Source organism: Medicago sativa, chromosome 3 (genome assembly GCF_051527215.1).
Source record: "Medicago sativa cultivar Bolivia chromosome 3, Bolivia_mono, whole genome shotgun sequence".
NCBI classification, from domain to species: Eukaryota; Viridiplantae; Streptophyta; class Magnoliopsida; order Fabales; family Fabaceae; genus Medicago; species Medicago sativa.
The window spans coordinates 11,642,275-11,714,363 of record NC_140751.1 but is presented as its reverse complement, the minus strand read 5'-3'; the positions used below and the strand labels follow the sequence as shown (position 1 = coordinate 11,714,363).

At 34.0% G+C, this 72,089-nt stretch overlaps 5 protein-coding genes, 2 long non-coding RNA genes and 1 pseudogene across 14 annotated transcripts; 3 read left to right on the top strand and 5 right to left on the bottom strand.

Annotated features, from left to right (window-relative positions):
• Window positions 1–4,973: 4,973 nt before the first annotated feature.
• LOC146935737 (uncharacterized) lies at window positions 4,974–9,385 on the bottom strand. The gene is made up of 3 exons (XM_085750830.1): window positions 9,274–9,385; window positions 9,156–9,193; window positions 4,974–5,238 (listed from the first exon to the last, which is right to left on the bottom strand). The coding sequence occupies exons 1-3, from the start codon at window positions 9,344–9,346 to the stop codon at window positions 5,134–5,136; spliced, it is 216 nt and encodes a 71-aa protein (XP_085606956.1). The 5' UTR covers window positions 9,347–9,385; the 3' UTR covers window positions 4,974–5,133.
• A 361-nt stretch (window positions 9,386–9,746) lies between these two features.
• On the bottom strand, window positions 9,747–17,688 carry LOC146935736 (uncharacterized). The gene is made up of 3 exons (XR_015030345.1): window positions 17,573–17,688; window positions 17,387–17,467; window positions 9,747–15,294 (listed from the first exon to the last, which is right to left on the bottom strand). It is a non-coding gene; the product is annotated as an uncharacterized LOC146935736 (long non-coding RNA).
• Window positions 17,689–25,831: 8,143 nt separating this feature from the next.
• On the top strand, window positions 25,832–38,072 carry LOC146935735 (mRNA cap guanine-N(7) methyltransferase 1-like). 6 transcript variants are annotated; one of them, XM_085750827.1, is made up of 18 exons: window positions 25,832–26,033; window positions 27,426–27,494; window positions 30,049–30,149; window positions 30,291–30,358; window positions 31,339–31,444; window positions 31,576–31,656; window positions 32,983–33,122; window positions 33,210–33,278; window positions 33,367–33,438; window positions 33,830–33,931; window positions 34,412–34,468; window positions 34,956–35,094; window positions 35,260–35,324; window positions 35,408–35,458; window positions 36,809–36,871; window positions 36,971–37,094; window positions 37,317–37,378; window positions 37,463–37,932. In XM_085750827.1, the coding sequence occupies exons 6-18, from the start codon at window positions 31,581–31,583 to the stop codon at window positions 37,559–37,561; spliced, it is 1,119 nt and encodes a 372-aa protein (XP_085606953.1). In that variant the 5' UTR covers window positions 25,832–26,033; window positions 27,426–27,494; window positions 30,049–30,149; window positions 30,291–30,358; window positions 31,339–31,444; window positions 31,576–31,580; the 3' UTR covers window positions 37,562–37,932. The 6 variants fall into 6 exon arrangements, with proteins under 6 accessions (XP_085606953.1, XP_085606955.1, XP_085606952.1 ...); XM_085750829.1 differs by lacking the exon at window positions 31,339–31,444; XM_085750826.1 differs by having other exon boundaries at window positions 30,049–30,358.
• Window positions 38,073–45,414: 7,342 nt separating this feature from the next.
• LOC146935734 (SNF2 domain-containing protein / helicase domain-containing protein / F-box family protein) lies at window positions 45,415–51,940 on the top strand. 3 transcript variants are annotated; one of them, XM_085750823.1, is made up of 10 exons: window positions 45,415–45,928; window positions 47,110–47,903; window positions 48,000–49,719; window positions 49,826–50,039; window positions 50,138–50,410; window positions 50,522–50,581; window positions 50,710–50,840; window positions 51,112–51,226; window positions 51,408–51,558; window positions 51,700–51,940. In XM_085750823.1, the coding sequence occupies exons 1-9, from the start codon at window positions 45,477–45,479 to the stop codon at window positions 51,534–51,536; spliced, it is 3,888 nt and encodes a 1,295-aa protein (XP_085606949.1). In that variant the 5' UTR covers window positions 45,415–45,476; the 3' UTR covers window positions 51,537–51,558; window positions 51,700–51,940. The 3 variants fall into 3 exon arrangements, with proteins under 3 accessions (XP_085606949.1, XP_085606947.1, XP_085606948.1); XM_085750821.1 differs by having other exon boundaries at window positions 47,110–49,719; XM_085750822.1 differs by having other exon boundaries at window positions 47,110–49,719; window positions 51,648–51,940.
• Window positions 51,941–53,737: 1,797 nt separating this feature from the next.
• On the bottom strand, window positions 53,738–54,088 carry LOC146935733 (uncharacterized). The gene has a single exon (XM_085749090.1). It carries the CDS (start codon window positions 54,086–54,088, stop codon window positions 53,738–53,740), a length of 351 nt encoding a protein of 116 aa, XP_085605216.1.
• On the bottom strand, window positions 53,769–57,216 carry LOC146935732 (uncharacterized; annotated as a pseudogene).
• A 503-nt stretch (window positions 57,217–57,719) lies between these two features.
• Window positions 57,720–58,979, bottom strand: LOC146935731 (uncharacterized). Its single transcript, XM_085749089.1, has one exon. The coding sequence runs from the start codon at window positions 58,965–58,967 to the stop codon at window positions 57,720–57,722; it is 1,248 nt and encodes a 415-aa protein (XP_085605215.1). The 5' UTR covers window positions 58,968–58,979.
• A 2,677-nt stretch (window positions 58,980–61,656) lies between these two features.
• LOC146935730 (uncharacterized) lies at window positions 61,657–62,116 on the top strand. Its single transcript, XR_015030344.1, has 2 exons — window positions 61,657–61,739; window positions 61,832–62,116. It is a non-coding gene; the product is annotated as an uncharacterized LOC146935730 (long non-coding RNA).
• Window positions 62,117–72,089: the final 9,973 nt, after the last annotated feature.

The window sequence follows — 72,089 nt, the reverse complement described above, 5'->3', positions numbered from 1 at the left end:
ACTCAGAATTTTAAATTGATTTCCAACCTCGGAAAGAAGTCAAATCGCAAGTACTCGCTGACTTTGTGTTTGAGCTAACAAATCTTCTAATTCGAATGGGAATGGAGCAAGAATCATTTTGGAAGGGCCAAACAGACTCAACATACATCAGGCCCTAAGGTTCACTTCAAAAGCAATAATAATCAAACAATTATCTCTAAGAAGCCTTACAGAAGAGGCTTCTCTCAGCCCCTATTACAATTCCTAAAAGAACATGAAAGCAGAGTATGTCATGAAAGAAATTCATGAAGAAATTTATGGGAGCCATTGCGGAGCGCAGATGTTAGTAGCTAAGGTCCTTATATATGGGTTTGTTGACCTACCATATGTGAAGATTGCAAGGATGTTATCTAGAAGTGTGACAAATGACAACAATTTGTAAACCAGACACATCGTTGATTCGAATCTCTCCATCAAATTGTCCAAACATGGCCCTCCACACTTGGGGGTTAGACTTCCTTGGACCCTTTCCTCATGCCAGCTAAAGAAGTTCATTGTCGTTGCTATCGACTACTTCTCAAAGTAGATCGAAGCAGAATCTTTGTCAACTATCAGGTCAAAAAGAATGTTCAAGTTCGTATGGATGAACATCATCTGTCGTCACAGACTACGTCACATTATCATAACATACAATGAGACCCAATATTCCAGTCAAATATTCTCAGAATTCTCTAATAAACTCATAATCGAATTACGGCTTGCATCAGTTACGACTACTTCTCTTTTTTGATTTATATTAATTTTTATCTGCTTCTGAATCCCACTTGGTGTTAGAGCCTGATGGAGAAGTTGGAATGTGTTATTAAGCTTAATGTTGATGATTTTTTTTTTTTTTTTTTTTGAGAGGAGCTTAATGTTGATGATAAATGTGTTATATTGCTACCTTTAAATTAAGAGTATTATTTTATACACACATCTTTTTACCTTCTTAAATAAAATCAAAATTTAAGTAAAATCAATATGTATTTTCCGTAGTGTTTTTTAAAAGGGTTAAATATAATTTTAGTCTTTATAAATATTTTAAATTTTTTGTTGTAGTCATCAGCGTTAGTTGGCAGACAAGGTAAAACAGCTCTCTTTTCAGTGGTTAAAGGCTTGTCTGTCAACCTGTTCTTTCAGCTATCATGATTGGTGGAGACATCCTCTTCTTTGCATGGGAGTTGTACCGTAATTTTGCTGTTTTTTCTTCCTGTTATTATTTTGTCTAGTGTTTTGACTTTGAGACTCTAGTGTTTTGACTTTGTACAAACGTTGAGTGGTTCTCTTTTGCACCCCTTGTGCGAGATGAACCACTCATTTTGATATATTAATTACATTTTGGCTTGTTCAAAAAAAAAATTTGTTGTAGTCCCCTTAAAACAATTCTTCGACTTTTAGTTCATAATAAAATTGCCATCTTCTGGACAATCCTTTGATATTTGTAGTAGCAGCTTCGACGGCCAAAATGCCTCAGTAGGCCATATATCTCATTGGGAAACTTTCATTCACCTCTTCTTCAGCCTCGGATACAAGGAACTCAAAATCGAGAGAGAGTACAAGGTTAAAGTGTTCAACGGGCTTATTAATGCATGAAATGATTATTGATATAAACATTATGATTATGTAGATATGTAGAAATGATTAAAGTAAAATAATTTTTTTGGTTTTTTGTATTACCATTTTTTCCAGAAAAAAAAAAAACACAAAATAAAAACAAGGTCGGGATCAAGACGACATTTCATTAATGATGAAAATACATAAAGCAAAAAGCCCTAAACAAGTTCACTTCCGTTTCGGGTGGGACGGAAGGATTTTTTTTTTTGAAAAAACATAAAGCAACAAACAAACATATTAATTGAACAAATGAGTAATAGAAATAAACATCAGCAACGATCCAATTGCAGCTAAAACATCTCATCTGTCAACCTTAGATACCAAGATCCGATTGCGGATTAACTTGCACATTCAAATTCAAACTCTTTGAAAGGTATGAGGTTTTTTCGGATTAGCTTCTGAACTATATCTTCTGCAATGCAAAACAATGCTCAATATCATGACCTGGTGCCCCCTGATGGAAAGTACAAAAGAGGTCGGGCCTGTACCGGGATGTCAATTTTGCTGGCACTGGAAGAGGTGTCTTAGTGTAGACCAAATTCCTTTAGAGTAACTTTGGAAACAAAACTGCATACTTCATGGGAATAGGATCAATCTGTTTCCTTGAAGTCTGTTGTTGAGGCTGTTGTTGACATTACTGAAACTGGGGTTGATAACCCGAACTATGAACATCATTTATGATAGGCATAACAGCGGCAACAGGGTGATAAGCCAGATACTGTTGTTCGTTGACAGAACTCTCAGAATTTTAAATTGATTTCCAACCTCGGAAAGAAGTCAAATCGCAAGTACTCGCTGACTTTGTGTTTGAGCTAACAAATCTTCTAATTCAAATGGGAATGGAGCAAGAATCATTTTGGAAGGGTCAAACAGTCTCAACATACATCAGGCCCTAAGGTTCAACTTCAAAAGCAATAATAATCAAGCAGAGTACAAAGCGTTGATCATTGGCCTTCAACTCACATCAGATGTAAGAGTTTCTCGTTTACATATCAACAACCCATAATCCTGGTTAATCATATCACTAAATGCCATGCAATGGAATAAGAACTAACCCGATATCCGGAAAAGGTAAAGTCGTATATGATCAAGTTCATTGAAGTATACATTAAGCACATTCATCGAGGTGAAAACATTGAAGCATACAAACTATCTTAGTTAGCAAGCCTGGAATCTACTGAACAACACAAGTTAGTTGTTTATTCAAAACCTTGAAGTTCTGTCCATATATGAGATAGATGTTAATCTTTTAAATCAAACGATTATGGAATAGGATGAGCAAGCAAGAAAGATCAAACAAGTTGCACTTGCACCATATCATACAATTATCACTAAGAAGCCTTACAGAAGAGGCTTCTCTCAGCCCCTATTACAATTCCTAAAAGAACATGAAAGCAGAGTATGTCATGAAAGAAATTCATGAAGAAATTTATGGGAGCCATTGCGGAGCGCAGATGTTAGTAGCTAAGGTCCTTATATATGGGTTTGTTGACCTACCATATGTGAAGATTGCAAGGATGTTATCTAGAAGTGTGACAAATGACAACAATTTGTAAACCAGACACATCGTTGATTCGAATCTCTCCATCAAATTGTCCAAACATGGCCCTCCACACTTGGGGGTTAGACTTCCTTGGACCCTTTCCTCATGCCAGCTAAAGTTCATTGTCGTTGCTATCGACTACTTCTCAAAGTAGATTGAAGCGGAATCTTTGTCAACCATCACGTCAAAAAGAAAGTTCAAGTTTGTATGGATGAACATCATCTGTCGTCACAGACTACGTCACATTATCATAACATACAATGAGACTCAATATTCCAGTCAAATATTCCCAGAATTCTCTAATAAACTCATAATCGAATTACGGCTTGCATCAGTTACGACTACTTCTCTTTTTTGATTTATATTAATTTTTATCTGCTTCTGAATCCCACTTGGTGTTAGAGCCTGATGGAGAAGTTGGAATGTGTTATTAAGCTTAATGTTGATGATAAATGTGTTATATTGCTACCTTTAAATTAAGAGTATTATTTTATACACACATCTTTTTACCTTCTTAAATAAAATCAAAATTTAAGTAAAATCAATATGTATTTTCCGTAGTGTTTTTTAAAAGGGTTAAATATAATTTTAGTCTTTATAAATATTTTAAATTTTTTGTTGTAATCATCGGCGTTACACCAGTTGATAGACAAGGTAAAGCAGCTCTCTTTTTAGTGGTTAAAGGCTTGTCTGTCAACCTGTTCTTTCAGCTATCATGATTGGTGGAGACATCCTCTTCTTTGCATGGGAGTTGTACTGTAATTTTGCTGTTTTTTCTTGTTATTATTTTGTCTATTTTTGAGACTAGTGTTTTGACTTTGAGACTTTAGTGTTTTGACTTTGTACAAATGTTGAGTGGTTCTTATTATTTTGTCTGTTTTTGAGACTCTAGTGTTTTGACTTTGAGACTCTAGTGTTTTGACTTTGTACAAACGTTGAGTGGTTCTCTTTTGCACGCCTTGTGCGAGATGAACCACTCCTTTTGATATATTAATTCCATTTTGGCTTGTTAAAAAAAAATTATTGTAGTCCTCTTAAAACAATTCTTCGACTTTTAGTTCATAAAAAATGTCATCCACTTTGATCTCTGCTTTGAAGTCAGGTCATATGTATCTAAATTTTTGAATGATTATTAGCATGAATGTTTAAATTATTATAAGAATCTCTTAAAAAAATAGAATTTGTTAACAAAATATTAATTAAATATGAATTTTTAGGTGCCGGAAAAAAAAGCATATTTAATCCATGTTTTGAAAAAAAATTCTAATTTTTTTTTTTGCAAAAGTTTCTTATAATATTATAAACATCATTCCAAAAAATATTTTAAAATGTGAATGATAGACATGAATTGATTTAAAAGCACGGAGTAAAAGTTGTGTTAGAAAACTTTTGGAAGACTAAAAGTCAAAAAAAATTAAGGGGACTAAAACGATAAGTTGAAATATTTATAGAAATCAAAAATATATTTAACCCTTTTTAAAATCATTTTAAATGGTTTGTAATTAGTTTATAATTTATAATATTAATTGAAGAAATTGAAGTATTAGTCTAATTTAACGCACCATCAATCAATCACAAACAATCATTTTTTTTTTTTTTTTTTTTGTGGTGGCCGGGGTTTGAACCCCATACCTTGCATATATTATGCATTGTCCATACCAACTGAGCTAAGCTCACAAGGATACAAACAATCATATTTATATGACTTTTAAAGGTACCTATGATTTTGGTCAAATATTTTTAACAATTCAACTGCTATGATTTCTTTAAAAATGGGCAGAATCTGTAGAGAAACCTCTTTGACCCAGCAAATAAAAGTCTAATAATTATTGCAGAAAAACTATGCAGCAACATAGTAGTTTAGTTCAGACACCAAAAAGACTACATTCTATAAGGTTAACAACACAACAATTGAAGAAAACTCATCACCACAACTGCACAATCTAATACAAGACAAGCTAATGAGAACGTATCAAGGTTCCTGCCGCAAGGAACAGGCTAAATACAGCTGCACTTCCTATAGTGGCCTGCCCAATATGCCTAATCTTGAGGGCTCCGGGAACCTGCAAGGTTTCAACATCAAAGTTGAGTATCAAAAAAGAATAGACATTGCACTCCAAAACAACGTGATACATAAATGGTTCTATATACCCACGCCCCATGTCATGAACACGACACAATTGTTACTATCCTTTAAATGTTTCTTGAATGGAACATGTATGTGTGTCCAATAGAGATTAGTACAAGAATACTTCACAGTAGCCAAAGTTCAAATATTAGATATGAAGTTGAAAAGAGTTACAAGAAAGAAACTAAAAGAATTGAATCATATACTTCAAGGTGGCATTTAGCTTGGACCCATTGAAGTATTGGTCCATGATGGACCAATTTTTTTCAACCTTAGATTAGATCATCCTAGCAATTCTTATCATAGTCTATCCACACCAAATCTAATTCATCAACTTCATCTCTCTCATAGCGATCTCTCTCTGTCTCATTGCAACCTCTCTCTCTCTCTCTCAAAGCGGCTGAGCTCAATACAAATGTATAAAAGCTTAATACTAATAATCAAAAGATTGAAATTATTATGAACCATAAAGAACCTCAACTTACAAACAAACCCTAAGAAACCAAAACCAAATTCACAACATAATTCTAATTTTCTGCTGTAATTGGCTCGGCTTCCATTGTTTCTTCATGTGTAGAAATACCACTTGCAAGGCTGAAGCAAGTTTGATCTTTTTTTTTTTTAAATGAAAAAGTTCAAAACCCAAAAACCACTACCAAGCAAGCTAAGTATAAGAGTTTGCTATTATTTCATTTTGTTGGTACAATATGAGTTTGTTATTTTTAATATAATTTTATCTAATACTAGTTTATAATTTGATTAATTAATGGAAGACGTAAAAAATTAATGAAGGCATCTGTATGAAAGAAAAAGGTAGAGAGAGAGAGTGTAAATGGGAGTGATAGAGTTGATGAGTTTGATTTGGTGTTTATGGACCATGATAAGATTTAGTGGGTTGATATGATCTAAGCATTGAAAAGACTGGTCCATCATGGACCAATATCTTGATGGGTTCATTTTATACGGAACCATACTTCAATATCAGAGTTAATGAAGAAATCACACTCAACTAACTACAAATTCGAAATGTATATATTGAATACATTTTGTGCTGTCTGTGAATCAGAACTTAGATTTTATTTTCCTCTTCTTTTATTTCAATGAAAGCATGTGAAGCAGAGATTTAATGGAATTTGGATTGCATGCAGTCTCAAAACTGCATACAGTCCTGCAGTCGGGGGGACATTTCAGACGGTTCAAATTTAAAGCTCTAAATTTAAAGCTCGGAGGCCAGAAATGACACGACTACAGCACTGCATGCAATCCAGATCCGATTTAATGTCATATTATATGTAATTTTATCCATTATAATTATTATCATATAACTACAGTATTAGTTGATGTTTCACGCTCGTCACATAAACACACATGGATACTGCATATAACCTTATATGAAGTGTTTTAAAATACCCATTATATTTTAGCTTCTTGGTTGTGCTACAATATGTCCTCTGCTCTGCCCCCCATGTTAGTGTTGTGTTATAGTTATTGCGTCTTAGAAAAGATAAGCTTCCAAATCTAAATAAGGCTTCTATTGATTGCGCATGAAAATCATTCAAGCAAGGGGATAGAATTTGAAAAAAAAAGTCCAAAATTCCAAATCAATAGACAAGGGATGCATCAGTATCACTAATAATTTGTCCGAGCAGTAACAAGCACCACAATAAAAGGCAAAAGTCACCACATATAAAATTCCCAATATAACCCACTAATTCTATTATTGTCTATCGAATGATGTGTTTTGGGCCCCAACATATTTTTAGGGTTAGGGCCGAGGTCACCCCATGGCCATCATGGGTCAGCTCCCTCTGAGTAGCAAAGCTTAACTCTTCCTTTTCCTTTATTTTCTTACACTTTCTCCACAATCAAACACAGCAGCTACTACATTTTGAATGGCAAAGATCGAGAGTAAGATTGGAGGAATACATTAGAGAGCAAGAACAACAGCATAAAGCCCTATGGGATTATTTCTGATGACCATCCCATATACATGATTTAGTATGGAGAACTGTGGAATCATCATCTAGTAAAGTGGACTGTGGAGATAGCAAAACAAGCCAGCCAACCAACTCCATTAAGGACAAAAGATCTCATTGATTCAACTTTAACTTGATAATGGAGATTAACATGACATCCTTACAAGATGGTAATTTGTATAAGACATTTAGTTTATTAAATGGATACTTCAAATTCCGTCAAAAAAAATTGACACTTCAAATCAATTTGTACTTCTAGACCTAGTCCTATATTTACTAGGTAACTTATAATTAGGTCTTTGTTATAGATCACTTGTAACTAGAAAAGGGAGATGAGAGTGTTCACATATATAGTTTGAAATCAAAGGACAAATGAGAAGTTAGTAAGGACAGTTATTGATTGATTGAGAAAAGAAGGCCTAAGGCGAGTCCAGTTCTCTCAAACGCAACAAGGAGTCTATATCATCTTGTATCCACAGTGCCTAATCCATATTCCAGTCTCTCGGATTGAGGTAAAGACACATAGGGTTCTATCAAATATCAATGAATCTTCTACTTTTACCTATATAGCAATCTACTTCACTTCTCTTAGAGTTAAGGATAATTAGTAATGTCTGTGACTATGCATAGGATATATCTATTTTTGAACGATTCACTAAGTTTGCTCCAACTATTTGGAGTTTCTTTCTTGTTAGTTAGAGGCAGGATATTTAACTAAGGATTTAAGGGTGTGGACTACTTAGTCCCCAACCCTTTATTGATTATGCTTAAGGAATGTATAGCCAATCAATTTACTTTCTTATAAATAAACCCTAGATTTCTGCTGTCTAAGAAGCAATGCAAAAACTTGGGTTTTTCTTTCTTCCTCTTTCTCCTTTTGTTTCTCGATTCCAATCATACCTTTTCACTTAATCAGAAACCTAAAATAACTAAGTTTCAAACGTCCTAATATTTCTCCAACATTTCCACATTGCAATTAGACACATTCATTTATTTGTAGGTTCCCTTCACATTCACAGCTCTTGAAAAACCCTTTAGACCATATATCAAGCGTTAAAGTATAATGATTCTCATCCTTTATTACATGATACATTTGGATCACAACAACTACCCATCAAGCTAAACTTATGGCTTACTTATACATCCAATAATCGGGAAAACGTACTGTTATCGTTAAAATTTAAGGGATTATACATTAGGTAGCTATTCAACAATTAAGCCTCCCGCAAGAATAATAAGAATTCAACTATGAACAGATTAAATATTACTACCTATTCTCTATTCAATTTTTGGCAGTGAAACATTGATGTTAAACCCTAGCTGCAGTTGAATGCTTCAAGCTTTGACTGTGATGGAAATTTAGCTATGTGTGACTAGATTATATAAACTTTTATGTCAATGTTCGATATTGGTATCAGAATTACCGTAATATGTATCAAACATACTACGGTCAGAGCCTTGTGTAACATCCACCAGGACTTGTCTTCTAAGTTCTATCCTTAGAACTTCCATTTTCCCCTAATTTTAAGACCCTGAAGATCTAAGAGTTAAAACAAACAACAAGGATCCACATTCCTCTTTACTAGGCTACAATTACAATCATAAATCCATTCAATTTCTTAGTGATTCAGATTCGAAATCTAAACCCCCTCTAATACAATTTCCACTACACAAAACATTAACCACCTTAATTTTATTCTTCATTAATCAAAAAACCCATTTTAATACACAATTTCAAATCCAAACAAAGTAAAGAACACTCCAACACGACACAGAAAAATTGCATTTTCCTTTTCAATTCAGTTATTCAATAATCAATGAAATTTAAAAAAAAAAAAAAAAAAAAACATAAAATTGGAATTCAAAAACTACATACCTTATACCTAATTGCATCATAAGTTCCATAAACAGCACCTACATGCAACAAAATTTGGTTCAGTGAAAAAAGACGCAATAATTAAGCATAACGGTGAATAAGGATGGTGAAAATTTACCGACGGCGCCACCGATAGCACCGCCAACGGCGGCTCCGGCAGCCACGCGATTGAGTAAGCTGTCTCTCTTCATTTTTCTTGTTTCTTCTTCGTCTCTTTCCAACTTGTGTGTGTTTTAGGTTTGAGGATTTATTTAATTAAAAGGTTTTTGTGTGAAATAAAAGAATTTGCGAAGTGGTGTGAATTATGAAGTTAATAAAGTGTTGGTCACGAAATTAAAAATTAAAAAGTGTTGGTCACGTAACCAAAATAAAAAATGCTTTTTTTTAGGAAAGAAAACTTTTTATTTTTTTATTTTTAGATAAATCAAACTTATATATAAAGTGAGAAAATATTGAAGCTAATTATCGGTCATACTTTTTTATGAGTCATACTTTGTTTGTTATTGATTAAAATTAAAGTGATTTTGATAATGAATAATTTAAAGATTTTTTTTTTATAGATTTTATAAATAAAAAAAATCATGATCTCTTTTGAAGCTGCTTTAAAAAAAAAATTAGATTCTGATTTTATTAAAATTAAAAAGATGTAACAAATGGATTTAATTTTCTTAAAAGTGATTATTTTTCTAAAAAACTAGTTAAAAATTCGTGCCTCGCACGAGTTACATTTTTAATAATCATCGAGTAAAAGAATATATGGAAAATGTATTGTGGTAATTAATTTATTTTTCGGCAATAAAAGTAGAGGTTATAATATGAATTCGATTGATCAATTGATGTAATAATATGACAAACGGGCTCTAACAATTGTTTTAAGGGTGTTGCCTAAAACAATTTGTTTCGAAAATGCAAGTTAGACATACGAAAAACTAATAATTACACAATTTTTCCTTTAAAAAAAATTACACAATTTTATATGCATAAATTACTCATTTTGATTGGTTAAACAACGTATGAAGGCCACTTGTTTGCATTTTCTATTAATTGTTCATAATAAATATTTTGGAGAAAAGGGATTACATGCATTGCCGGTGTGAACTAATTTTTCATTGAGGTCTAATAAAAGGTGGTGTTTAGGGTGAACCATCAACCAAGTAGTTATGGTGAACCATGAATAAGAAGAGTCCTCAGATTTAGTAGTTCTACCCGATCATATGATGTACCACTCATATTGATTTTTTTTTACATCCTTCATCTGTTGTCCTCTAATGATCCCAATGTTACAAAGCAAATAAAGGAAAATGAAGGAAAAGGCCCAACAGAAGCAAACAACAACTCAGGTCAAAGCCCAAAAGAAAGACCCAAGAGGGAAACCAAGAAACCTAGCCGTTTTAGGGATTGATCACTGTCTCTAGAATCATCCGGTATATGGACAAAAAGCATGTGATGTCTTCTGCTAGTAGTCCTTGACCGTTAGGGTCCTGATAAGGACAAGAATAAATTTATTTAGTATTTTCGTTATTTATCTTTTTGCTCTTGGATGTGGACAAGTGTCTTAAGATCCTGCTATCCTAGGAATAATTGTATAACCTCAAGGCATATATGCTGAGATGAAAGGAATGAAAAGACATAAAATTATCATCTCATAAACTTTCTCTTCCCCCAAGACTTTCCCTGTCACAAAAATGAATTTAATTTCTGCTCTTTTCCTTAACATTGGTGCTCTTGTTTTCTTGAAATCATGCCTCCTAGACAACAACCTGAACCACCTACCCTTCAACAACTACAAGACTCTATAAACAACCTCGCACTAGCCTTTTCCACTTTTCGAAACACTCAAGACCAGCGACATGAACAATATATTACCTCCATAGAGACCCTGCAATCACAAATACCAAACAACTCCCAAGCCTCATGTAGTTTCACAACCTCAACTTCAGATTCCACCCTTAAACCACCTAAACTTTGCCTCATTCCTTTCGATGGCTCAAACCCACTAGACTGCATTTTCAAGGCTAACCAGTTCTTTACCCATTACTCCATATCCCCAAACCAGCGTCTAGCTCATGTTGCCGGATACATGACCGGAGATGCTCTCAGTTGGTATCAATGGATGTTTAACAATAATCTCCTTTCAACATGGGATGCTTTCACCGCCGCTCTCGAGGTTCGATTCGGCCCGTCAGCTTATGACAACCACCAATAGGCACTCTTTAAGTTGAAACAAACAACTTCAGTTGCAGATTATCAACGTGAATTTGAAAAATTATGCGATCGGGTAGCAGGTCTTTCCTCTCTTGCTATTGTTGATTGTTTCGTCTCTGGACTTAAGTTCCATATTCAAAATGAGCTAGCAATCCACCAACCCACATCAGTTTCTTAAGAGTATGGCCTAGCCAAACTGATTGAATCCAAACACACAGCCACACGACCCTTTCAACAAACCACATCCAAACATTCACCACCCAAACCACCAATACTTCCCACTCCCTCACCTTACTTACTTCAGAAAAACAACACTACCACAAGTTCACTACCAATCAAACGTTTAAACCCTACAGAAATGCAGCAACGCCGCGCCCACGGGCTATGCTTTAATTGCGATGAACGTTTCCATCCGGGTCACCGCTGCAAACCTAAGCTTTTCCTATTACTCCTAGATGATGATGCATCAGATCCTCTCACAGACAACTTGTGTGCAGTTATCACCCCACCAGAACCACCAAACCTCATAGATCTTAACCCTCTAGCAACCACTTTCCCAACCGTAAAACAAGATAACACAACAAAACTCATTATTCCTAGGCCTGAACTCTTTCACCTATCTCTCCAAGCCGCTACAGGACACTCTTCACCTCGCACCTTACGTTTTACCGCTGCCATATATGGCCAGAAGGTCACAGTATTGGTGGATTTCGGTAGTTCCCACAACATCATACAACCCCGTATCGCGTCCTTCCTCCACCTACTAATCCAACTGTTATCTTCTTTCTCCGTTATGGTGGGAAACAGCGACTATTTACACTGCACTGGCCTTTGCAAAGATACACCTTTAATGATAAACCAACACATTTTCCCAATTTCCTTTTATGTTCTACCCATTCAAGGTGTTGATGTGGTCTTAATAGTTCAATGGTTGCAAACCCTAGGACCCTTTGTATCAGATTTTGCTATTCCATCTATGCAATTTTACCACAATAACACACTCATAACCATTCAAGGCTTTAATCCAAACACCATCGCCCAAGCCACTGCACATCAGCTCAACCGTATGTTACAAACCAATGTTATTGACACTTTTCACTCCATTTCCATGATCCGAACCAAACCAACAACTACTACTGATAGCGCAACCGGCATTTTCACCGATGAACAATTTTTACTCACTGTCCACCCAGATTTACAAACCCTTCTCAAACAATATTCGCATGTATTTGCCAAACCAAACAACCTTCCCCCACCACGAGACCATGATCACCATATTCACCTCACTCCCACAGGCACATCCATCAACATCAAACCTTACCGTTACCCTCACTACCAAAAAGAAGCCATGACCCAACTCATCACCGAAATGTTACATGATGGTATCATTCAACCAAGCACTAGACCATACTCATCACCCGTCCTCCTTGTAAAAAAAGGTGGCATTTGGCGTTTTTGTGTAGACTATAGGGCCCTCAACAACATTACCATTAAAGACCGTTTTCCCATTCCCACAATTGATGAACTTCACGGTGCAAAATATATCTCTAAAATTGACTTACAGTCCGGCTACCACCAAATCAGCCTTGTTCCCCAAAATGTCCATAAAACAGGATTTCGTACGTTTGATGGTCACTATGAATTCCTTGTGATGCCTTTCGGCCTTTCCAATGCCCCTTCCACCTTCCAAGCCGCCATGAATAACCTTTTACGCCCCTACCTCCGAAAATTCACCTTGGTATTTTTTGATGACATCTTAATTTACAGCCCCACATGGGAGCCACACTTGAACCACATTGATCAAATTTTATCCTTGTTGTCTGCTAACCAATTTTACGCCAAGCTTTCAAAGTGTTAGTTTGGTGTTGAATCGGTTGATTACCTTGGGCATCTCATATCTGCCAAAGGTGTGCAAGCTGATCCTATTAAAATCCAAGCCATGGTGTCTTGGCCTCCACCAAAAAACCTCACGGCCCTGCATGCTTTCTTAGGCTTAACTGTGTTTTACCGCCGTTTTGTGCTCAACTATGCTTCAATTGCTAGCCCATTAACCGACCTACTCAAAGCCAACGCCTTCAAATGGTCTGATGCTGCAACAACAGCATTTGAAGAACTAAAAAATTCCATGATCAACCTCCCTACACTCACTTTACCTGACTTTACCCAGCCTTTTAAAGTCACAACTGACGCCTCCACCACCGCCTTAGGTGCTGTCCTATCCCAAAACTCTCAGCCCCTAGCATTTTTCAGCAAAAAGTTGAACCCTCGCCTAGCTGCATCTTCCACATATGTTTGTGAGTTATATGGCCTCACTGAAGCTATTAAAAAATGGAGACAGTATTTGCTTGGGTCCACCTTTAAAGTCTTTACTGACCATAAAAGCCTCAAATGTCTCATGAACCAAATCATTCGAACCCCCGAGCAACAAAAATGGTTAACTAAGTTGGTTGGATACAACTATGAAATCCATTATAAACCGGGCAAAGAAAATGTTGTTGCGGATGCATTATCTCGAGTTACTGAGGCACCAATTGATGGGATTTGTGCAATTATTAGTTCCCCTTCTTCCCCTTTGATTTCTAAATTGCAGAACTTTTTTGCTACTAACCCTGCAGGTCAGAAGCTGGTTACTAAGGTGCAGGAAGATGTTAAGATGCTGCAGAATTTCACATACAAATCAGGGCTATTGTATTTCAAAGGCAGATTGTTCATCCCAGCAGAAACATGCATCACCACAGAAATACTTCAGGAATTTCACGCATCCCCACTCGGCGGCCATTCTGGTATTCAAGCAACACTTGCTCGTGTCTCCGTTTCCTTCTAATGGCTGGGTATGCACAATGAGATTAAAAGCTTTGACAACACTTGCAACACATGCCAACACAACAAATATAACACTCATGCGCCTTATGGTCTCATTCAACCCCTTCCTCTTCCTCAACAAGTATGGGAAGATATATCCATGGACTTTATTACACACCTCTCACCCTCCCAAAACAAAACGGTAATTTGGGTCATTGTTGACCGCCTTACCAAGTTTGCCCATTTCATTTCCCTACCTGCCAACTACACCGCTGCCACATTAGCCCCATTCTTTATTGTCGAAATCTACAAACTTCATGGTTCCCCCAAAAAATTGTCAGTGATCGTGATCGTATCTTCATCAGTCAGTTTTGGCATTCCTTGTTCAAATCCCTTGGCACTACTCTCAGTTTTAGCAGTTCTTATCATCCTCAAACTGATGGCCAAACCGAGGTTTTAAATCATTGTATGCAGACTTACCTTCGCTGCTTTGTTAGTGACGAATCGCGACTTTGGGTTCGTTTTCTTTCCCTCGCTGAATTTTGGTACAACACCTCACACCACTCGGCCATTGGGATGACTCCTTTTGAGGCCCTCTACGGCTGTAAACCTCCAGTTTTAGTCCCTTATATTGCCGGCAAATCCAAGATTCAAACACTTGATGAATTACTCAGTAACAAGGCCCGTATCATTAAAATTCTGAAGGAGAACTCTCACGCGCAAGGAACCGTATGACTCAGCAGGCCAACCTCCACCGCAAAGACAAAGATTTTGAGGTCGATCAATGGGTTTACTTGAAGCTACAGCCTTATCGTCAAAGCTCAGTTCAGCACCGCACCTCACAAAAACTAGCAAAACGATACTACGGACCTTTCCACATTACTAAACGCATTGGTCTGGTGGCTTATGAGCTATAACTGCCACCCTCCTCCAGAATTCACCCAGTATTTCATGTCTCACTACTGAAATTGTGCCAGGGCCAGTCCACCAATCAAATTTCACCCCTACCAGACTAAATTGTTTTTCCTCCGTCCGTTCCAACTCCCATTGCTGTCCTGGATCAGCGGCGCTTGACAGGTGACCTTACTGAGGTTTTAATCCAATGGGAGGGATTCCCATCTACAGAAGCAACCTGGGAGAACATATCAATGATTCAATCCAAGTATCCAGACTTAATCTTGAGGACAAAATTTGTCTCAATGGGTATGGTAATGTTACAAAGCAAATAAAGGAGAATGAAGGAAAAGGCCCAACAAAAGCAAACAACTCGGGTCAAAGCCCAAGAGAAAGACCCAAGAGGGAAACCAAGAAACCTAGCCGTTTTAGGGATTGATCACTGTCTCTAGAATCATCCAGTATATGGACAAAAAGCATGTGTTGTCTCCTGCTAGTAGTCCTTGACCGTTAGGGTCCTGAGGACAAGAATAAATTTATTTAGTATTTTTGTTATTTATCTTTTTGCTCTTGGATGTGGACAAGTGTCTTAAGATCCTGCAATCCTAGGAATAATTGTATAACCTCAAGGAATATATGCTGAGATGAAAGGAATGAAAAGATAGAAAATTATTATCTCATAAACTTTCTCTTCCCCTAAGACTTTCCCCGTCACAAAAGGGAATTTAATTTCTGCTCTTTTCCTTAACACCCAACCACCACATAAACTCTCAAATCACTTTCTGCTAACAAAAGGAGTTTTTGATTTTTTTTCCAATCTTGAAGTTCAGGACAGGTCGCTGGTGACTAAGAAGAGCAATGAGAAACATCTTATTTGATTTAATTCTAGATTAATGTTAATTGCTTAAGAATTTTATTTTTAAGAATATTCATAGTTTGATTAAACTAATAATCTTATTAAAGATTCATTATTTTCAAAAAGGGGTTCTAAAATTCCTTCTCAAAGCAAAGAAAATCACTTACTTGTTTGAATTTTATTTTCAAATAACTTTTGAATAAAAGATTGTATTTTGGCGAATTTCATCTTTTTAACATAATTGATTTTTGTCAAAATTTGGTTATCTATTTTACCTTGTTCATAATTCTTATAGTGTATTGACCATCTTTAGAAATAATCAGTAGATTTGTTGATCTTCTTAATGAAAAAAAAAAATCATTGAATATTTGTATCTTTCATTGTCTTAATTTTCGTATTTAACATCATCATTTACAGTCATTTCATAAGAATATCGACTACTTATAATCTCACAAATATTTTTCTCTAAAGAACTCATTTTCATCTAACCAAAAACAAAGGTAGCTATTCGTCCCCTATAGATATGATGTAACAACCTGGTGGTGAATTCAAGGGATTCTTGATGTTAAATATCTAATTGAAGGTTCAACAATATAATTAAAGACTTGAAGATTTTGGGGATTAAAGTTCTTAGCTCAAGGAATTGGTTACTGATTGTGTTGGTGGAAATTGAAATTAGTGGTGGTCAGTGAATTTTCTCGATTGTAATTTCATTTGCTTCAATCAATTAAGGCCAGGGGAAGAACTATGTCCCTCAGTTGTGGGTTTCCTAACTACTTTAGTAGAGTGATATGTACGATTGCTTATGGGTTTTGAGTTACACTGAAAAATGTATAAATAAAAGCAGAAAAATAAAGGGATAAATTTATGAAAAAAAGCTTGTTTAATTGGTTGGATGTCAATGTATGAATAGAGTATTTATAGTGTAACTATTACATATTATCCAAACATCATGGCCCAAAATGTGTAACCCCTATTTGACTAATTTTCATGGGTATCGTGTGATAACTCCGATGGTAGTGGGATCATAGTGCCCCATGCTCAACTTCAATCTCCTCTTCCTGGCATGATCCGTTGACAAGGTTCTTTTATGCGCATATCCATAAAAGAGAGTGTCATGTCTCTTCCTCACGGTTATTTACATGAGAGAATAAATTGTGGTAATGTGATGACAGTCCGTCATATCACATTTTTAGAGTCTTTTTAATTAAGTTTTAATTCTATTTTTATTAGTTTAGTACTTAATTTAGAGTCTTTTTTTTAATAAATGGTCATGTCCTTATTTATTGAGTCAAGTACTGAAATGATTAAAATTGGTGTTTATTATCATAATTATTGGTAACATGATCAAAGAAGAGCAAAACAAGAGGTGACAAAAAGCAATATACATTATATTATAAATTCAGCAAAGCTCAATCTGATACTTGTTTTTAACAACTATAGTAGCAAAAATGGGAGGTGCAAAGAGCAATACCTTGAGAATTATGTATAGGTTTAGAATGAGGTGAACCGAATGAGCTTGAAGGAGATTCTCGATACCCTCGTTTCATAAGACCTACAATGATTAAATATATTAAGAATACAATTAGAGAGATATAGAAATTGACAATTCGAAAAACCCTAAAAATGCACGATAGAGATTTTGAGAAGATTCAATTACCTGTGTTAATGTTATGTTACTCTTGGAGGTTTCACGCGCGAGAAAGAAGGTACGTGTCGCGGTTTGTTTGAGTGAGTGAGACTGCAGCCGGTGAGTAGTAGTGGAGAGCGGTTATGTTTCAGTTTATTTTCTTCAGTGTCATCCCCAGCATAGCTATTCAAGTGATGTCGCTAAAAAATGTCTTGTTGTTCATTAAGCTATTGTTCCAAACCGATACGATAGTGGACAATCAATTTCCCCAGTGAAGTCGCCATTTCTGTCGCTTCATTTTTCGGAGATCAAGGCTATTTGATTAGCTTATTGACTCACTAATTATTTCACGACTTTGAAAAAATTTATTTAAATTGGGGGGTCCGGGGGCTACGGACATAAAGGGTGCTAATACCTTCCCTTTATGTAACTAAACCCCGGACCCCCCAATTTAAATAAATTTTTTCAAAGTCGTGAAATAATTAGTGAGTCAATAAGCTAATCAAATAGCCTTGATCTCCGAAAAATGACGCGACAGAAATGGCGACTTCACTGGGGAAATTGATTGTCCACTATCGTATCGGTTTGGAACAATAGCTTAATGAACAACAAGACATTTTTTAGCGACATCACTTGAATAGCTATGCTGGGGATGACACTGAAGCAAAAAATTTCAAAATACAAAACTTTTTACATCTTTTGAAAAGTGTGAACAACAAGCACACTCTCTTTGAACTTATGAGTAGTTGAAGCGTACATCAGCATGCGCCTTGAGAACGGTTTCACTCCAAAATAGAAACATGTCTAAGCACTATGGAGAGGATCTCTGCATTGAGCAAGATACAGTCATAATCAAAAAATTCAAAAAAAAAAAGGGCTTGCTAAGCTGAAAACCTGAAAAGGCTGCTTAGGCAATAGAGAGCGTCCCGGTGGACTGAAAACCCGAAAGGGCGGTCCAGGCAAAAATTAGGGGCACAAAAAAGGAATATACTCCCGGTGGACTGAAAACCCGAAAGGGCGGTCCAGGCAAAAGTTAGGGATTTTCAAAAAAAAAAATGAAAAATGACTGTTGAAGCATACCAGTGGAAGACACACTCTGCGTCAATTTACAAATGGCGACTTCTTCCAGACTCTTGGTCAACAATGGGCTTTATCCAGGAGCATCAACTGCTACCTTGTGCCAGGCTTCACCCATCAACGGTTCAATTTGTTCACAATAACATCATCTCCAAGGAAGTTTGCCGAGTGTTTGTACCGCGATGTCAGTTCGACTCCCATCTTACCTGTTGTGTCTTGTCTCATCAAGTTCACCTGTCACATACAGTTTATACAGTCATACAAGTTACAACTCATACACTCATACATTCATACAATCATACATTCATACACTAATACTTTCGCACATCCATACATTCATGCATTATTACATTCACTCATACACAGCATATACACAACATCATTCATACATAACCGCATTGATCACCCATAATCTTGTATGGCTGTACCCTTTCAGTTCGATCTTCACTCATTGTTGTGTCAAGCGAATAGCTTGCAAACAATCTTTTGTTACACGAGTGTCAAGCGAATAGCTTGCAAATATCTTTTGTTACCTTTGTGTCAAGTGAATAGCTTGCATGCGTCTTTTGTTACCTATGTGTCAAGCGAATAGCTTGCAAACATCTTTTGTTACCTGTGTGTCAAGCGAATAGCTTGCAACCCTCTTTTTGTCATCACGAGTGTCAAGCGACTAGCTTGCAAGCCTCTTTTGTCATCACCAGTGTCAAGTGAATAGCTTGCAAAAATTCTTGTCTTATAAAAAGTGTCATCCCCAGCGTTAGCTGTTCTAGTGATGTCACTAATCAAATCAATGTCAAAAGCGTCATCCCCAGCGTAGCTGTTCTAGTGATGTCACTAATCAATTTCAATTTCAATGGTGTCATCCCCAGCATTAGCTGTTCTAGTGATGTCACCGGTCAATTTCAATTTCAGAGGTGTCATCCCCAGCGTTAGCTGTTCTAGTGATGTCACCGGTCAATTTCAACTTCAATAGTGTCATCCCCAGCTTAGCTGTTCTAGTGATGTCACTAATCAATTTCAATTTCAATAGTGTCATTCCCAGCTTAGCTGTTCAAGAGATGTCGCTAAAAGTCTTGTAGACAATCTTTTCCCCAGTGAAACTACATTCCCTAGCGGAGTCGGATCCCTTTCTTTAACAAACTTGGGTATCCCGTTGTTGTTTCTCTCCCCAGTCAAATCATCTTTGCCGTCTTGCATTCATACTTATATCATGAGCATTTCACAGCATCTTAGGTCCAAAATTGGTGTACTTTTGTATTTAAGTCTCTTCGTTCCGTCAACTCGAAGATTCCATCTTCAAATCTCCAGACGAAGAAACTTAAATAGGGGCATCTGTCATACCCCAATTTTTGACCTAAGGTTCTACATTCATGTGCCTTTTGACTCTGATTAGTCTCTGACTTTTCAAGGAAATTTCGGTAGAGGGGTACTTTAAAATACCTCATTTTTTGTTCCGATATCGGGCCCTCTTCTCTCCTTTCTTTTTTTTAGTAAAATTTCCATCTTTTATTAATTTTCTTGTAATTTTAATTTTAATTTTTAGTTATTTTTATTCTTTTATTTTAGTCACTTTTTTTTCCTTTTTTAAATGTCCAAAAGAAAATGTCCAAAAAACATAGTACAAGTCTTGTTTACACGCCACTTTCAAAGGCACAATCTCAGAGTCAGAAACTTTTTATCCTATTATTTTCCATTTTACCTTTTTTATTTTTAGTTTAATTACTTCTATAAGTTTTTTTATTTTTTATTATATAACTTTTTTTAATGAGTCCAAAAATAAAATGTCCATGGTCCAAAATTTTTCAAGTCAAGTGTCAACTTTCACATTCCTCTTTTAAAATTCACCATTAAACACCATTCAAATCACCATCAAAATCCATTAAACCACTTTTCCATTCTCATCAACCTCCTCACCTATAAATAGAGCCCTCATTCCACACTTCAAAAGACACCAAAAAGTTCTCTTGAGTTGTCAAAGAACTTTTCTCTCTTCTCCCTCATTTAGCTTGTGTTGACGAGCTATTCTTTTCTTCTCCCTCTTTTTTCTGTCCCTTCGGAATAAGTCCCTTCGGAATTTTGTCCCTTCGGTAATTTTTGTCAGGAAATAAAGATGCAATTGTAGTGAAGATTTAAGCACAAAGAATATGAAGGATAAATACGTGAGCACATAGTGTGTGGAAGAAAATAATATGAGCGGCGGCTGTTTGAGATATTAGTAGTATCTAGGGTTTCCTTTACCAATTTTGGGCTTGTAATTAACTTGGGCTTGTAATTAACTTGGCTCATATCTGAGAAGATTACTTTTTAGGCCCCCTCAATATCTCTTTAGCCTAATGTTACAAAAATGCCCTTAATAACACATTCAGTATTTAACTACCGTATGTGCATTTTCTTTTAATTTAATTGTTTCACCTCCGGTACATAAGTATCGGACTTGTATTATACATATATATAACATGATTGCTTTTGAGTTATATGTATTACATATGCTAATTTATATTTATGTGTGTGCCTTTTTCTAGTCAGAATTTGCATCTTGCTTTCTACGAGGTACCACAAAAGAACCAACGACTCTTTAATTAATACCATCAATGTTACTTAAATGTTTATTAATCACATATGTATTGCCATTTCTTGTAATGTACCAACAATAATTACCTTATGACAATTTCTAATGAGTTTGAATGATTGAAATTGTTGAAACTCAGTTTTTTTTTATGAGAATATTGTCTTGTTATATACACTAACATGTTTCATGTTTTTGTGTTACAGAATATTGTCTGATCATTATTACAAGATGAAAATTTGTCTCTTGTGGAATGGATTGATCGAAGACAGAGAAAGAAAGGTTCATATATATGTTCAAACAAAGCCCTCATGCTGATTTTTTGTGTATACATATGTATAATACATGTCCGGTTATGTACCGGAGGTGAAACAATTAAATTAAAAAAATGCACATACGGTAGTTAAGTATCGGATGAGTTATTAAGGGCATTTTTGTGACTTTAGGGGGTCTAAAGAGATATTGAGGGGGCCTAAAAAGCAATCCTCTTTAAATCAACTGGATAACAACCCATTTAAAATGTATGAGTTAATAAGTGTTTTTTGTACTAGTCACCTTAAACAGTTTTGCAAATCAAACACTGAACAACTGGAGTTGTTCTGTCCTGTCCTTCATTTTTTAGCAAATCAAACGCACCCAAGAATCAAATATTACCCATAATTAAATTTGAGCAATAACCGATGATTTTTTAAATTCCAATTTTACTAATTTTCTAAAAAGTCTGTATTGCAAATTTTTTTAAAGTACGTCGTGTCCTTTTAATAGCATAATGCATGTAAAAGTCTTTTAATAACAACTTTTTAATGCATTTATGTCTAATTTTATAAATTAAAATGTACATTGGATAACTCTTTAATGATCATTGCACTAACGATTTTCGAGGTATAATATTTAACAAAGTTAACAAAATAAAAAACAAAAATCACAATGAATTTATTTTTAATAAAATAAATACGTCGATGAATGTTGATTTTGTGAAAGGTATGAAATATGATCTCATCTGTCTCGAATGATACTAGCAGTGTTCAAAATTCAGAACCTCTAAATCTAAAGTTTGTCTTTTTACTAGACTAAACCTTGAGAGTTGGAAAATCACAATTAACTAGACTAAATCATGTCGAGATTTCCAATGGAGCATACATTGGGTTGGGTAATCATGTTAGGCCAATAGCAATCACGCAAGTTAATTTGACACTATATCTTTGCGCAGAACCTTAAAGCCCTAAACATATGGGTCATCTCATTTATATGTTGATCAAATTCTATTCTTTCTTCCAATATGTAGAACGTTAACTCACACTTCATACATTAACGTATTTTAATCAAGTGTGTGATTTTATGCATTCATAATTATGTGACGTAGCCATAAAAAGTAATATAGAGACACAAACATGTTCAAAAATGTGGGATAGTGGTGATTTCATGGATGTAGGTTTATGTTCCTTTCTTTCATGAGAAGGAATTAGAAGCAAAATGAATACGAAAAAGGACATTAAGTATGAGAGAAATGATAAGAGAAAAAGATATGTAATGTGTTTTCTGTCATGAGTTGGAACCTTTAAATCCAAAGTTTGTCTTTTTACCACTAGATTAAACCCTTAGAGTTGGAAAATCACAATGAACTAGAAAATGCATTTTTAATTCAAATTAATCATGATAAATAACATATTCATTATACATGAACCATCTCTCATCTTGGATTTTTACTGAATTTTTTTTATTGGTTTAATTGTTCTTGATTATTGGAATTACACGATCAAACACATTTTTCAAAAGTTGTTGGTAATTTTATGAGTTTCTTGAAAAGGTTGAGAATTTCTCGATAATTAATTTACCAAAATATTAGACTCAATTAAAAACACACCACATCATTTAAAAACATATAATAAACATGATTGTTGTCAACTTAGCATAACATAAAAGTGCTTTTCCAAGGTTAAATCCTACCAAAGACCAAAAATAAAAGAATTTGAAATAATACAAGTTGAATGAAATAAATGGTAGTATGAAAGAGAACAACATGGAAAAACTTAAATTTAATATTTTCCAAAAGAAGAATTAGACTAAACCAAAAAAACGTCACATCATTTTAAATTTTTTAATAACCATGTATTTTATCAACTTAACATAATACATATGCATTTGTCTAATGTAAAATCCCATCAAATGCCAAAAGTAAATGAATTTGAAAGAAAAAAAAAAATTAAAGTTGAATAAAAAATATAGCATTAAAGCGAATGACATCTAATAACTAAAATTTAAGATAAAAAAAATCAAACAAGTGACATTCAAAAACTAACAAATCAGTTTATCATACTGTTTGGCCTTCCAATAGAGCCTACATTAGGTTGGATAATCATGTTATGCCAATAGCAACCAAACAAGTTAGTTTGACACTACGTATTCACAAAAAACCTTAAGCACTAGGTAAATGGGTCATCTCATTTCTATCCTGGTCAAAATCTACTCTTTCATCCAATATGTAGAATGTTAACTCACACTTGAAAATGTTATCATATTTTAACCAACTGTGTGATTACATGTGTTCTTAATTATGTGACACAGTCATGAAAAGTAAAATAGAGACACAACATGTTCAAAAATTTAGGTTGATGATGATTTCATGGATGTATGTTTATGTTCCTTTCTTTCACGAGAAGAGATAAAAAAAATTATAAGAAACAAAATGAATATGAAAAAGGACATTGGATATGAGAGAAATGATAAGAGAAAAAAAAATATGCAGTGTGTTTTACCCATAAGAGAATAGTGAATAATACGAGTTGTCGTTAATTTTATAGATTTGTTGAAGGAATTGAGGAATCTTGAGTAATTATTTTACCAACGAATTAGACTTAATTAAATAAACTCAATATCATTTTTAAAATGTTTAATGAGCATGTATTTTGTAAACTCAACATAACACGTCTGCATTTTTACATTGTTACATCCCACCAAATACCAAAATTAAAAGAATTTAAAATAGTAGAGGTTGAATAAAATTATAACATGAAAATAAATTTTAACATAAAAGAAATGATAAGGGGAAAAAAATAAGGAGTGTGTGCTTTGTCTGTGAGAGTATACAAAATATATTGAGTTGTTGGGGGACTACCAGGGATAAAAAAACTAACAAAAAAATTCATCATAATTTTGGAACTACCAAGGAATCCTACACTGGGTATGATTCCCACAGTAGACTAGAAACCACACGAGTGAGATTGATACGACATCCTTACAAAAAAATCTTATAGCATCAAGTATATGAGTCTTTTTACTGATACCTTCTTCGAAATCTACTATTTCATCCAATATAGAACTTTAAGGAATTAGCTACGTATATGGGAATATCATTTAAATGTTCTTTAAAATTTACTCTTGCGTTCATGCAAAACTTTAACTCACACTTGACATATTAACATCTCTTCCTCAAGTATGAGACACTTTTCTTTTGTGATCAACCAATCACTCCCGCTTTCCCCACAAAGTTGAATCGAATAGAGAGGAACCATATAAAGAAGAACGATATCACATTTTCATCCAATATTTTAAGGCACTAAGTGTATGAATTTTTTTCACTTATATGTTGTTCAACCTTCAATCTTCTACTCAATGTTAAACTATAACTTACATTTAATACATCACAACATTATCTCCCACAAATATGAAGAAATTCTAGCCCGTGCTTGGCACGAGTATCCATACTAGTTATATAAATATATGTATCAAAAGTCATGCAGTCAACTTCTAAAAAGTTAAAATATTATATTTTCCAATTCAAAGTTGTTCTTTTTAAATTCTTTAACATGTGCCCTTAAGACATAAATTAACATGACAAAAAAAAACTGCGGTGGAAAAGATAAAGATAAACATCCAATTATTATCTAAAATAAAATTAAGATATCACCAATGTAATTATGTTGTCCCCTAAAAAAAGTGTAATTATGTCTAAAAATAAATAAATAATTTATATACGGGAAACTACCAAAATACCCCCTCCCTCGTTAAGTTCTGTTCCCTCGGTCACTGGCTCTTTAAAACTGCTACACCGCTTCATCCATCACCGGCGCCTCTCTCAATCTCCGGCGACATTTCTCAGTATCACCGGCGCCTCACTCAGTGTCTCCGGCGCCTCTTAGTCTCACTGGAGCCTCTACCTTCTCACTCTCTCAGTCGCATCCCTTAGTTCTTCTAGTTCCATCATCCCTTGATAATTGGGTGAAGCTTGAACCCAATTATCAAGGGATAATGGAATAAGAAATAAAAAATTGCAGATACAGAGACATATATCGATCTAAGTGCTTGTATTGTATTAATCCAGGATGTAGGTTTGGTATATTTTTATTATCTTCTCTCCTAGAAAAAGATGGAGTACCGGAGTTTCATTTTCTGTGAAATTGAATGAATGATTTGTCCCCAAAAAAAAAAGAAGAATGAATGATTACGTGGCACGTTAAAGAACACTGATGGAACGAATGATAATTGAACACGTAAGCGTGTCGTGTTTTGAAACAAAACATCAAAACGACATTGTAGAACTTGTTTTTTTTTTTTTTTTTTTGACGTAACTTGTGTGTTAAAAGAAACATAAACATAACATCGTCATCGTAGATATAAATATTTATTATTAGTTGCTGTTCAACTTCAGTTTTCATTTTATCTTCTTTACTTTCCTCCCTCTATCGCCCCCTTTGAAACCAAACCTACATCCCCTCTCTCTCTCTCTCTCTCCACAGAGAGGATTTTCCCTTTATTTTCTTTCTTCCAATTTCTTTTCACTTTTTTTTTCCTTCGAATTTTCGTTGAGTTCATCACTATTGGATAATCCCTTCAATCAAGAAGCTTCTGGTGAGTTTCTCTTTCCTTTTTCTTTTATTTTATTGTATTTATTTTAATTTCATTGTTTTTGTGCATGTTACTTCAATAGCCACTTCAATTAGGGTTTGTAACATGCTTCTGTAACACTAGGTTTTTGCTTCAGTGCTTTTTTTTTTTGTTTGTTTTATAATTAACTTAATTTCAATTGTAAAATCAACACGCTGATTTCTATGCATTTATACTGCTATATTACTTACTGAATATGCTGATTGATTAAATTTGAGGAATCTGAAATTGTGAATCTAAGCAGCATATAACTGTTTAAAATTTGGGGAAGCTTGAACCCTAGAAATAAAAAATTGGGGGAAAATTGGTAATTGATAGATTTTGCACTTGGTAATTGGGTGTGTAGTTTTATGCTGCTATTGTTGGTTCGGTTTTACTTGCATTCGATGGGTTTCGGAGTTAAGTGTTACACTGGTTGGTTATTAGTTATTCCTGCTAGAGTTAGAAATTACAATCGACGTGTGAATTTTCGTAGTTTAATTTGATTGGTTTAAAGTTCCGTGCTTTATTAGTACTACAATGGTCAAACATAAGAAAATTGATGCATTTTTCAAAAGAAAAGTCTCGAACAAAGATGAAAATTGTATAGCTACAATTCAACATCGACACACCCTTCAACTTCGACACTTGTTAATTTCAACATCACTTGAAATTTACACTTGAATCTTGCAAGTCACCATGGATACATTTGACTGGTGTTCTATGGCGTTTATGCCTTGAATTGACTCTCTGTAATTTTTTTTATCTAATATTATTTGCATCTAAAAAAATAATAATAATATTTAAGTGATTTTGTCATTCTTTTTTATTCTTCAAGCGTTTCTTTGAATTCTGGCAACCTATTTTCTGTTTGTTTTTATTATTCATCATAATTGCTTTACAAATATAATGAGAGTAACACAAATCTTACAAGAGAAGTAAATGGTTATGACACGAGTCACATGCCTTTTGGCTTGCAAGTATTCTACTACCCTTTTTTCCTTCCTTAGCAGTGTAATCAGTTTGTCCGGCTCTGTGCTTGAATGGGATAATGCCTTTTCTAGCCACAAAATGGCCGCACCATACTATTTTGTATCCATGATTGCTTGCTTCTGTTACCTACAGTTTTCAGTTTTGAATGAATTGTCATAGCTCCTTGTGATGGGGGCTACTAGGATACACTATAATGTGATGCCATTAGTTGATGAGTAACTCTATATTGTTACCTTTTGCTTCTGTAAAAATAGGTTTCGGTACAGTTTCATGTGAATCTTAGTGTGGCAAAATGTGGCATTGCATATTATTTTATATAACATTTTCTCAACCCAGTCTCTTATCTAACTAACCTGTGATATCATTTATCCGTTCTTTTTATAGCTTTTGGAGGAAGGTGGGGAAGGAAAGAATCGTGTCGTCACAAGATCAAAGATTCAACTTCCCACACAGGTTGGTAGAAAACAGAGAAATTTTTGCATTCTAAATTAAAACTTATTTGTTTGTTTTGAATTCTGTTTGTGTTTGTGTGTTTTGATGGATAGGGGTTTTGTTTTAATTGTATTTGTGTTATTCGGCTTTGAAATGCTGTAATAGCTATTTAGATATTAAGGTAGATGACATAGACCACATTTTTTTCCTATTAATTAATTAGTGTTTACTTTTGTGATTACTGATTAGTTATTGCTTAACCCTTTGAGCTGTAAAATTACCATTGTCAAGGTTATTATATAATTTACACAATTAGCTTTTAAGGTAACTGTCTTTAGGTTATTAAATAATTTAAACAATTAGTTTTCATTATTTTTTAAGCATAATCAAGTTTGTCCTTGTGGTGCCCTCTGGGTAACTTGTTACATAATCAAGCTTTTAGCCTATGTTTTGGTCGCCTCTCATTGTGGTGCCCTTTGGGTAACTTTTTACACCAATCACATCTATTCATACAATTATAGTGAAAAGCTTTTCCTTTTTGAAAATCAGTTTGGGTATGAAATCAATTATGAGGTTGGAAGATAATGTAACAAATATATAGTCAAATCACGTTTGACTGACACAAATGTGATTTAGGAGGTCAAGACGTAGAACCAAAACATAGGCTAGTCTTACTACCTACTTCCTTTCCCCCCTTTTCAATAGAAAAAGAAAATTTATTAGTGAAGAGTACTACAACGAGGGAGGTTTAGTTATTGCCCAAAACAGAGAAACGAAATAGTCAAGAATGTAGGAAGGTTGTCTAATGTCTCTGCATGTCAGAGGGAAAAAAATTCCATGAAACAGCCACCGATCTAAACACGGGATCCATACGCGGCACACAAATAACTTAAAATGCAAGACAACAGACTAAGCACACAACACACAATTAACTTAATTAGTACGATACAAATCATCTTCAATCACGAAACATTCCATTTCACTAAAAAGAAGATTAAAACTTCAAAAGAAAAGCTAATAGAAAGATAATAATATTAAAATAGTGGAAAATTTTGTTTTTTTTTTCCTGTGTCCAAATCAAATGAACCAAGTCTTTATTTATAGACAAAAAAAAATCATGAATTTTGGTAAAAAAATATAAAAAAAAATCTTTTGCAATGAAATAATTGAGTTCAAATAATTAAGATAAAATAAATCCACCAAACCAATCAGCAAGTGCCACATCATCTTCAGCTTGGCCCACCATTCTCTCATTCAACATGTTGAAAGTTTTCATCATCTCTCTCTTCCACCTCATTTGCATTCAACTTTCAACACAACATTGCAATGGTTTCAACTGTTGAAAAGTTGCTTCAACACCACCATTGTAAGTGGTCTAAAGTGAGTCTAGTTGTATAAAATATTAAAATAAAAATAAAATTAAAGGGTGAATATGTTTCTATTTTATTTTATAAAGAGGAAATTCTTTTTATTAAATCAAAATGAAATATATTAATCACACAAAGGTTCTTCCTGACACAAAAAATGCACATGAATAATTAAGAGAAAAAAGTTTTCATTACAATAATACACCGATGAACAAAGAAAACAACGACCTTGTTGACCATAGACACAAGCTTCCTTTTAGTGACATCCATTGCTCTTCATTTGTTCTTCAGAACCTATGCTTGAATTAAAGACACTAAATTTTTTTGTCTATGGTCCTGCACACTTATATTAGCAAATCCAATTGACAATTTTTAATACCTTGTTATCATCAAAACTCAAGTGGTATTATTAAACACATTTTGTTCCAACAGCACCTTCCAACTACAACAATTGTCTTACCTCTGAAATGGCAAAATTCAAACTTGCTAAACGCCAAGACTCGGACTCCAGCATTCGCCCGATCTTTCCATTGTTCCTTTCAAAAGATTAAATTTTGTTTAGGCTTGGTTTAAATGACGGTATCCAAGTGTCACAAAAATGAGGTCCATTCCGCTGAGGCCAGCGGCAGTTAACTGCTGTCGGCTTCCTCAACAGTAGTTAACTACCGCTGGGGGCTTTTAAGGAATTTCCATATGTTAATATGACGTTTTTGAAGTTAGAACAGCAATTTTCTAAAATATTTGTTGGGATTAGGGTGTTACACCTAGCCCCATTTTTGGTATTAATTTAGGGCCCGTTTGCTATAATTTTTTTTTAAAATAGATTTTTGTAGTCTAATATATTTTTGTTATAATTTTTCAATAAAGAAATTTTTATGGAAATATTCAAATGAAAAATTCGTTTGAATAACTTATCTTAAAATGTCTCTCTAAGTATCATCATTTTGTTATAATTTTTTTTGGATACTAAAATTTTGAAATAATCTCTAAAAAAAAGCTATTTCAAATAGCTTTTCATAAAAATCAGTTTTGAAAAATGTAATTTTGTAAAAATATGTGATTTTTACTATGTAAAATCTCGAACAATGAATATTTAAGTTAGAGAATGTCAAAATCTCTTTATTAACTTATACCTCTAAATACTATTATAGTTCATATTTTAATGAGATTTACCCGAATTGGTGTATTTTCTTTATATACTGATATAGATGATACGTTTGTATCCGATACGCACAAATAAGGAGGTGGACTCGGTCACTGTTAAGATATGAGTTCATGACTAAATAAAGCGCTGCAGCTCAAATAACTCGTATGAATTACTAGTACTACATTAGTTTTCTTATTTCTATCTCCTTTATTGTTGTTGCCAATACGAGTACCCCCACACCACACAGATTAGTTTCATTGTCCCCTTACTAAAAAATTAGGGTTTCCACTTTTTCTTCCAAAGTGGCAGCCGTCCACTTGGTTGGCCACCGTCTAACTGCTCGCGCCGGCCGTTTTCTTCTAACTCAACAAGTGAGTTTTTGGTTCTTTCTATGGTTTTATTTTTCTCTCTTAGTTTCTTCTCTTCTCTCTCTTATTCTGCTGTTTCATCTTTTCAATTCTCTCTTACTCTGCTGTTTCATCTTCTCCATATATGTTTCATCTTCGTCATCATAATTCAATATGGGTAAATGCTTTTTTCTTTCTTTTGGTGATTGCTCTCTAGGTGTTTGTGTTTATGTCTCTATGAAATGGTTGAAGTTGAAATGGACAAATGATTTTGTTTTTGTTTTGGAGTTTCTTTTGTGGGGTTGTTTTATTTTGATTAGTGGATTGAGTAGTGTTATAAGGTCTATAATGGGGTTTGATAATTCAATTTTAGTAATAGGGAATGAGTTTTCATGAAAAATCTTTTGGGGATTGCGCACTATGTGTTTGTGTTTATGTCATGTTGTTTCTTGTGCTTTGAGAGTTTTATAGGTGTTATTTAAAAATTATTATTATACACAGTTATACAATCCTTCTTAACATAAGAATAGAAGATGGTGTGGTAAAACCTAAATTACCCTTTTGGACACGTGTCACTTGTTGAGCTACTTCAACTTAATATATTATTTAAATATTCCTTAAAAAAATACATTTACATATGTAAAAAATTAATATTTATATAGGCTAATAAGCTTAAAGGATTAATCAGCTCAAAAGGTAAAATTAATTGAGTCGAGCTTTTTCCATGAGATATTTATATTATAGGCTAATAAGCTTAAATCATTCCAATTTAAAACATATTTATAACAAATTTATATTATACTGTTTATTAAAAAATTGTTGTTATTAAAAAGATAAACATATTTTGTTTCTTTTAAACAGATAAACGATAGCTTTGTTACATATTTTGTTGAATTTTGTAGTTTTAATGAAAAGAGGAAAAATCGTTTTAACTTATTTTTTATTTTATTTAATAAAACTTGTTTTTCGATTGTTGTGACTATTTTTTCATACCGTCAAAAAAGTTACTCTTTACCGCTCTCTGCTACTACTCACCGGCTGCAGCCTCCCTCACTCACGCAAACCGCGACACGTTCCTTCTTTCTCGCGCGCCTGATAACATTAACACAAGTAATTGAATCTTCTCAAAATCTCTATCGTGCATTTTTAGGGTTTTTGGATTTGTCAATTTCTATATCTCTCTAATTGTATTCAATTGATTACGCAATTTGTATTATTCTTAATATATTTAATCATTGTAGGTCTTATGAAACGAGGGTACCGAGAATCCCCTTCAAGCTCATTCGGTTCACCTCATTCTAAACCTAGACATAATTCTCAAGGTATTGCTCTTTGCACCTCCCATTTTTGCTACTATAGTTGTTAAAAACAAGTATCAGATTGAGCTTTGCTGAATTTATAATTTAATGTATATCAAAGCTCACCTAATTTTGCAATACTAAGTTTCTGCGTATGAACTCTTTGTATCAATCTATGAAGCCCCGATACCTGACACGATACCGATACGATACGATACTGATACGGCGATACGGGAAAATTTTCAAAATTCCCGATATGATACGGCCTCGATACGTTATTAAAAAAATTAAATTTAAAATTAATAGTATAAGTGCACAATGTATAAACATAACTAAAAATGATAATAAATAAACATTCACATTAATGAAAATGATCAAAACAAGTGACAATTACATATTTTTTCCGCACAAATTAGATAGAAAATAGCTAAACATCATTAGTACCATCCAAAGAGAACATCATAAGTACTATAAAAAAAGAACATCTTTGTCTAATGTTGACTAATCAACAGTTAACACTAATTTATATCGAAAACAAACAGCAGAAGAAACATAACATTAGAGAGAAGAGAAACCGAGTACAATTCAATCAGTGGTAATGGTTAGAAGAGAGAATAGCTATTGTTATGTGGTGACGAGAAACCCTATTTTTTTAGGTTAGGAGAGACAATATGATTTTGATAGCGCTGTGAGACTTGTAGTTTTATTTCTTATTATTTTTTTTTCTTTTTTTTTTAAAGGAAATATGTAAGACAGAAGTATAGGTGTCGGAGTATAAGTAAGTTGTGTCGGAGTACAAATTAGTCGTATCCAACACGTATCGGTCATTTTTTTTTCCTTCAAAAAATAAATATTAACTGCCCGATACTTCTCCGATACGCGTATCGGGACGTATCCGACACGTATCGGTCATTGTTTTTCAAAAAAATAAATATTAATTGCCCGATACTTTTTCGATACGCGTATCGGGACGTATCGGGGCGTATCGGTATCGGATACGTGTCGGATACGATACTTTACCATTTTTGGAGTATCGGGGCTTCAGAGGTATCAATCAATATTGTAAAGTAAAAACAAAGATTTTAAGTAAATGTCTGTTTCTGCAATTTGAGTAGCATACCGTGATTGAGGCTGCAACGGTTGCATTTAACTGCAATTCTCTACCATTTCGAGGATAGTGACACAAGTGTAACCGTTATTGCAACCACCATTTGAAATACTAGAAAGAACTAGAAATAGATAGCTTCTAAATCTTAAAAACTTTATGACGAGTTACCAATTACCATACTTGTAGTATGTGTGCTTTTCTTTCCTTTTTTCCCGGTGAAAGCTTACGCTGTTTTTGTTTAGGCGATGAAAATTTCCTGGAGGATGAAAGCACGAAGAATTACGCTCAGAAAGTAGCTGATCATTATAGTGCAAGGTCCAACCAGACCCTGGAAGAACGAGAAGCTAGTCCAATAATTCATTTGAAGAAACTTAATAATTGGGTATGCGAGTATTCTGTCGTATATGATTTTGTTGTCACCAGTGTTACATGATTTTTTTTTAATAAGTGTAATTCTATTATTTAACAGATTAAGAGTGTCTTAATTCAACTCTATGCTCGCCGAGGAGATGCAGTACTTGACCTTGCCTGTGGCAAGGTAGGTATTAATGATTTTCAGCTCTTGTTTATATACGGCAACTCATTCCCAATTTCTTGGCTTACCTTTCATTTTTTCTTTTCACCAGGGTGGTGATCTTATCAAATGGGACAAGGCCAAAATTGGATATTATGTTGGTATTGACATTGCTGAAGGTTCAGTAAGTGTTACAATTTACTGTACTGGTTTTCCTTATCCGGATTGTTTATATAACCACTTCCATCATATCATATTAACATGCATTTAAATAAATATTTTTCAACACAATCTGTCAAGTCATTTCTATATAACAAATTATGGATACACTTTTAACTGAACCTTGTCTTTTTCATTCTATTATTTAACAAGTCTTGCTTAGTAAACAACACTATTTCTATTTCAAATTGTAAAACATCGATATAAATTTTTATGTCCTTGCAAGTGGCAGTAAATTTACCAATGTAACTATATATTCCCCTAATTCTAGTGAAACATTGTTTACCTTATTTTTCCAAGCTATTTGCCATTGCCATTGCCATATATTTGTAGTCTAAGCTCAACAATCTATGCAGATCAAAGATTGCCGTACCCGTTACAATGGTGATGCCGACCATCATCAGCGACGTAAGAAGTTTACATTTCCTGCTCGCCTCTTATGTGGAGATTGTTATGAGGTGATTACTATTTTTATTAAAAATCTTTAATTTTATGCTTGGTAAATTTATGTTTTATAGCGAACATTCAATCTTGGTTTATACATTACTCATAGACATTCACAATGTTTGGCAACAAATTGAAAATGGTATGAAAATGAGAAGATATTGCAAAATAGATGGAATATTACATTCAAAACTTTTTCTCTTTCCGTCAAATTCATTCTCCTCAACCACTCTATACAAAATGATTGTAAATGTGCATTGGTAAACTTAAAGAAAATTTTGACACATACTGTGTCGTTTTTGATAAATTTTCTCTCTCTGTTATTGTTAGCAAACTGTACTTCCATACCTCTTGACATGGCAACTTCAAAACCAGAAAATTATAACTTTTAAATGTTTAGTCACCTAGAGAAAGTGATATGATTTTCAGCTTCGATTAGGATTTATGTATTTTTTTAGATGTTAAAAGTATGTTCATGTCATTTACAATTTCAGGTTCGCCTGGACAAAGTTCTTGCGGAAGATGCTCCTTTTGATATCTGTAGTTGCCAGGTAAATAATGGACTCTTTTGTTAATATACATCATTCATGTATTTGGCCAGGGATAAAAAAGGATGTGTGCTACTAGTAAATGTGATATCTATAGAAGTAGTCTCTCCTAGAAACTACATTGTTACTCTGCATCAACTTTTGTTCCATATTTTCTTGTTAAATATCCATATGTATTTCTTTTATTGCACTCTTCGCAATTAGATTTGTTCTCGCAAAGTCCCTGTTCTACAACGATTACGTTATACAAATAAAAGAAACTTGTTAAGGCAGTGATATGTCTACCATTTATATTTATATTCTTGATACGACGAACATTTTTTCTCTTCCAAATATCAAAATCACCATACTGCTTTGTTGGTACAACCTACAAATAATATTGCCATACTGTTTTGTTTACATTCTTTTAGCTTAGTACATTCAACTCACAAACTTATTTGCATCTTGAAAGTGTTGATTTCTAATTTGATATACATTTTAATTGCTGCAGTTTGCATTGCATTACTCCTGGTCTACAGAGGCACGTGCTCGGCGAGCATTAGCTAACGTGTCAGCTTTACTTCGTCCAGGAGGCGTTTTCATTGGAACCATGCCAGATGCCAATGTGATTACCAAGAAGCTTAGAGAAGGTTTTTAATGCACATACAATTCTAATTACTAGTCTTTCAAAATAAATTTAGTTATTGATGAAGCTATATGACATCAATTGCTCCATGTGGCTGACCTCATTTAGTTACATTGTGATTGTTGTTGTTTGAAAACAAATCTGATGGAAATCTGATGTGAATATGCAGCTGAAGGGTTGACCTTTGGTAATAGTGTCTACTCGGTTTGGTTTGACAAAGAATTTTCTGATAAAGTAATTTTACTCTCCTGATCATCGTGCTTTATCATTTTTTACAGCGTGAGTCTACATCTGACCAAATTTCTCATGTGATTCAGAAATTTAAATCATCACGCCCCTTTGGAATTAAGTACACGTTCCATTTGGAGGTATCGTTTCTTTTTACTCTTCAAATTTTTTCTAAGCATCTAATAGTTATTTCCCTATAACACATGACTGATTGGGAGATTGAAGTCTGACATATAACCACTAGAATTCGTACATATTAAGTTAGCATTTTTTTTTTGAAGAAGCCAAATTAGCCCATCGAGGAGAATTGAACATGGAGACCTTGAGAAGAGCACACTCCAAGGTCCCAAGCCAAAACCACTAGCCCAACCCAAGTGGGTTTTGAGTTAGCATTAAGCAACACATTTGTTACTTTTTTTTTTTTTTGAAAGGACAACACATTTGTTACTTGTTTATTACCATTTTGCTCTTTTGCACATTTAAACTAGGAATGTAAACGAGTCAGGCTGAACCATGTACATGAAGCTTGAGTTGATTTGTAAAATAAAATAGGTGGCTTAAGCTTAGTTCATTTATTCAAACGAGTTCAACTAAAAGTTTAAGTTTGATTTGTTAAAAAGAGTAAAGCTTGAGCTTGACTCATTTATTTAAACAAGCCTAGCTATTTTTTTTTTATATTATTTCAGACCTTTACATTTTCATTAGAAGCATGGGTACTTAGAAGTTCATGTTATATTTGTATCGGGTACCTGATACTCTTTTGGTACAAGTACTGAATACATACCAAAATTAGTTTCTAAAATAAAAATTTGAATACTCCATCTGGGTACATGTGGGTACTTTATGAGCACGTTCTTGCTGTCTGATAAAGAAATAATTGTTTTTTACTGAAAAAATTATAAATTTAAGTTTTCTCATGTTGTTTTTGATGTTGATAATTTTCCATTATATTGTATATTTCCCCGTTTTTTTACTATATAAATCACAATTCCCTGATTCGTGCTATGTTATTATCTTCTTTCTAATCAATTTTTTTTATTCTATATATTTATTTCCAAATTCTATTTTGATTTATGATGTAGTAAATTACAACACTTCCTTGTATATTTTTAATGTACCCACACCCTAGTTTTTCTAGAAATCCCATATTGTACCTGTATGACCTTATCCATTCTGCGTAGATCTTAAGGCATAATGTTTTTCATAATATCATCAATTTATTTTGGGCTGTTTTTTTTTTTTTTGTCTTGGGTTAAGGAGTGAGAGCCTTAGTAAGTATATATAATCGAACTATTCACGAGTCTTTAATGTCAGCATGTAACGCTTGAGCTTGATTCATATCAATAATCGAGCTCGATCTCAAATTTAGGTTAACGAGCTTGGTCAAACATTTAACTAGCCGTGTTCGAAGAGATACAAGTAGCTAAGTTCATTTACACCCATATTTTTAAAACTTATGCTGTCATTTAAGACATTACCTTTTGTTGTAGGACGCTGTTGATTGTCCTGAATGGATTGTCCCATTCCACGTATTCAAGTCATTAGCTGAAGAGGTATATACTATTGCTTGTGAAACTGCTAAATTTCACCTAATCCCACCTTCAATTCTAAAACTAAAATTTCTAGGTTTCACATCTGATTAAATTTTGCAGTATGATTTTGAGCTTGTTTTCGCAAAGAACTCGCATGAATTTGTCCATGAGTATATGAAACGAAGCGAATTTGTGGACCTCATGCGAAGACTTGGTGCGTTGGGGGATGGCAACCAAGATCAAGGTATAACCCTTTGTGCTTATGCTTTTTCAATTTCCATTAAACTTTATTAAACATCACTTTTCCCTCTCAATTAAAGTGTGTCTGGTGTCTGACACCGACACGACACTGACAATATACTCAATTATTCGATGTTTTCAAATTATTACTGATGTCAATGTGTTGTCATGTTCGATACTTGTTTTATGTCGATACTTTTTAGGTTAAGAGACATTTCTTTTTCAGGTACACTATCGCCTGATGAATGGGAAGCAGCATATTTATATATGTCATTTGTACTGAGAAAGGTCAGTAGTAAAGTACGTTCATGCTAATAATTTTATTATTTGTCAACTCGTTGGTTGAAATCGGTTTTTCTTGTAAACCAACAGCGAGGTGAACCTGATAAAAACCAAGTGAGCGGCAGAAAAGATCGAGGTTTGATGCATATTACGGAGGAAGACATAACTTATATCGGCAATGACTTTTGATAGCTAATAACAAGAACAAATAAGCCAAATGCTTGGTTTTTTTAAAAGGATATCAAATTACATAAGGGCATGAAACAACATGCATTGCCAATTTGTCATGAGCCAGGAACATTCATCTCACGATCTTGTTGTCCACCAAATTTTTGTTGAATTTTGTAGGTTGGTAATTAGTAATTAAAGTAAATTTTCTGCCCTAGAACTTGTTGTGCTAAATAAGACTTAGCATTGTAATTTACAAACACAGACTAATGCCAAGGGAATGTCTAATTTGACAAAACTATAAAAAAATTCTGTTTGCACTTTATTACAAACAAGTGAAAAGAAAGGGATAATTTTAAAATTATCAGTAAAAATAAAATTTTATCCTCAAATCAGTAAAGTTTTTTTTCCTATAGCAGGCAGTGATGATGTAGTAATAAACACCGACTGAACTTTGGTCACTGGTTTTATGTTTTTAGTTGGTGTTACTATATCATTAAAGAAGGTGAGTGACACTATAAATAAGCACAAATTTTCAAAGTTACTTGTGGTCACATACACTACCGGTAAGCTTAAGGGCCTCTGGAGGCTCTTATGGCATGGGAGTTGCAAGTTTGAGTTCTAAATCAGGTGGTTCATAATTAATTTTACTGCATACGTTATCTGTTGCCTTTATGCAGCAGATAACATATGCAGTAAAATTAATTAATTATTCCTGATAATCGACCAAAAGCTTCAATTGGTTCAGAAAATGCTTCCAATCTTGTTTTGTTACTTCCACAGCTGCGAAAATTTGTTACACAGTAAGATAGTAAAAATTTAAAAAGTTGAAAGTAATGTGTGTACCTTGTATCAAATGAACATATATTTAACTATTTTTTATGTGGAGATATTTCAAATTACTTAATTAATGAGGGCTAAGAGGGTGTTTGCTGACGGATAAAATGTTTTTGAGAATGACTTGCAACCTGAGTTGTTTTTGTTACAAAATATTTAGATATACCTCTGCAGTTACCCTTCACAAGCTTTTCAATGAGTGGATAAAGTTTCTCTCTTGTGTTTGAGACTTGCTCGTTTTTGGTCCCCTAATACAAAATACTGGTGCATGATTCATAAAGGGAGAATGCTTAACAATTAAACCCTCATATTTGCTGTAAAATTTCAGCTTCGTTCACCAAATAGAGCTTTAATCAGCTGATACCATCGTTGCGCGTTGATTGACCTATAAGTAGTATTGTGTTTGTCTCAATACAAACTTTTAGTTCAAGTCTAGATACAACTTAAAATTTAAAGAATTGATTCGGTCAAAATTTATGATCCGTTTATGAATAAAAACAAGGCTTAATTACCTTTTTGGTCCTCTAATTATTTAATTGGTATCGGATTGGTCCTCTAACTAAATATTGATTTATTTCGGTCCTCTAAGTTTCTCACCGTTACTACATTTAGTCCTTTCTGTTAGTTTTATTCAAATAAATGTTAGGGTTTGTGTTATGTGGGTACCCGACCTCCTGTTTCACACATACATATGAACCATAACAGTTACTAATAATATCAGTCACTATTTAATCATAATACCTTAACAAGGTATATGACCAAAATGATACTAATAAATAAAGTTAGAGGACCCACATAACACAAACCCTAACGTTTATTTGAATAAAACTAACAGAAAGGACTAAATGTAGTAACGGTGAGAAACCTAGAGGACCAAAATAAATCAATTTTTAGTTAGAGGACCAATCCAATACCAATTAAATAGTTAGAGGATCAAAAAGGTAATTTAGCCTAAAAACAATGTGTCATACTTCTGAACTCATTTGCCCTACTTTAAATCATCTTTTAGCTAAAAAATCCTAGTGGTTATGGATGGGAATAGGCTAGGCCGAGCTAGGCTTTGCAAGGCCTAAGTCTGGCCTGCCATATTTTTTTTTAAGCATAAGCCTGGTCAGCAGCCTGTCATAGGCCTACTTTTAAGGCCTGAGCCAGACCTTCCGAAAGCCTGATACGGCCTGCTGATCTGTTTAAAAGCCTATATCTTATGAACATCTTTAAGTAAGCAATGTGATCTAAGTTTAAATGGACTAGCGAACTAATAGTTCAATTAGATTAAACTCTCTTTTGACTATCAACACGAGGTTTTAGGGAATTCGACAATATATTGTATCATATTTCTCTTCTAGTTTATAATAATACATTTATATATGCAAAAAATTAATGTATACTAATAAAACTTAAATTATTGAAAAAATTTACAAATTTATATTTTAATTCAAAGTACAAAATATAATATAACAATAAATAATATTATTCATATTACTTAAATAGGTCAGCCTAATAGGCTTAAGATGCTTTTTGAGAGGCCTTTGGCCTGACCTTTTAAGCTAAATAGGCTTAAAAAAAAGCCTAGGCCTTCTCTATTTAAGAAAAAGTCTGGCCTGACCTGGCCTGTCGTAGGCTAGGCCGTAGGCCCCTGTAGGTCAGCCTGACCTATTCCCATCCTTACTAGTGGTTAGACTCACACATAAGTGTAAAGAAGTGGAGTATCTGATTTGAACCCAAATCCTTGCATATCAATATTTTTACATCCTTACGACTACCAATTAAGTTATTCTTACAGGACTAATTTATATCATTTTAAGCCTAGTAAATTGTGAGCACACTTCACATCTATTACCTATTGTGCCTAGAACTAGAACTGACGTGCATAAAGAAGGCCATCTACAGAGTCCATTATATATATGTTCGTTTGAGACCTTCACAGAAAGAAATTAATCAATAACTCTTACAAAAGAGAATAGCCAAATCGTTCACGGTTGATTCCCATTTTTAGCAGGTCCCATTCTTTCTCCTGAAGCAACCACAACAACCACATTAAGGTAAATTTTATTTTGAAAGGAAAGATGAGTAGTGCTTGAAGCAACCACACCAATGTCACATGAAATAAAATAAACAATAAAAAGTTTCTGCAAGAAAAAAAGAAAGAAGCTGATTAAACTTGACCATCATTTTGTTTGAATTGGGCTAGCTTTTAACTAGCTTTTCAGTTTTAACACAACTAATTTTTTTAATAGTGTGGTTGCTGAAAGCACAAACGCCATTATAAAGTAATAAACAAGAAAAATTAAAGATGTATAAAACTCAATTAGGAGCTAGAAGCATCATAAACTGGTTATTGGCAGATTAATAATTTGGAAAAATAAAAGAGTGGCAACAAGTAGTTATTTCAAAGTGACATTATAAAAAGTATGTTGAAGTGTTTCTACAAATCCAATGAAAGTCACACTTCTGAATGCCATAAAAGAAACATACATGTATATATTTGTTAGTGTGTAGTTGTTTATCATTTTGAATATAGAGTAAAAGATTAATACAACCAAAGTTATCAACTCAAGTAGTTATGGCAGAAAAAAATCTTGAAGTCAACTCCTCTTTCTACATCTATTGGTTAGATTTGGAATTTGAGTGAGAGATACCAATTTGTTGAGCCAGTTAAGCCCTTGTGAGTAGGGGTGTTCAAAACCGAACCAACCCAATAGAAAAACCGCAAACCAAACCAATCCAAACCGAAACCGCAAAAAACCGCACTTGGTTCGGATGAATTCGGATGACTTTTGCACTGAACCGCGCGATTCGGTTCAATTTGCGGTTTGCATCTCAGCAACCGAACCAAACCAAATCAACCGCAAGAATAATGAATATTACTTAAATATGTACTAGCCCAATTACATAGCTCAAGAATAATCTCTTTTGATTCGATTTTTCCATCGTTGCACCATCATGTCGATTATAATTCATTTCCATCGCTTTCAATTCATTTCCAGTGATGAATTTGTTTTCTTTACTTCCCAATAATTTGTTGCATGCTTATGTTTCTTCTTAATTTTACCTATTTTGATATAAGTTTTACCTAATATTTTATCATATAAACATCAAAATAAAATGTCCTATGTTTATTTTGTAACAAGTTGGCAATATTAGAGTTAATGTAATATTTTTTTATCTCGCGATAAACCGCATAAACCGAACCAATCCAAACCGCATTGGTTTTGTTTGGTTTGGTTTGGATGACTTTTTAAAAATCAACCGAACCAAACCAAACCGCATGCTTTTTTATCTCCCGGTTTGGATGACTTTTTTGCTCAAAACCGAACCAAACCGCACCGCGAACACCCTTACTTGTGAGATTCCTACACAAATAAATTAGTTTGTTAACAGGTGATTTAACAAAAGCCTACAAGTATTTTCACATTTTTACTCATTTCAATGCAATAAGACTTGATTCATATGTAATATAAAATAAAAAGGCTTTTCTTAATAGTTTGCATTGAACCAAACATAATTATAATGACTTGATAATTTATGTCCAAAAAAGAGTTAATAATTAGTGCATTGGGAGGTCTATGTCTAAAACAGGAGGGCAAATAGTGAAGAAGATTTTAGAGAAACAAAGCAAGCCAAACCCTTAGTTGCACACCTTAAACTTGCCTGTTTTCTTTATGCTTCTGACATATCATGTTTTATCATTTGTTTCGGAAACAGTTTTTGCTTCTGTTTATCTTTTGCTTCTGAACTGATTGAATATTGTTCATATTATTGTTTTTGCTCTGATAATCATTCTAGTTTTTATGCTATGATTACTTTATTATGTTTATATGTTGCTCTGAACCTTTATTCTATGTTTTTCTCATCTCTTCTTTTTTCCTATTTCTTTTTGTTAATGACAAAAGGGGGAGTATATGTGATACTTCCTCTGTTTCAAAATGAGTGTCGCTTTAGCCAAAAAGATTTGTTTCAAAATGAATGTCACTTTCAGTTTCCAATGCAATAACAACTTTTTCTTTTCAATTGTACCCTCCAATTAATACTCAGCACACTACTTCCAAAGTATTACTTTTAAAACTAACCAATAGTAAATAAGGATAATTTGGTAAAATAATCATTTTCTTTCTTTTAATCATTGCATTTCTTAATATGTGTGTAAACACCTAAAACGACATTCATTTTGAAACGGAGGGAGTAGTATTTAAAGGCTCTGAGTCCCATTAATGATATTTGAAAATTATTTTGAAAAACTTCTAGCATTTTTTACCTGAAAGGTATAAGCTATGAACGAAATAAGGAGTATTAAATTTCAAATAAAATTAGTTGAACCATTCTTCTTATCCATAATCTACTTCTCAATTATTTGTTTTTAAAAGCTCTGATATTATTGCGCGCTAAATGAATTTAATTAACCTGGATAGAACTTAGGGGGAGCTTACAAACCTCACCTTAAAGACTATCAGACTCAGGAAGAGTTAGAGCTTACAAACCTCAAACTCTGAGCTTACAAACCTCAGAACCCCAAAGTCAACTTGTTAATTAGATTAACAACAATTGATCAATTTTAAATACTATTGTTTGTCATCATCAAAAAGGGGGAGATTGTTGGAACAAAATGTGTTTAACAATGAACCTTATAGAGTTTTGATGATAACAAGGTATTAAAAATTGTAAATTGGACTAGCTAATATTTGTTCAAGTGTACAGGACCATAGTTAAAAATTTACATAATATAAAGGTTCTGAAGAACAAAGAGAGAGCTAAGGAATCAAGAAAAGGAAGCTTTAAAGCGTCTGAAGAGAAGTGCTCCTGAAGACTAAAAGTGCTCCTGAAGACAAAGTCCTCCTGAAGAATGATGACGTCATAAGAAGCTGAAGTTCATCAGAAACAGGAAGTTCAGAAGCAACTTCATCAAAAGCTGATCATTACCACAAGATGAATATTCAAGGATCAACACGCCAAAAGCTGTCTATTGGATTTGAAAACACTGCAGAAGACTAGTAGAATTTTGCAACGGTCATTTTGATGAAGATTTGAAGGCATTTGAAGCTTATCTTCAAAAAACGTTGACATTGTACTATGTACGAACTGTACAACCACCTTCTCTATTACTCTGTTTTGTGTCCACGCTACAAGACAAGAAAACAGCTCCAGAATACGGCTACGCCTGCAAAGATGTTCCTTCACAATGAGAATGAATTTCAAATTGGTTCTTCATAGGACAACAACCAAATCAGGCAAAAGATCATTGGTGAAAGATCAAGCTTCAACAACGACTCTTTTGATGTGATGACAATTTCACAACGTCTCTTTCACACCTCTATATAAAGGAGTGAAGACTTAGAGATTTGGTAATGTTGAACGAAAGACTCTCAACATTTTTACAAGTGCCAAACCTCTGCTGAAATTGTTCTGCATTCACTTAGAATTTCTGTTTCTCAAAGTCCTACTCTAGAAATTCTTAAGTCTTAGAGTCTTATCTGATTTGTATTGTGAGCACCACTGATTGTATATCAAGTGTTCAACCTCAAACATTTTTCTTTGTAATCTTGTTTGTTTAGAAGTCTCTTGCAGTTGTGCTTGAGCATAGAAGTCTCTTGATTGTGTTCTTGAGCATAGGAAGACTCTTGCAAAGTGTGCTTGGGCAAAGGAAGTCTCTTGCTGTGTGCTTGAGCAATTGTAATCAGATATTACATTCTAGTGAAATCTCCTTGGAAGTGCAAGGTGGACTGGACTACTTCCGGATTGTAGAAGGAACCAGTATAATTGCTTTGTGTCTTTCTTCTTCTTCTTCTTCTTCTTCTTCTCTCTCTCTCTCTCTCTCTCTCTCTCTCTCTCTCTCTCTCTCTCTCTCTCTCTCTCTCTCTCTCTCTCTCTCGTTATCCGCTGCGTTTAGATTCTGATTATCACTTCAGAAGCTGTCTCACTTAGCTTCTGACCAGTGTGTTCAGTTTAGGAGAATCGAAGAATTTTTTCAAAACACAATTCAACCCCCCTTCTTGTGTTTTTCTCACCTTCATTTTATAATTAACATTTGAATCCAATTATGATGCTAAAAGACAGAGAAGTGATATCTAATTAAAACCCTATTTAAAAGTTTGGATATATGGATAATATCTTAAAATGCATAGATGATTTAAATTTGATGTAGTTTATTGAGATATATTTGTTAGATAAATATATTTAATTTTGTGAACCTGAAAAATTATGAAAATAAACATGGAAGATGCCATCTGCATAAAAAAACAAAATAAATTATAATATGTTAAATTTTAATTAAGATTAAATAGTAAACTTTATTGAAAAATATATGTTAAAAAAAGTATAAATAAAAAAACAATATAAATTATAATATTTTAAATTTTAATTAAGATTAAATAGTAAATTTTACTAAAAATATATGTTAAAATAAAAGTATAAACTAAAAAAATGGTTAAATATAATAAAATTTATGTGTATTTTTTTTTAGATGTTTATGCTATTTAAAATTTTAGAAACAATTAAAATATTAAATGAAATATTTAGTGGATAATATCAAATTAATATATGTATTTTGGTGAAATATTTATGCTAAATATTAAATAAATTTTCAAAAATAGAAAAAAGTTAAAATAAAATTAATTTGGAAGCGACACGCGTATATAAAATCAAAATAAATAAAGAATATTATTTAAATTTAATTATGATTAAATAACTAAATTTATTAAAATAAAATTAATTTTTTAAAAATATATTTAGTAGTCGGTTAAGATATTTATGTTTTATTAAATATTGAAAATTAATTAAAAAATGAAATAAAATATTTTGTAGATAACCGCGGTTAAATTATACAGCTCAGTCCAGTAAAATCTCCCATTATAAATCCAACGATTCTAATTTTCCACACGATTAATTAACCAACCCTAGAAATCACAAACCTCAACGCTAATCACTTCACATTCTCGCAGTTAATTACGCTTCTTCCACCACTAACCTTCCATTTTCTTTAACCCTATTTCTTAATCTTTTTCCTTCTTCGGTTAAAATATTCATTCTCTTTCGATTCAATCAAATCAAAAACCATATTCACAAAATCAAAACGGCGTCGTTTTAGTTTTCCGTTTCTCCACCAATGACCACCGCAAACGACCCTCTCTCAACCCACAAACTCTGTGGTTTTCTCTCAACCGTTCTCACACTAACCCCACCGAACCAAAACGACACGCGTTTTAACGATCGATGCGAATTCTTCAACGATAACAATACAATCGCGTTTCGGACTCAAAACGGTGTCGTTTTGAATCCAATTATTGATTCAACGCAATGCGGCGAGAGTTCGAGTGCGAAGAAGGTGAAGAAGGTTGGGATGGTGAATGGGAGTTTCAGTGTTGTGAATCAGCTTCATGCGTTGGTTTTGAGGAAATGTTTGGATATTAATGCACGTGTTTTGTGTGTTGTGGAGGTTGATTCTAGGGTTAGGGTTGTTGTGATTGTTGATGTTTATCTTCCGGTTTTGGTTTGGAGTAGTGGGTGGCAGTTTCCGAAATCGGGGTCTGTTGCTGGTGCTGTTTTTCGACATTTGAGGTTTGTTTCTGTTCTTTTGGTTTTATTTTGGTTTTTTAATTCTATGATGTTTGTACCACAAACACCAATACTGACACGTCTGAAACCCATACTATTTTAAGAAGATGACATAATTGAATGTAATCACGTGTATCAGTGTTGGACACACAATGGACACCTCACTGACACGCCGAGTTTGACAGTATGTTTAGAAAATGATATAATTGAATGTAGTCGCATGTGTGTCGGACACGAACAGGCCTTCAGTCAGAGGTGTCAGACATTAACATTGAAAATTGACAGGACAATCTAATGTTAGGAAAGAAACAGAGAGACATTTGAATTTGAGCAAATTTATAATGTTGGTAGCTGACACTGACGTAGACACACACACTAGACACCACACTGACGTGTCGACATCGACAGCCGTTTAAGAAAGTGGCATAATTGAATGTAATCATATGTGTCGGTGTTGTGTGAGACATGAACACACCTTAAATCAGTGTTGGTGCTACAAAGTTTATAAGTTACTAACATTGCAAATTGGCATGACAATCTCATGTTAAGAGAGAGAGAGAGATTTGAGAAAATTTATGATGAATATATAGTTATATGAATTACACTAGCAAGACACTATCTATTATTCTATTCTGTCAATCCAAAACACACACCCTTCTATATGTTCTTTGAAAATAGCTTAACTTTAAATTCTGTCACACAACAGTACTATAGCATTACTCTAGTCGCTCTTTGGTCAGACTTTAGTACTAATTGAGCTAAAAGGTCATTCGTCGGACTTGGATCAACTGCAAATGGACAGTCTTATTTCCACATTCTTGTAACTTGTGATCTTAAGTGTAAATGCTTTCATTAAGGCTTAAAGATTATATATTGACAAATTTACTGAGTATATGTTTACTGATTCTCATCATATCAATGTTGTAGTCAAAGCTTTGGAGGGAAGTTTAAAAAATATACATTCTTAAGGAGGTTCACTTATACAAAATTTATAATTCAATAAAACTTGATTCCGCCTCTAACTTGGTCATACTAGAGGTGTTCTAGCTAGTTGCTCACCAGTAATATTCTCCGAAGTGTTTTTTAATAATATAAATTGACTGATCTACTGTGTCATTTTCCTTTGTGAATATACTTTATAGCCTTGGCCATCATAGTTTTCTAACAGTTTAGAGCTTATGCAGCTGTGATTGGAATGAGAGAAGTTCAATGCTTTCTGATCCAGACTACTGTAGAAAGATACTTGGAGAAAATGAGAGCATTTGGAATCTTTCTGATTGTCATGTACTTGGTTGCAAGCTCCATTCCCCTGTGAGCGGTTCTTCAAGGGAAAGGCTATTTGAACTTCATGAAATTTTTAAGACCGTACCTTCCCCTTGTGTAGGAAATCAGCAGAGCTTTCTTATTTCCAAGATAATACCTATGGACAATACTGGCGGATCTGGGATTTGGGATATCTCTGATGATATTTTAATTAAAATTCTATATTCCCTGGGCCCACTGGACCTCAATAGGGTTTCTGCAACATGTCATCATCTAAGAGCCTTGGCTGCTTCAGTAATTCCTTGCACAAAGTTAAATCTGTTTCCTCATCAGCAGGCAGCAGTTGAATGGATGTTGCAACGTGAACGAAATGCTGAACTTATGCCACATCCTTTATATGCAGCTCTATCAACTGATGATGGCTTTAGTTTCCATGTAAATACTGTAACTGGTGATATAGTCATCGGGGAAACTCCCACTATCAAAGATTTTCGTGGAGGAATGTTTTGTGATGAGCCTGGCTTGGGTAAGACTGTAACAGCTCTTTCTCTTATCACAAAGACGCAAGGTACATTGGCGGATCCACCAGATGGGTCACCAGTAGTCTGGTGTCAACATAACACTAACAAAAAATGTGGCTATTACGAGATCAGTGGTAATAACACGGCTGGTGGTTATACTATTATGGGTAAGAGGGATGTGTGCCAAGATTCAGGTAGAAGTAATGAGAACCATGATTTCTCCTCCGAAAGAGCCAAATTGTTAAATCCTGATCAGGAAATCACTAAACCTCACGATTCATGTTCTGTAGGAGAAGACAAATCACCTCCTGATGCTTGCTCTGAGGAATATTCGCCTGCGAGTCGGTGCACTAGAAGCTTGAGTCGCGTAAAGAAAAATCTATATTTCACAGATGACGAGGAAGCTATGATTTCCAACGAAAGAAGAGTTGGCAAAAGACCAATTAAAACAAAACATGCATCAGATGTTGCATCCCAGATGTCTCAAAACAAGCTTGTTGATACTTCATATGGTTCTGGACAGAGTTACAAGTGGCATGGGAAGCGTAAAGTTGATTGTTTGGAGTACAGTGATACGTGGATTCAATGTGATGCTTGTCACAAATGGCGAAAGCTTGCAGATAACAGTATGGGTAATTCTAATGCAGCATGGTTTTGTAGTATGAACACTGACCCTTTGTATCAGAGTTGTAGAGTTCCAGAACAGTCTTTTAAGAACAGCTCTAAGATAACTTACTTACCAGGATTTCACTTGAAAGGAACTCCGGGTGGTGAGAAACAAAACGTTTCATTTTTCACTAGTGTGCTTAAGGAGCACTACTCATTGGTAAATTCTCGGACAAAGGAGGCTCTGACTTGGTTGGCCAAAATTTCTATTGACAAGCTTGCAGAAATGGAAACAAATGGAATACGAAGTCCTATTTTAAACAACTGCACTTTGTCCAACGGGACTGTGAATCCATACCACAAAGTATTTCAAGCATTTGGCCTAAAAAAGAAAGTAGAGAAAGGTGTATACAGGTGGTTCTACCCAAAAAATCTTAAAAATTTGACTTTTGATGTGGCTGCCCTTGGTATGGCTCTCTGTGAGCCATTAGATTTGGTTAGGTTATACTTGTCAAGAGCAACCCTGGTAGTTGTTCCAGCAAATTTGGTTGATCATTGGAAAGCACAAATAGAAAAGCATGTCAGGCCTGGTCAATTGCATGTTTATGTTTGGAACGATCATCGGAAACCATCTGCGCACTCGCTTGCCTGGGATTATGATGTTGTCATCACTACATTTAGCCGTTTGAGTGCGGAGTGGGGCCCACGTAAGAAGAGTGCTCTAATGCAAGTGCACTGGTTTAGGATAATTTTAGATGAAGGGCATACTCTTGGCTCAAGCCTGAGCTTAACAAACAAGTTGCAAATGACTATTTCATTGGTTGCTTCAAATCGGTGGATACTAACTGGAACTCCAACATCGAACACTCCTAACAGCCAACTTACACATCTACAACCATTGCTAAGGTTCCTTCATGAAGAAGCTTATGGACTGAATCAAAAATCATGGGATTCTGGCGTGCTTAGGCCATTCGAGGCAGAGATGGAAGAAGGTCGGTCTCGTCTGTTGCATTTACTTCAGAAATGCATGATTAGTGCTAGAAAGGCAGATTTGCAAAGTATTCCACCATGCATCAAGAAAGTTGTTTTACTAGATTTTAATGAGGAACATGCTAGAAGTTACAATGAGTTGGTACTCACTGTTCGGCGTAATATATTGATGGCTGATTGGAATGATCCTTCGCATGTGGAAAGTCTACTGAATCCAAAACAGTGGAAATTTCGTAGTGGAGCTATAAAAAATGTAAGGCTTTCATGCTGTGTTGCTGGACATATTAAAGTTACACACGCTGGAGAAGATATTCAGGAAACAATGGATATGTTAGTGAAAAATGGTCTAGATTCTACTTCAGGGGAGTATACCTCCATAAGATACAGTCTCCTGTTTGGTGGCCACTGTGTCAGGTAATATACTTTGATTTTGATATTTCATGTTGCTTTAATTTTCTTTATGTCATAGTTTCTTATCGTCATCATTATCATCATCATCATCATTTTATGAATTTCGTAGGTGCAAGGAATGGTGCCGACTCCCTTTCATTACGCCATGTCGACATATGTTGTGCCTTGATTGTGTTTCCATTGACAAGACAAAGTGTACATATCCTGGCTGTGATAACTTGTATGAGATGCAAAGTCCTGATTCAATGGCACGGCCAGAAAATCCTAACCCAAAGTGGTCTGTACCCCAAGATCTTATTGAGTTACAACCTTCTTATGCGCAGGCATGGCTTTTAATTGAGAAATCAGTTCGCATTCAATTGTATCTTTTTTGTTTTTGTTTTTATTTTTGAAGTTTTCATTGTGATTGTTGAATGAACAGGATAATTGGGATCCTGATTGGCAATCAACATCTAGTAGTAAAGTTGCATATCTCGTCCAGAGGTTGAAAGCTTTGCAGGGAACCAATGAAGAGATGAGTTCATATACTGACAATAGCAATGCGATGTATATTGAAAATAGTTTTCCTTTGCACACAAGTCATTCCGCATCATCATTCCAGGAATGTTCAAGTAGCATTAGTACCAATGTGGTCCCTGAAAAAGTTTTGATATTTTCTCAGTTTCTTGAGCATATACATGTCATTGAACAACAGGTGCTTTTTCTGTACCAATTGTGACCATTTGTAAATCTATTATATTTTATTCGTTGGCCATTTGCATATTCTGTTGTAATTGATTAAACAATTAAATTTCTATTTTTCCAGTTGGCTGTTAATGGTATCAAATATACTGGAATGTATAACCCAATGCATTCTAGCAACAAGGTATAATGTTCGAATTCTTGAGATCTTATTCTCTGTTTCTGATGCTTATGATCTTATTTTCCGTTTCTGAAAATATAAACTTACATTTGGTTTCTGATCTTTGGTTAATTTACTTTTCTCTTTAACAGAAGAAGTCATTAGCCAAGTTCCAGCACGATTCAAGTTGTATGGCACTTCTGATGGATGGGAGTGCTGCATTGGGTCTTGACTTAAGTTTTGTTACACATGTATTTTTAATGGAGCCAATTTGGGACAGAAGGTAAATACATTAATCTGATTCATATGCAAACGATGATTAAGCTGTTTTGCTTTAAAGGCGTAGGGATAAATGGATTTTGAATTTTTCTAAAATTGTTATATTGTTAATATATCTGTTGCTTTTGAATGTGTAAACTGGAACTGTGTTGTTGAATAACGCGACTATTAGTGGATCCTCTGTTTGCCCAATTTGGTGGATGGCTCCTACTTCAATTAAAATTTTCACTCTTGTCCGATTTAATTTTCTTCTAACTCGAGTAAAACCTTTTCAGTATGGAGGAGCAAGTAATTAGTCGTGCCCATCGTATGGGTGCGTCCCGTCCTATTCATGTGGAAACATTAGCTATGCGTGGTACAATTGAAGAGCAAATGCTAGAATTTTTACAGGTGAATCTCCCTTACTTGAATTACTTAACACCATCCTAAATTTAGTTTAACAAGTGATGCTCGGTTTCTTTGATTGGCTTGTTGTTTGGAAACTTTATCATTCAATTTTTTTCTTGCTTTCCCCTTCTATCCTTTTTCTTGTCCTAATAATTCATGCTTCTATTTCTTGATGTTCAACAAGGATGCTGACAAACGTAGAAGATTTCATAATAAAGATGTTGTCAAATCTGAAGATGGTGGGGGACGAGGGTGTCGATCAGTGCATGATTTTGCTGAAAGCAATTATCTACTGGAACTTAAATTTGTATAAACTAATTCAGAAACTCCAGAAGGTTTGTATGTGGTAGCTTTTTCCTATTCTAGTTTTGCTAGGAAACCAAAATTCGTAGGGAGAAGTTTTTACCTATTTTATTTTTGCCAGGAAATACAAATTCGTATGGAGGATAAATTTTTTGCTATTCTATTTTTGCCAGGAAACACAAATTATTATGGAGGACGAGTTACGTTGCATTTGGGGAATTAGATGCAATGCAAGTAATTTTTATTGACAATTACTTAAGAACTATTTATTTGGATTTTGTCAAAAAACAAAAATTAAAAGGTTATGTTTTTGGAATTTTGATAAAGATGCTGAAATATCACTGTGATTTCTGTCTTGTAAAACAAAAATCAGCCTGCCAAAACTTTACATTGATTGGATTTACTCTTCATAAATCGATCGATTATCAAGGTGCCGAGATGACTTTTTTTACCGTTAGTTGAAGTGATTTACTAATTTGATCAATGACTTACTATCCTTGTGCTTGATTGCATATACACCAATATTCATGATGTCAACTTGTTTGCTTGAAGCTTCTTCAATGTATTAGAAAGTTAAAAATTAGTCGACTTGAAAACAAATATAGTTTGTTTCTTAATTGATATTAGGTATTTGCCATCACTATCTAGAGTTTAGCACTTTATTACAAGGTACACACAATGAATTTTTTTTTTTTATGGAAAACCAGAATATATGGATGTTTGCACACATGAATACACAAATATAATTGGCTAGTAATAATCAAAAAGTAAATTTAGCTTACATTCATTTTTGGCTTCGCTATTTTAACTGAAAAAATGATAATAGTCCTTTGTTTCACAAGTTTAAATATTTTTCTTCCAAACTCAGCTTGTGGCTTATTTGTTATGGCAAGTCATATTCATTAAAGATATGAAATTATTTTATTTTCTTCAGTGAAATGATACAATTATATTTAATGATGCAACATATCTCATTTGTATCAGGAATATCAAAATAATAAGTTTACATTTGATCAATGAAACTGACAAAAATTGGTCCTAATTATTGTCAAAAGAGAAAGTTTTGGTCCTAATTATCTATGTCACAACATCAAATTTAATTTCATACCATTAATAAAAATAATATTTCATAACAACAAACATCATACTCAGTTGTGTAAAAAAATCTTTCAAGGACTTTTTTTGTGATTTCCGAATGCATAGTTGAGTTATTGTGATTGTTGTAATTTCATGTGGTTTCTATTTTGATTTCTTATCAGATTCTGGTGGGTACTTCCCGTGCTCATAACATTTTTGTAGCTGTACTTTTTTTTCTAATATATTTTTCATTGGCAATTCAAACAAATAAAATAAGGATATATTGTACTCCCTAGTTATAAGCACCTATTGAGAAAACAAATTGTCCTAAGGCTCTATTTGGTAAAAATAAGTTATAAGCTAGCTGATTGCTGATGACTGATAGCTGATAACTTATAGCTGAAAAGCTCGCTTATTAAAAATAATGTGTTTGGTAAAATTAGTTGTTAAAGTGGCTGATAAGTATAAAATGACATAAAAAGACATGTTTTTTTTTCTTCTAAGTTATATATATATATATATATCACACATTTTTTCTAATGTATTTATTTAATATGTTTTTGTTCCCTATAAATATTCAAACTTTTGGTCTTAGTCTCCATAAAAAATTTCCTCGACTTTTAATCCTCAAAGAAATTTAACCGACAATTTTGATATCTGCTTTTATGAATCTCAAAAATAAAAGGAAGGTGGAAACAAAATGTGAGCTAGAATATATAAAATTTTACAACGTACAATAAGCCAGTTATTTATTGTTTGGTGTACAGTAGGCTAGTTATAACAATATATAAAGCATTTCTTTAAAAAAAATCACACACACACACACACACACACACACACACACACACACATATATATATATATACACACACACACACACATATATATATGTACATATATATACATATCTACACATATATATGTACATATATATACATATCTACATATATATGTACATATATATACATATCTACATATATATATATATACATATCTACATATATATATATATATATATATATATATATACACACACACACACACACACACACACATATATATGTACATATCTACATATATATATATATGTACATATCTACATATATATATATTTTTTTTTTGACAAGAAGAAGCTTATTGCATTTCATTCAAAATAATAGTAGAGATACAAGATGGAATCCTAATATGAATATGGAAACTAGCATGACGCAAAGCCACTCTAGCAAAGCTATGAGCAACTTCGTTGGCTTGTCTCCGAATAAACCTAACATCAGAGGTTACTAAATCTGAAGCTAACAGACGTCTACAATCATTAATTACTGCGCTAAAATTAGAGACGCCACTTTTACGACCATAAATACTGTCTACCACAGTTTTTGAGTCAAGTTCAAAGTCCACAATACCTAGCTGCAGATCGCGAACCCAGTACATAGCTGATAATAAACCCAGAGCTTCACCCAAATCCACATCAAGGAGCGGAGTCATCCATTCAGTCTTAGCTAAAACAAAACGACCTTCATCATCTCGAATGCAAACACCAATACCAACCCGATTCCGAGCTTGAGAGAAAGATGCATCAACATTACAAGTAAACCTGCCAGGACTTGGTTTGATCCACTTTGAATCATTCAGTGTGTCAGAATTGTGAGGGATAGGATGTCTAATATGCTGAGCATTCCTCCAACTAGTAAGAAGAGAATCTGCACGGGCACAAATAGCTTGAACTGTTTCAGTAATGTTATTCCATACCTTATTATTGCGATGCTTCCAAAAACATCCATCAACGGGCTCCATAAACCAATACGTTGCCAACAAAGCATACTTTTATTACACAGAAAAAACAGATGAGTACTATCCTCGCCAAAATCATCACACATTGCACACCTATCAGTACACTGAACTCCCTTAGATTGCAAACGGATTCTTGTGGGCAGGCAGTTACGACAAGCTCGCCAAAGGAAATTCTTAACTTTCGGAGGCAATTTTAAACTCCAGATACAATTCCAGTTACCCGACACACGGTGTTGAACAACTGCCACATCATGATTCAAAATATCCTTATAAGCACTTTTAACTGAGTAAGTACCATCCCTCTCGAACTTCCAAACAGGCACATCATGAATTACTAAAGAAAGCAAAGGAGTGTTAAAAATATTTCTAGCAGTAACATTGTCAAAAAAAGCATTAATGAGCTCCATATTCCACTGCTTCTGAGGTGTAATCAGAAAATCAGAAACAGTGATAAATGGCCACTCCAATTGATGAGGAGTTGAGGGTAATACTCGTGCAACATTACTGATCCAAGGGTGATCCCAAACTGGTATATGTTCGCCGGTGCCTATACTCCACTGAAAACCCCGCCGAATCACATCTTTAGCGCTCCAAATACTACGCCAAACAAAACTAGGATTATGGCCTAAACTAGCTCCAAAATAGTCACTTCGAGGAAAATATTTAGCTTTGAGTAAACGAGTGATCAGAGAATCTGGAGATGAAACCAACTTCCAAGCCTGCTTGCCAACCATAGCCATATTAAATGCCTTAAGGTCCTTAACTCCCATACCTCCAAACATCTTTGGAACTGAAAGACGTTCCCAAGAAAGCCAGTGCAGTCCTCGAGAATTTGCTGAATTGTGTCCCCACCAGAAAGAATTTAACATTTTTTCTATCTCATTGATTAGTGATCCCGGAAGAAGGAAAATACTCATCACATAGGAAGGAATAGATTGCAAGACAAACTTAATAAGAACCTCCCTACCAGCCTGCGAGAGACATCTGCTACTCCAAGAATTTATTTTGTTCCAGATACGATCCTTAATAAATTTAGAGGTTGCATGTTTGCTGCGACCAATCATTGATGGTAATCCAAGATATTTACCTGTACCCAACACTTGACGGACACCGAGAGTAGTAGCAATGAGATTCTTTAAATCATCTAGAGTATTACGACTGCAAAATAATTCTGACTTCTGTAAATTAATGGCTTGCCCCGAAGCTTCTTCATAAGTAGTCAAAATATTTCATACAAACAGCCTCACTTTCACAAGCTCTAAAGAAAAGAAAACAATCGTCTGCAAAGAGGAGGTGAGAAATAATTGGTGCATTTCTGCATATCGAAGTACCTCTAATGTTATTGCAGCGTTCAGCTTCATGGATAAGAGAAGAGAGTCCTTCAGCACAAATGATGAATAAATAAGGTGAGAGGGGGTCCCCCTGACGGAGACCGCGTCCTGGCACAATAGGACCCACAGAAGCTCCATTAACCAAGACCGAGTAATCAACCGTTTCAACACAAAGCATAATCCAACCAACCCATCGAGATGAGAAACCCATTTGAATCATAATCTCTCGTAGGTAATCCCAATCTAATCTATCATATGATTTACTAATGTCCAACTTAAGTGCAACATCTCCACTCTTCCCTTTTGTCTTCGCCTTCATGTAGTGAACAATTTCAATAGCCACCATTGCATTGTCTAAGATAGATCGACCTGGGACGAAAGTTGACTGATTTATAGAGATACACTTATCTAGCACCTGTTTGAGCCTATTAGCAAGCACCTTGGCTACTATTTTATACACAACATTACAGAGAGCAATAGGCCGCCAATACTTCATTGAAGTCTGAGAGTCGCCTTTTGGAATGAGAGTAATATTAGTAGAATTGACATGAGGTGGGAAAGCGCCACTTTCTAACCAATGACACCCTGCCTGATAAACTTCTTGACCACAAGTGTCCCAAAAGTGTTGATAGAAACCTGGGTTAAAGCCATCGGGTCCTGGACATTTATCTGCTTGCATGGAGAAAGCTGCCTGTTTGAACTCCTCTAAAGTGAAGTTCGCAGTTAACAAATCATTATCATCTCCTGTGATTGAAGTTGGAACCAGGTTGATGACATTGGCACGTGAGCTTGGTGATTTTTGAAAAAGATTCATGAAATAATCACGGGCAATATGCTTTAGCCCATCTTCAGACCGACAATCAAAACCATGCTCATCTTCAAGATGTTCAATTCTATCCAGCTTCCTTCTAGTACTTGCTGCCGCATGGAAAAACTTCGTATTAAGATCACCATCACGATACCAAAAGGTCTTAGCACGTTGTTTCCAAAACAAATCATCTTTAATCAACAGTTTGTCCAACCTCTGTCTAAGCATATTGAAATACCTCACATTAGAGGCATCCACATGTGAACGAATAGCTTCAAGCTTGCGTTGATTTTTGCGAATCTCTTGTCTGATGTTTTGGTTAGTATTCATACTCCATTTAGATAGATCCGCAGCACAGTGATTGAGTTTATTCATAAAAGGACGATCACCATAATCTTGCCATCTTTGAGAAACAAAAGACCTAAACTCGGGTTCAACAAGCCAAGCATTCTCAAAACGAAAACGACGTTGGCCCGAACTAGGCACAGGTTGTGGAGCACAATCTAATAAAAGAGGGTAATGATCAGAGGACGTGGTAGTAAGACACTCAAGCTTTGCATTAGGAAAATTATCAAACCAACTATCATTAGCCATAGCTCTATCCAATTTCTCCTCCACAGCGCGAGCAGTTCCAAGACTTTTAAACCAAGTGAAATCATAGCCATCCATATGAATATCAGCGAGTCCAGCATCCAAAACAGCTTGTCGGAAGCCTTGAATAAGCCACGGTTGACGCTTAGACCTTCCTTTCTTTTCATCAGCTGATAGAATATCACTAAGTCACCAATAATACACCAAGGAAGTTGAGAAAGATTGGATAATTGTCGAAGTAAATTCCAAGACTCTCTTCTCCTCCCTCCTTCTGGCATACCATAGAATCCAGTTAACCTCCAATTTCCCCTCAGAGAGTCATTAACTTCCATATCAATATGATTTTGGGAGAAATTTGTGATAGTACAGTTAAAGTTCTTATTCCATAAACATGCCAAGCCACCTCCCCTTCCAATACGGTCAACAGAAAAACAGTAATCAAAAGCCAGCACATATTTCAATTCTTCAATTTTATTAGACGTTGTCATTGTTTCAGACAGGATTATTGCATCCGGTTTATAAGTTCGGACTAGGTACTTTAAATTAGGAACTGTGCTCGGGCTACCTAAACCCCGACAGTTCCACCAAATAAGACTCATTTACCTAGGCGGGCCTGGTGTCCAGGTCCCGCCTTTACATTATTAATCCCACCTAGTCCCCTATCCCTCATAACAACATCCTTACTAGCCGTATCTTGACCACCCTTTGAAACATTAGAGCCATTCATCTCAACACCTTCTTTAGTCTGCTCAACGGTGTTCTCGAGTTCTTCCATGCGAAGCCTTTTGAGTTGTTTAGGTCCTTCAGAGGCAATCTTAACTGTACCATCAGTACTAACTTTCGGATTAGGCATCCCACTTCGACCAACCTTCAGTATGTGTGCCAAAGACGCCGCTAATTGTGATATTGGAGGCTGGGCAGCGACATTAGAGACAAAACCGGACTGAGCACTTTCAATTGGGAGAGGATTCTTGAGCCTAGCTTCTTGAATCAAACGAGCAATGCGTTCCTCATCACTTTCAGCTATACAAATGCTTTGCGGTTCATAGGAAGTAGCAATCTGCAGAACTGGAGCAATGTCACGCATTGGAGGAGTCTCTTGAGGCACACTTTCTTCAAATAAACACCTTGCTGGATCAAAAGGTACCCAAGTACCATTCACAAGCTTAAAGAACAACAACACTTTCTTAACCAAATCCCTACCAATCTTCACTCGACCAAACTTAGCATGATTGAAAGAATGCGCTACTGGACCCATGCCATCATGCACCACACCGTCACTCATACCACCATTCTTCCTACTATCATGAAGCCATTGATTGTCAACCCCTCCGGTACTGCTGCCCTTGAACTCAGCACGAAGTGTAGGGCCCCAACGCTTGCCTTCATCAACATAACCATCCGCATAAAGATCAGGACAGTAGCTATCATTATGCCCCAATCTTCCGCAAACATAGCAAAAGTGACCGAGCTTTTCATAGTGGAACAACACGATAACAGCATCAGCACCTTCTCTTTCGAATTCCCAACTCGTCACAAACGGTTCACCAACCTTTAGAGCAACACGGAGACGCATGAACCTCCTCCAAGAACCAAAGTTATTCTCCGCATCATACTTGACAAAACCACCAACCTGACTACCGAGAAGAATACCCATTGATTCCGTCATGAAACCAAAGGGGAGGTTATGAGCTTGAACCCACATCTCAATGGTGTCCAGCGGAGTAGTTATTGGGTCATCGCCGAAGGAAACTTTCTGCAACACCAGAGGGAAGTTATCAAAGAGCCAAGGACCAGTACGAATCACACGCTCCATGTCCTTATGATGAAAGAACTGAAACATGAAGCGATTGTTGTCAATTCTTGAGATTTCAACCTTACGTTCAGGTTTCCAAACTTGAGCCATGCGATCACGAAACGAAACAAAGTGAACTGGTTTGGAAATCAACAGCCTACCCACCAAGCAGCAGTCCAGCAAATCAGAGTTGGAATTTGCATGGGCAGACCGATTGGCAGCAGCGGTACCAGCAGAGAAATTGGAAGCCATTGTGAGTAAATTGCGATAGATATGAAGGCAGTAGAAGAAAGAAAGATGATAATCGCAAATTGATTGAGTGTGAGGAACTCCTTTGTACTGACTGATATTTATAAGGTTAGGAAACATAGATACTAGAACCTTCTGCTGAACCAAAAAGCCCAAATCCAGCAATAAAAACCAAACAAATCTTGCTATATGGAACATAATTTGAAGCTGAATATCCAATATATTTTGAGACCAAATAAACATATTTTTGCAATCAATTTCCAAATATAAACCGCCACAAACCACTATAGAAGAAAAATACATAGGCATGCAACCTCCAATCATGAGTTGACAGCAAGGTAATGAGTTTTTGAACCAAATATATCCTTCCAAAAATATGTGCCAAATATAATTGAATCCATGAAATATATTTAGAGAATAGATAAAATTATTATAAAAACGAATAACCTGAAGGTTTCTTCCAGAAACATCTAGAGATATATTTTTGGATTCAATATTCAAAGACTTGCAGTGATCTACCAGAAAATGTCCTATGCAAGGAACTGAAGTGCAACATACCCAAAATACCCTACCATGCAGCATTGTTCCAGAATGAGCCTTCTGAGGAGAAACCATAGCACTTGAAACCGTAAGCAACTGATGGCTAATAGTGTAGAGCAATCTCCTGAACCCTGGATGCGGATTAACCATATCCTTAATTGAAAGAATACTGCAAGGGATCGCGAAAAGCCTTCTTCTCCCCCACACTGCCACCCCTCCATGCTCATCATGTTCCTTTATATTAATTATGCTCCTACATATGGGTACAACATCGCAGAGATGAAAAGAAGGGTAAGCAATAGCCAAAACTGAGAACATAAAACCGCCAATCATTCAAAAAAACACACTAAACAACACACAATAGAGATGAGGTAAAAACAAAGGCATAACAATCAGTTTGATACACAAACGATTGAAAACAAGCTCTCACAAGGGCAGAAGGAGTGGGAAACTGGGAAAATATCAAGTAGGTGGAAACCCTAGGAGAGAAAACTCTAATCTTTATATATATATATATATATATATGTATATATATAGGGATTTGCTAGAACACACCCACTAGTTTTTATGTGGGAGTGTTTTAGCAAGCTACACCTTAAGGTGTATTTAACTACTTTTTAGTTATAACTTGCTAAAACACACCTTCTAAAAAATAAGTGGGTGTATCCTAGCAAATGCCTATAGGAGTTGCTAACATACACCCACTTATTTTTTAGAAGGTGTGTTTTAGCAGCATTCACCTTAAGGTGTATTTAACAACTTTTTAGTTATATCTTTGCTAAAACACACCTTAATAAAAACTAGTGGGTGTATCCTAGCAAACCCCATGTATATATAGGAGGGATCCGTTACTAATGATGTCTACCGTAATATTTTTATACCCGTGCCGTGCAACACTCATGAGAAGCAAATCAATTTTAGCAGAAAAACAACCCATACATGATACCGTCAAGTCAATTTTGGCAAATAAATTATTATCTATGAGTAATTTATAATATCTAAACTTCCATCATCATCTAAAAGTTAAAAATTGATGTCTAATTAGCTATTGAAATCGATACAAAATTCCATCATCTAAAAGTAGTTTATGTCAATTTTAGATGAATCGGTTGCCTAATAGCTTCAAATAATTGGCTAATTCACTGGAAGGTTGAATATTGAATCATATTATTGACATCCACAAGGGATGTCTTCAATTGAAATGGGTTGTTTAACCTAAAAAATTATTACACCCTTAACGTTGATTTTATGAGATTGAAGACATGGATCGATTTGTAGGTGTTGACTGAACTTTTTTTAAAAAAGGTATGGATTGATAATTTGATAATAAGACGTCAATTATTTTGCAGTCTCAAGAGTGCTTGCAGATTGTGAAGGAAGAAGGAGTATACAGATCTTACAATAGGCATCGTTAGTAATTAATCATAGTCATGAATTAATATTAGAATCAATGGTCAAGATTAAGAATAAGTCTAGAGAGTTACTCCAGAAGTCAATAGATCCCTCCTCATATATATATATATATATATATATATATATATATATATATATATATATATATATATATATATATAGGGGTTTGCTAGAACACACCCACTAATTTTTATGTGGGAGTGTTTTAGCAAAGCTACACCTTAGGGTGTAATTAACCACTTTTTAGTTATTTACTTGCTAAAACACTCCCACATAAAAACTAGTGGGTGTGTTCTAGCAAATGCCTATAGGATTTGCTAGAACACACCCACTTGTTATTGTTAGAAGGTGTGTTATAGCAACATACACCTTAGGGTGTATTTAACCACTTTTTAGTTATTTACTTGCTAAAACACTCCCACATAAAAACTAGTGGGTGTGTTCTAGCAAACCCCATATATATATATATATATATATATATATATATATATATATATATATATATATATATATATATAACGTTCCTTAAAAAAAAGTGTCGATCAGTGCATGATTTTGCTGAAAGCAATTATCTACTGGAACTTAAATTTGTATAAACTAATTCAGAAACTCCAGAAGGTTTGTATGTGGTAGCTTTTTCCTATTCTAGTTTTGCTAGGAAACACAAATTCGTATGGAGGATAAATTATTTGCTATTCTATTTTTGCCAGGAACACACAAATTATTTGGGAGGATGAGTTACGTTGCATTTGGGGAATTAGATGCAATGCAAGTAATTTTTATTGACAATTACTTTAGAACTATTTATTTGAATTTTGTCAAAAAACAAAAATTAAAAGGTTATGTTTTTGGAATTGATAAAGATGCTGAAATATTACTGTGATTTCTGTGTTGTAAAACAGGAAATCAGCCTTTCCAATATTTTACATTGATTGGATTTACTCTTCATAAATCGATCGATTATCAAGGGGCCGAGATGACTTTTTTTACCGTTAGTTGAAGTGATACACACCAAATTCATGATGTCAACTTGTTTGCTTGAAGTTTCTTCAATCTAAGTTAAAAATTAGTCGACTTGAAAACAAGTATAGTGTTTTTCTTAATTGATATTAGGTATTTGCCATCACAATCTAATGTTTAGCACTTTACAAGTTACACACAAGGATTTTTTTTTTTTTTTGTTTTTTTTATTTATTTTTTTTATGGAAAACCAGAATATATGGATGTTTGCACACATGAACCCAAATATAATTGGCTAGTAATCAAAAAGTAAATTAAGCTTAAATTCATTTTTGGCTTTGCTATTTTAACTGAAAAATGATAATAGTCCTTTGTTTCGGCTAGTAAATAATCAAAAAGTAATTTTAAGCTTAAATTCATTTTTGGCTTCGCTACTTTAGCTGAAAAATGATAATATATAGTCCTTTGTTTCACAAGTTTAAGGTACTGTTTGACCCGATTTTTTTTTCTTTTCAACTTCTCTACATATTTAAGGAGAAGTTAGGTCAAACACAATATCAATTAAGTATTTACTAAAAAAAAATACTTTTTTTGAATGCATAAAATTGAATGGAATGAGTTTTGGGTAAAAGTTGTTGAATGTTACTTTAAAAAACTACTCGGCAATTTATTTCACAAGCACCTCTACTCATGAATCTTTTCTTTTACTTTTTAATAATTATTTTTCAATTTGTTTTATTTTCTATTTAATTTAATTTAATTTTTTTGAACTGGTCCATTTAATTTTTTTTAAGGAGGTTCCATTTAATTTAATTATCTTTTTTATGAAGGAATTTTATTATTTTTTTATCACTTATATATTTAATTTCAATATTGTTTAATCATCACAACATCACAAATATTTTTATTCACGTTGTCATTTAATGATACCAAACACACACACACACACACACATTATGTCTGTTCAGGTTTTTGTTACGCTAATGTGTATATTTTTTTTTTAGTGTTGCATAATGCGTATAATTATTTTGATAAAATTTGGATTTTAATTAAAAGTAGAAGTATAGATGCCTAAAAAAAATTATAATTATATATATTTTGATAAAATTTGGATTTTAATTAAAAGTAGAAGTATGATGTTTATGAAAAAACCAACTATTTTGATATTATTTATGTTATTATTTGAGTCTCCTTAAATTATTTCTTCTATTCAAATATTTCACAAGTCTTTTATATGATGATGCGAATTTGTATTCATGTCACACAAAATAAACATCATTGAGTAAATACAGTATTTGTAAAAAAATATCTTTTATATTTTAAACATATTTTCCCTTCAAAAAAATATTTGAACATTTATTTATTTATTATGTTAACTCATAATAAATTCAAAGTTTTTGTCACACCTTCCTTTATAGTCACACCTTCAACAACGTTCCAATCCATCTCCAATAAGTGACGAATTTTTTTAACCAACGCTCTACCCAAGTGACTATCTGTCATACTTTCCTTTATAGTCTTCTCCACACTAACACAATCTACATTCAATTCAACTGCTGTATATCCCATCCTTCTCACATATCTCAAACCCTCCAACACTCCCCAAAGCTCCGCCACAAACGCACTGCACTCGCCAATGAATTTAGCAAAACCACCAATCCATTCTCCATCACTCCCTCTAATAATACCCCCACAACCAGCTATATTTCCACCCTTGCACGCTCCATTTGTATTTAACTTCACCCAATTAACTTGTGGAGGCCTCCACCTAATGAAATCTATCACACGTTGTCTATTGGAAGCAATTTGGTTAGCCATTCTTGCTTGATAATAATCTTCTGATAGCTTCAAAATATGATTCACATGATTAATTGGTCTAACAAAATCATTTTCATGCAACTCTTATTCCTCCATGTCCACAAACAATGGCATGTTATCGCCCAAATATCTTTCCAATCTCTATCCCCCCCTCCAACCGGCATCATGACTTAAATTGAAATTAATCCAATTATCCAAGTTACTCATAAAGAATTGATTATTGGCTTCATTTGGGATAAGACCTTTCCACAATGGCAGCACCAAAGGACAATCCCTTAAAGCATGTAAACTTGTTTCCTCCACGTCACCACAATAAGCACACATAGAATGGCCAAGACCCATCCTACTTTTCTTGCAATTTGTTAGCAACTTATAATGCTTTAGCATCCACATAAAATGCCTAACTCTCTCACTAACATTTAACTTCCATTTTTTTTGCCAATTCACATCAATATCATCATAAGGAAAATCACACAATGTGCTATACATTTCAGCTATTGAATATCCTTTCTTAATACTTCCTATACCCACTTGCTCACCACTACCATTTGCTTCATTTGGAGGAAGAATGGCAGCTATCTTCCTTTTGATATCATTTGGTAACCAATCACCTAAAATTTGCCAATTCCACCCACCATTTGAATCAACAAGATCACATACTTTGGCTTCCCGTAATTCATGCGGTACTGCTATATTGTTATCTGCTATACAATACCCTTCCTTGATCCAAGCATGTCTCCAAGCCTTATCACAACCATCCCCAACTGCCCTGAAGCTAGTTTCAGTCATATGACTACTCAAACCTTCTAATCACTTTCCAAAAGCTAGAGTCGGATGACCTAATCTCAGCACCATTACTCAAATTATTACACTCATATTTACCACGAATCACATCACACCAAAACTCCTTTGCTCCTGTATGGATTTTCCAACTAAACTTAAGTAGACACGCTTGATTCATGACATCTAACCTTCTCAATCCAAGACTCCCCATCCTTTTTGGTGTAGTTACCACATCCCAACCAACAACATGGTACTTTCGCGCATTATCAATCTTACCCCAAATGAAATTCCGCTGCAATCTGTGGATATCATCTAAACATGCCTTTGGAATTTTGTTTGTCATGATAGGATAAATCGGTACTGCCTCCATTACACTTTTAGCCAAGGTTTCTCTCCCTGCTGAGGAAAGTTGTTTAGCTTTCCAGGCCATAAGCTTATTGCTGACTTGATCAACAATATACTGAAAGTCTCCACGTTTAGGTGCTATGCCATTCAACGGAACTCCAAGATACTTCTCAAGATCATTTGTTTCTCTAAAACCAGAAATTTGAGTCAACCTTTCCCGAGTATTTCTTCCCACATTTTTTGAGAACAAAATACTAGTTTTCTCCTAGCCCACCTCCTGCCCTGACATTCTGCAGAAAGAATTCAGAATACTCATGAAAGAATTCATCTGTAATTCACTTGCTTCACCAAATAGCAACAATAAGTCTTCTGCAAACATAAGATGAGAAACCATTGGACCGTTCCTTCCGGCTCTTAGAGTATGCCATTCTCCGTTATTCACTGCATTCAAAATAAGATGAGATAATTTGTCCATACATAGCACAAACAGATACGGAGAAATTGGGCCTCCTTGACGGATTCGCCGTTGTGGGCAAAAATAATCCGTTCTAGCACCATTCCATTTAACATTAGTTTCAACACTAGTAACAACATGCATAATAATGTTTACCAACCTCTCAGGGAGTTTAATATCTGACAGAAATTGTTGTCAAAATCCCGACTTAAATCCTAAAATCAAGGATTTTGCGACTTTGTTTACCGTCAACGACTTAAATCCATAGTAGAATCCTAAACTAGGCAAAATCCTACGATTTTGATTGCGATTTTACGATTTCTTATAAACTAGGTCATTTATGACTATATACCATTTATAACATATATTTAGTATTATTATTTTTTGGTAAAATCCAACGATTTTGATTGCGATTTTACAATTTCCTATATCGATTCTACAAAAGTCCTCAAGTAAAATCCTTCGATTTTGATTGCGATTTTACGAGTCCCGATTTTGCTATTCCCTTTCGACCTAAAGTAAAGTCCCGATTTTGACAACCTTACAGAACCTTCCAAATAAATTTCCAACTAAGTTTATCATAAGCCTTGGACAAATCAACTTTGATAGCAAAGTAACCCCTCTTACCTTTCATCTTGTGCATAGTGTGACCATTTCCTTCGCCACAATAATATTCTCATGAATACTTCTCCCCGGAACAAAACCAGTTTGATAAGGAGACACCAACATTGGAATACAACTTTTTAATCTTTCTACAATCACTTTACTGACAACCTTGTAAATTGTATTACACAAGGAAATAGGCCGAAGCTGATTAACAAATTCAGGTTGACGCACTTTTGGGATGAGACAAATATCTGTTTGGTTTACCATTGCAAGACCACTCGGATCATCCCAAACCCTACGAACAAAATCACAAACCGAGCTTCCCACAATCTCCCACGACTTTTGATAGAAGCCAGCAGGAAAACCATCCGGTCCAGGTGCTTTTCACGGATTCATATTAAACAAAGCACTTCTGACTTCGTTATCTTCTATTGGCGCACTCAAAGACACTAACACATCCTCTTCCAACGTAGGATAAGTGACATTTGTTTGAAGCCACTCCATTCTACAATGATTAATGGAAAATAACTTCTTATAAAACTCATTAACCATGTCATTAAGTTGCTCAACATCTTCTATCCACTGCGCCTGATCATCTCTTAGCATGAGAATATTATTGTTTCTCCTTCTAGTAACAGTTTTCAAATGGTAATATCGCGTATTACGATCACCATCAGCTAACCGTTTAGCACGCGAACGTTGAAACCACATTAGCTCTTCCGTCTTCAAAATAACACTTAATTCAGTCTGTAACTTCTTTTCTAGACGACATATGCCCCCATTTCGATTATCATTTTGCATACATCTTTGAATACCATCTAATCTAGCCATGAACTCCTTCTTTTTCATAACAACTTGATCAATTGTTTGCAAACTCCATCCTTTTAAATCCCGTTCCAAATTATTCAAGTTGTTGATAATATTCACCTCTCTATTCCAACTATCTTTCAACATATCATTATAAGAAGATTCCATTAACCAAGCACTCTCAAATCTAAACTGGCAAGGAGCTATAGGATGCGGGGCATCCACTGGTGATATTAGAATGGGATGATGATCAGAAAAGTCTAATCTTGCAAGGACTTTTACATACCCATCAGGAAACTCTAACCTCCACTATCTATGCCACAACATCAAATTTAATTTCACACCATTAATAAAATTAACATTTCATAACAACAAACCTCATATTCAGTTGTGTAAAAAAATCTTAAAAAATCTTTCAATATAAGGACTTTTTTTGTGAGTTCCGAATGCATAGTTGAGTTATTTTGATTGTTGTAATTTCATGTTGTTTTTCTATTTTGATTTCTTATCAGATTCTGGTGGGTACTTCCAGTGCTCATAACATTTTTGTAGCTGTACTTTTTTTCTAATATATTTTTCATTGGCCATTCAAACAAATAGAATAAGGATATTGTATTATCCACTATCCAGATCGTTGATTTTCCTTTAGGAAAAGTCTTCGTATGTGGTTATCATTGTTATAGATCAATAATTATGATAAATGACAACAATAATGTATATAGAGATAAAACAATACGGGCTAATATCTTGTATATAATTTTAAAACATATTAATTACGTGGGCTTTGGTCTATTGTACGAAAAATAAATAAATTAATATCAATTTTTTTTTCACTTTTTTTCACATATTAATTTTTTTAATTTATGAGAACCTCAAGTATTAATTTCATCACTTGACAGTACTGCTAAAGTTTATCCACTTATTTTCTTACTAAAATACTAGATTTAAGTATGGAGTTTGATATCCAACTAATTAAAAGAAAGACAAACATGTGGGGAGATAGAGCCAATAATACTAAATAGTCTTGTTGTGTGGAAAATTAAAGGATTGGTAATTATCATCATCAAATACATGGGACCTAGGAGTGTAACATTGTTGAATAATTTACACCAAATTATGACATTTAGTGAATGACTTTGATTGACCTTAAAATCCCATTGAGCCTCTAACTAGTATAAAACCAGATAACTCCCTATGTCTTATGCACCAACACTAATAATAATATCACTTCTTAAAATGGCTAATTCCTTTTTCTTATCCTTACTAATGTTGTTCCTTGCTGCTCTTATGCTTGTTCCTCAAGGATTTGCTAATACTGTTTATTTCACGCCAGGCCCCCAATTTAGAAGCCCCCAATATCCATCAAATAAACCAGGCCACACATTTAGAACTCCTCCTTGCTCGCCAGAGAACCGGAGCCGGGCATATCCATATTGTCGACGTGGTCCACCCACACATTAGTAAAACATGAATGCGAGACAAGGCATATCAATATCTACTAAATAAGTGGTCCTAGTTACCATGTGTAATAATTTGTATATCTTTTGTATAATTTGGCTTGGAGGTTTTCCATCTTATTCTACCTCCGAAAACATGTTTTACATTATCGATTAAATCCCGAATGTTTGGCCAAGTTAAGAACATAATATGTGTGTTATATCAATGTAAATCATGAGAGAAAATCATGATATATATGTGCTCCAGATTTGCAAATAAATAAAGTTTATGATTTTGAGATTGTGATGGTATTGAATCATTGATCGATCATTTAGAAATACATTCTAAAAAACTGAAATTTGAAATTTTTGTTAACCTGTAGAAAACTCAAAATATGTTTTTCTAGTTCTAGAAAAAGAAATTGTAAGTTTTGCATCGCTCTCATATCATTGTCTTTTTTTTTCTTTCTCGAAGATGTATGTTCCAGAAAACTCAATTTAAGTATTTAAAAAGTTTAAAAAAAAATAATCTGATTTTAATAGAAGTTCTTAAAAAACTCAAAATTTGAACAAATTGTGAGTATTAGAATAATTATCATTAAGAAATTTAGACCTAAAAGAACTTGCATCTCATGAAACTTGGACCTCAATAATCTTGCACCTCACAAAACAATTAATCTCAACAATATGCAATTATATGTATATTTTCTTATTTAGCATTAATTTTTGACCGCGTCTTGATGCTGTCGTATTACAATGGATATATGGGACATTCTTAAATGATATTCTCAACACCATCATAAGGCGCGATTCAACAGCCAAAACTTCCATGGAAAAGGTTGTTTAACATTTTCTATGACAACAAAAACTATAGAGCTCTCTACCTAGAACAAGAGTTCTCGCGAGTCAACATGGATAGGTTCCTATGCAATGCAAAGTGATTTTTATTTGGTATTTTTGTCAAAAACAAAGAGTAAAAAGGTTATTTTTTGGAAGTGATAAGGATGGTGAAATATTAATGTGATTCCTGTCTAGTAAAACCAAAATCAGCATCTAAGAACTTTATATTGATTGGTTTTACTTTTTATAAATCGATCTAATATCAATGGGCACATATTGCATTATTTTTTCAAAAGGCCATTAGTTGAAGTGATTTAATGTTTTCATCAGTGACAGTGACTTATCGGCCTAGGGCTTGATTGGATCCATGCTCGATCTAAGTTTTTTAGCATTGATAGGTAACTACCATATACATCAATATCAATGATATCAACTAGTTTTTTACCGTTCAACCTTGGAGCTTCTTCATTGTAGCTAAGTTAAAAATTATAGTCGACTTGAATTCAAATATGATTATTTCTTTCTCGATATTAGGTATTTGCCACCACGATCTATTGTTTAACACTTTACATGTCGTCACACATATAAGGAATTCTTTTATGGAAAACCAAAGGGCATACTAAATCATCTAATTCCTTAACTTAATTCTTTGTTTTAAATTGGTTCTATAACTATTGGTTCCTTATCTTAGTTGTTGTGAATCATATTGGTCATATCCTTCAATTTTTTAATGTCTAATATTTCTGATATGATTTAATCATATTGGTCATCTCCGTTGCTTCACTGTTACAAAAAATGGGTCTGCAATCAAACGACTGAAATAATCGTATAAAAAATATTACATTAAAAAAATTAGCGGAGATGACCAATATGATTAACTAAAACTTAGATAAGGAACTAATTTACAAAGTTTTACAGTTAGAGGAATATTTTAAATCAAAGAATTAAATTAAGAGACGAACTGATTAATTAAGCAAAAGCCAAAATACATGGTTGTTTGCACACATGTATACACAAATATAATTGGTTAGTAAACAAACTAAAAGTGAATTTAATCTTAATTCATTTTTGACTTCATTATTTTAACTGAAAAATGATAATAGTCCCTTTATTTCAAAAGTTTAAATATTTTTCCCCACAACTCAATTTGTGGTTTTTTTAGGAACTCAATTTTGTGGCTTATTTGTTATGACATGTCAGATTTATTAATCATGCGAAATTACATTTAATGATGTAAAATATCTCAGTTGTACTGGGACTATAAAAATGATTTTACATTTGATAATGAAACTAATAAAAATGAGTTTACATTTGATAATCAAACTAATAAAAATTAGTCCTAATTATCGTTAAAAGAAAGTTTTGGTCCTAATTAGCAATGCCACAACATCAAATTTAATTTTACACCATTAATGAAAATAAAATTTCATAAAAACAAACCCCATACTCAGTTGTAGAAAAAAGTTATCATGATAAAGATCCATAGGGCACATGTAGAAAAAAAATGTAAGGGCACATATTAAAGATCCATAAATCAAAATTATATATTGGAAATTATGCTGATTTAATTCTCAAAAAGTTGAATTTTGTTTTTAATAAATTCTTGCTATCTATAGAATCTTTAACATAACCCAAATAGGAAAATGCAAACATCCTAAAACTTAAAAAAAAATAATCCTACAACTTAAAGGACATTTATGAGAATAAGGATATTATAGAACTTATCATTTGTTGTGCGGTACGTGTGATTGGTCGGAACATATTCCTTCTATATGTGGCCTTGGTGGTTGCCATTCAAATAAATAAACTAAGGATATTGTATTATCCATATGGTTGATTCTCCTTTGAAAAAAAGTCTTTGTACGTGGTTATTTTTTTCTTGAGGGAGTCTTTGTACGTGGTTTTTTTATTGAAGGAACGTGGTTATTGTTATAGATCAATAATTGTGGTAAATGACAACAATAATGTATATAAACTATAGATATAAAACTATACTGGCTAATTTTGTCAAAAAAAAAATATACTACACTGGCTAATTAAAAGTTTTTTGTTTTTTTTGTTCCTAGGGGTGGCTAACTAAAAGTAATTATCACATATATATTATGTCTATAAAATTTATTATTAATCTAAAATAATTTGATAATTTACTAACATGAAAATAATTAATATCTTGTATATAATTTTAAAATATATTGATTACGTATTTAATAACTTTAAATCATGGCCCGGGCTTTGGTCTATTGTACCAAAAATCTATATCTATATCTATACCTATATACAATCTATATAATATAAATTTATCACCTATTCCAAGCCTCTTCTCTCCTTTTCTTGACAAGTGTCACTATTTTTAAAGGTTTTAAGGTTTCATTCAAAGAGCGACATGTGGCGCTCTAATCTTCTTCTATTCTAATATTTTATTTATGGAAATGTTATAATTCAATGTTTTTTTTTTGGAAGACCAATTAAGTTGTGTTATTATATGTTTTTTTTTATGGAAATGTTACAATTCAATGTTTTTTTTTGGAAGACCAATGATATTGTATTATTATATTATTTGTATAATCGTGTAATGTAGTGTTTAGTTATCATATATTTTATAGTTGGTATTAAGGAATGAAATTTTAACGAGATTGTTTTATATAATATGATATTTCAATTATAACATGAAAATACGTGCAGAATAAATAAAAAATATCGTTGAAAATAAAAGGTTAACCCATGCTGATATTTATCCCTGTGCTAAAATAAACGTTAAACCTTCTCTAAAAAAAATTAGCCTTAAACCAAAAAAAATACAAATTTGAGATTAAATTTTAGAAATCAATCATTTCGAATTCAAAAAATACAAATTTTAATCAAATAATTTAATTTTTTTAATAAACAAATAATTTAAATTAAAATATTTGAATGCAGAGA

Coding starts and splice junctions, on each gene's coding strand:
- LOC146935737 (XM_085750830.1), bottom strand. CDS start 9,346: ATGAAGAGAGACAGCTTACTCAATCGCGTGGCTGCCGGAGCCGCCGTT. Junction 9,194..9,273: donor TGCTATCGGTGGCGCCGTCG/GTAAATTTTCAC, acceptor TGTTGCATGTAG/GTGCTGTTTATGGAACTTAT. Junction 5,239..9,155: donor ATGATGCAATTAGGTATAAG/GTATGTAGTTTT, acceptor GAAACCTTGCAG/GTTCCCGGAGCCCTCAAGAT.
- LOC146935735 (XM_085750824.1), top strand. CDS start 31,581: ATGAAACGAGGGTACCGAGAATCCCCTTCAAGCTCATTCGGTTCACCT. Junction 33,123..33,209: donor TGAAGAAACTTAATAATTGG/GTATGCGAGTAT, acceptor ATTATTTAACAG/ATTAAGAGTGTCTTAATTCA. Junction 35,459..36,808: donor AGTACACGTTCCATTTGGAG/GTATCGTTTCTT, acceptor CTTTTGTTGTAG/GACGCTGTTGATTGTCCTGA.
- LOC146935734 (XM_085750821.1), top strand. CDS start 45,477: ATGACCACCGCAAACGACCCTCTCTCAACCCACAAACTCTGTGGTTTT. Junction 49,720..49,825: donor TTTGGTGGCCACTGTGTCAG/GTAATATACTTT, acceptor TGAATTTCGTAG/GTGCAAGGAATGGTGCCGAC. Junction 50,040..50,137: donor TACAACCTTCTTATGCGCAG/GCATGGCTTTTA, acceptor TTGAATGAACAG/GATAATTGGGATCCTGATTG.
- LOC146935733 (XM_085749090.1), bottom strand. CDS start 54,088: ATGACTCCGCTCCTTGATGTGGATTTGGGTGAAGCTCTGGGTTTATTA.
- LOC146935731 (XM_085749089.1), bottom strand. CDS start 58,967: ATGTTTCAGTTCTTTCATCATAAGGACATGGAGCGTGTGATTCGTACT.